The sequence below is a fragment of the Dromaius novaehollandiae genome, chromosome 20, assembly GCF_036370855.1.
Source record: "Dromaius novaehollandiae isolate bDroNov1 chromosome 20, bDroNov1.hap1, whole genome shotgun sequence".
NCBI classification, from domain to species: Eukaryota; Metazoa; Chordata; class Aves; order Casuariiformes; family Dromaiidae; genus Dromaius; species Dromaius novaehollandiae.
This window is the reverse complement of record NC_088117.1, coordinates 1037684-1109135: the sequence shown is the minus strand read 5'-3', so window position 1 is coordinate 1109135 and position 71452 is coordinate 1037684. Positions and strand designations below refer to the sequence as shown.

At 46.1% G+C, this 71452-nt stretch overlaps 1 protein-coding gene across 1 annotated transcript; it reads left to right on the top strand.

The window, feature by feature from the left end:
* Window positions 1-22227: 22227 nt before the first annotated feature.
* LOC135330410 (ankyrin repeat and MYND domain-containing protein 1-like) lies at window positions 22228-42140 on the top strand. The gene is made up of 14 exons (XM_064524048.1): window positions 22228-22601; window positions 25381-25527; window positions 26798-27234; window positions 27998-28213; window positions 29082-29247; window positions 30667-30725; window positions 32176-32347; window positions 32812-32952; window positions 35710-35880; window positions 36581-36688; window positions 38311-38442; window positions 39297-39410; window positions 41066-41231; window positions 42070-42140. Exons 1-14 carry the CDS (start codon window positions 22500-22502, stop codon window positions 42138-42140), a joined length of 2202 nt encoding a protein of 733 aa, XP_064380118.1. The 5' UTR covers window positions 22228-22499.
* The last annotated feature ends 29312 nt before the right edge of the window (window positions 42141-71452 follow it).

Here is a 71452-nt window from a genome sequence, read left to right as displayed (position 1 = left end):
GATCATTCGACCCTGAATTAAATGAGTCGTCACACTCGGAGTCCGGTCCGGGTATTATCGAGGACCTTACGGTGCTCTCACCGGCCGTTGCTGCGTAGGGCAAAAGTTCAGCCGCGTTTACTGCTTGCAAGCGGAGGAGGGCGGAAAAGACCTGTTGCCAAGTCACTAAAAGTTTCTTCGCCTTATCATCCCTCTGCCGCCGCAGCTCGTCCCCAATTTGTTCCCACACCGCAACGCTTAGCGTTCCCTCCTGCGGGAACCAGGGACAATTATCCCGAGTCCACACTAACAGAGTCATTAGCGAATGCTGGGCAACATTCTGAAACCCATGAGTCTTTAAGACTTTCTGTAATACTTCCATATAACGTCTCTGATCCCTTGTAAGAGATTGCCCCATAGTTCCCAGCTGCTCACCTGCCGTTCCGTGGTGGTGATGGGAGCGCTCAACTATCAACCGTCCTGACGTTCAGCTGGGCTATGCCACCGGATTTATTGGTTCTGTCTTTCCTGCTTCATTCTTCAGTACTTCCATTCTGAAGTTCCTTGACTCTATTTTTCAGGCTTCCGTTTTTGGAATCCCGATTCGGGCGCCATTTGTGGCATACAACGACACGGACCTCAAGAAGTATAGTGCAAAAAGCCTTTCTTGAAAACACAGTGGCTGGTTATATAGCCATCAACTCAGCCACTCCTCCAAGTATCTGCTTGGCATTGTGGCATCTTGTGATAGGTGGGTAAGGTGTCTTCTGATGCCTAGCAGGCGGGCAGGACAGGCCAGCAGGACAGGCCCACCGCAGCTGCTGACACGTAGGCAGGAAGACACATGATCAGTGGCAACTCACGTGCACACATTCGGGGCACAAATCATAGTTACCACTTCATTACTTTCTGCCTTAAAGATTCTCCGCTGTCTTATACAGCATCATTCAATCTTGGTCCCCAACACCCTGCACCCAAGCTTTTGCAACTCGGGAATCACTCAACATCACCTTGACAGGGTCAGTGCTTCTGCTAGAAAACCCGGGGGGCGGCTGGGCAGACTTAGCTCTGCTGCTCCACCACAGCCCACAAATCCCAAACCTACCAGAGGACAGGAAAAATGGAGGAAGCTCCCTGCCCTTCCTTTCTCTTTCCTGCCCTTCCCAAAGGTGATGTTGCCCTCATCACCAGGGCCACCAGCACTCACCCCTCTCTCAGAGAGACACGTCCAGGCCAATACCTTCTTGCCAAGACTACAAGCCATCACTTAACTAAACCACAGGTGTCCCAGTTCTTCAAAGGACACAGTGCTATGGAAAATTATGCTCGCCAGCCACCATAACAGGGTGCGACCCTGGGTTCCCGCTGAGAAGTTCAGAGCCAAATCAAAGCATATTTAATACAATTTAAGGATGCATGTGCAGCAATTGCAGCTCGAGCTCACTGCCTCCCAAGAGGCACCCCAAACAAAGTAATCCCTGGGCAATTACACCCTCACAAGCTAAGCTCCCCACACCCCATGCAAAGCTTCAGACCAATCACCATATCTGGCTCTGGGGGCTTCGTGTTCTTCGGTGGCTCCCACTGCTGTCTCTAGGCAGCCTGGTTTGCCTTATCTTTACTGCGGCAGCTTCTGCTGATGGCCTTAGCTTCCTCGTAAGCTTCCTTATCTTTCCACCTTGCACCGGCCCTGGGGCCCTTCCTTACTGGACTAGCTGACAGTTCCTCACGTTATCTGAGTGCAGCCTAAGGCTTCAGCACATTTAGCTACTCATGCTAAGCAAGGTTTATATAAGTTGTGCTAAGCTGTTACCTCTAGACAGTTCCAGCTCAATATTCTTTAACAGGCCTCCCTTTGTTTCTGGTAAGCATCCCTGCTAATCCTTTAGACAAGAGTTCTCAAAGGCTGTCAAGGCATACCATCACTTTCCATAATCTTATGTATAATATGATCATAAGTAATAGGCATAACATGGTTAAACTTAACACAACTACTCCTGGGTACAACACGTGAGTATGAATCCCTGTTGCAGTTGGTGATCATCTCAGAGGAGTTTCCCAACCATGATGTGCTCCGTCCTGCTTCACCCTTTCCAAGACGTCCTGTATCTCCTCTGTATCATGATGAGTGGTGATTAGAGCTTTTTGTCCATTGTTTTGGATGCGCTCTAGCAACTGACGCAGCTCATCACGTTGCAGTAGTTTCTCCACCAATGTAAGATTCATTCCGATGGGGGTAAGCAGTCAAGCTTGACTCAGTGTGTAATTAGATTGTAACAATGGATAAGACGTACCAGGAGCTGAAGAACTAAGTTACCAACACAACTATTTGAGTGATTACTTGTCTTTACAGCAATGTCCACTATGAATGTAAGACTACAAAGGGTTCTCATACATACACAGCCTTTCCCAATATATACAAGTACAGTCTAACAGCAAAATTTCCGTCTAACAGGCTGCTCTTAGCTGGAGTAGAAGTCCCTAAAGGTCTCCCACAGAGAATTTCTGCTGGTGGTAGTCCTACGGGTTGTTGTGGAGCATTTCGTACGTCCCACAGAGCGAAGTTTAGGGCTTCTGGCCATGTTAGGCCACTGTGTGTGCATACCTTTGCGATTCTTTCGTCGAAAGAATGACAGGACATTAGACCTCTCCTGAAGATTGTGGGTGGTAGGGAGTAGGGAGGTTTCTCTCTGTTCCTAGGGATTTATATAATTGATTGACTATGTCTGCCATAAATTGAGCGCCCCTGTCTGAATCAATGGCTTCTGGAACCCCATACCTGCGTATGATTTCTTTCAATAAGGCTTTACTACCCCTCCTGCGTCGTCCTTTCTTGTCGGGAAAGCTTCTACCCAGCCTGACAACTGATCTACTATCACTAACAAGCGTTTGCACCCATCGGTGGATGGCATATCCGCGTAATCTATTGGTAGCCTTTGAAAAGGGAAGCAGGCCCACGGTCGTCCCCCTACCTCCAAGCTTGGTTTGCTGCTCGAGAACTTTTGGCAGGCTGGGCAGCTATTGCTTATTCTTTGTGCGGCCGTGTAAATTCCTGCACTGGCCCTTACTGTCTGTACCCACTTAGCTACTGCCTCTGCTCCCTCATGAGCTTTCTCGTGAAACCACCTGCTATAGGAATTACTTCTTTTTTTTTTTTTTTTTTTTTTTTTTGGTAGAATTGGTTTTCCACTAATTGTCCATATTCCATCATCACTTTGTTTTGCTTCCCACTATTCCTATTATTTCTTCTCTTCCACGGAGCAGGCCTTTCAATACATGGTTCTGGGGTCTATTACATTTGGCCATTCACTTTGGTTCATCCTTGGAAGTGCCACCACACGGCCTCTCAGAGGTTCATGGGCTGCAGCCTTTGCAGCGGCGTCAGCTAAAGCATTTCCTTTACTGATTTCTGTAGTGTCTTTAGGATGGGCTGGGCAGTGTATTACAGCAATTTCTTTGGGCCTTTGGACTGCTTCCAGCCAGTTACATATTTCTTCTCCACTAGCTGTTTTCTTTCCTGATGACATTAAAAAAATCCTCGTTCTTTTCAAAAGGCAGATAGAGAGTTGGTTCTAATAGTTCTGCTCCTTGCACACTCTTTCTTGTGGGAAGCAGTTCGGCCTGTGTTACTCATTCCTGGCTGACTACAGCATACTCAGTTCGTCGTTGTCCATGCAGGTAGCAGGATGAGCTGTCTACAAATAGAACTAGATGCGGGTTTTGCAAAGGAACATCAGTTAAATCGGTTCTCGGCTTAATGGCAGTGTGCATTGCGGGGCTGGCCTGGGAGGTTGCGGGTAGCGGTGCAGGGGCCGTTGCCCTGCAGCACCCATCCAGGGAGCCAGGGCGGCTCTCCTTAAAAGGCTGAGCTGGGTGTGCTGGAGGAGCCCACGTCCTGCACAGCTCTGCCCATTTTAGCTTGAGGCTTGCTTTTGCTCCTCAGTTTATGGTGGGGCAGTAGTGCAGCGCTGAAGTCTGAAAAGCACGGGCATTGGGATGTGCGAGGCGTTGCAAGTGGCCCTTCCTCTGGCCACACTCTCTCGGTGGCCTCGTGGCAGGAGTGCCTGTGTTAAAGCCTCTGCTTTAGAAGTGGTGGCATCGGGGGCGTTTCTTGACCAGCCGCTGAGGAGGTGGGAGTTTCCCCCGCCTCTCCAGGAGCCTGTGGCAGAATTAGGCTTTGGCTTCTGTGCTTCTGGAGGCCTCCTGCAGTGGCGTAACCCTGAGCTCCTTCCTCCCCTTGCCTCTCGTTGTGCTGAGGAGCCACCGCAACCACCTCTGCCTGCCAGCTCACACCCAGCGCGGGAAGGATTCCCTTGGTTTGGGCGGGTTGTGCTTTGAGACCCAGTGCCTGAACATCTTCCTGTGAGAAGGGCTGCTCTCGGGAGTCGTCGTGTGTTCCTAGTGCTTAGCTGGCTGAGCCTTGTGAGAGGAGGCTGCCGCTTGAATGCCTGTCCCGTAGCGCAGCGTGCCGAGCAAATCCTGCAGCACTTGATGAACATGCAGGGAAGGTGGAGGAGGAGCTGGTTCTTCCGATCCCAGAGGCAAAGGGTTGCTGGGCCACCTGAGAAACATCCTCAGATCTCACCGCTTGCCTTTCCTGTCCTACGCCCTTCCCTCACCAGGTTTCTCAGGGCTCTGTGAGCTTCCCCAGGGACACTGCAGGTGCTGGGGCTGCACCTTCCTGCCACCGCCTTCCTGTTGGATCCTACGAGGGCCTTTACTCCTTTCCCTCTCCTGCAAGCTGGCAATAGGGGTGACCAATGTTTTCAGAGGCAGCAACTCTTTGCCTACGTTCCTCTGGAAAGGTAAGAGTCCACTTGGACCCCCTTGAAAGAGAGCACAGAGGATCCTGGGCGCTCCTCCAAATAGGACTGTATTCCCTTTTCTGCATTACCTCTAGTATTCATGGCTTGAGTGTTTGGGAGCAGAGCAATGCCATTTCTGTGGGTCTTTTGGTTACCTTTTGTGCCATTTCTAAGGCCAGTACTGTTCTTCCTATCACAGTGCTTTTTACTCTTTCCCTGCCAGCCCCCTCTCACTTCTCTCTACTTGGAGATGTTCAGCTTCTGCGCACAGAAGACCATTGCGCTAAGCCCCAGCAGCCTCTCGTCTCACTTTAGCACTCCTCTAACTCATTGCTCAGAGCTGCACGGCCATCCTTCGCAGCACCTCCTTCCCCTCTCGGTCACCAAATCCACCGGGATTCACTGGAGCACTCCCAGTGACTTCACTTGTGCTCCCAGGCTCATCTGCGCTCCCCCATTCCGATGAATGAGACCTTAAGGACAGCCCGAGCTGGGAAACTACAGTGATGAGGGGACCGAGGGCATCCCTTGATGCAGGGCAACTCTCTGACAGCTCCTCTCCCTCATCCAACCCTGCCGTAAGCGCTGTGCATTACACCCAGACACAAAGGACCAAAACAGCCAAGGACTCGCACCATTTTAGCCCAAGAGGGTTTTTATTCTCTTTGGAATAGGCGCAGGTTTTTTATTCTGCTTAGAATAGGAAGCCGAGTGGAGCTGCTGCTGGCATTTTCATTTTCTGTGGTAAGCTCTTCCTTTTTTCTTTCGCTCCCTGGTTTTGCTCTGCCTTCCTCCATACTGGGCTCCTGTCTGCCGGAGGCAGCGGCAGGGTTAGCTGGTACCGCTTCTCTGCAACAACGAGAATGGCTTTCAGGAAAGAGCCCTCGCTGCCAGGAAGGAAGAGTCTGCTTAAGAAAGCTAACAGCAGACGTCTCAACAGAGCACTCTCAACAGCTCACCAGCCGCTCCACCACACTATCACTACACACGCTAAGAGCAGCCATGGACTAAAGAACAACTCACCGTTTTCTCTTCCTCAGCCGGAAAGTGACGATACACATCAGCATGACAGCAAACAGTGCGGAACCCAAGACTGCAGCGCTCAGGACCAAACGCTGCTTTTGTTGGCCTTTATGAGCTGCAGCCTCGGCATTTTTGTCACCAGCAAGGCCTGGAGGAAAGGAAACAATCCCATACATCCCTGGCTTCTGCAGGACTGATAATCTCACTGCGTGTTTGGGATTCCCAGGCAATTTTACATGCCGTGGTGTTACTATGGCTGATTCTGGTCTCTTGGCACCGGCGGACAAGAAAGCTCACTGACACTTCTCAGGGGCAAGAGCCCACTGGCCAGTGAAAGCCTGAACCAGCGCTGCCCCTACCTGTGCCCCTGGGCTTCAGGGAGGGCATGTGTGCTGGGCACCTTGGATTCCCCAGGAGGGCAATAAAAGAGGAAAAAAGAGAAAATACTAATAGAAGACTCAAAAGGAAAGGAAGACAGACTACTTACCCCTGAGATCTCCCTGAGGCTCGAGCAGAGGCTCCAGCCCCTGAGAAGCTGCAGAAGCTTCAGTGACTTGAGGGACATCTGTAATTACACACGGAGGAGAAAAGGGTAGAATACCTGGGGCAATACACGTGTTTGTAAAGGAACTCCAGTGCACTGAAAGGGATGTTGCCATGCCCTGGGTAGGTCTAGATTCGCACAGCGGCCGAGGGGCCTGCCTGACCTTTGGCTAGGCACACGGCGCCTCTCACAGTAAACCAAGAGTCACGCCTCACCTCTGGGATTCCCCAGAGACTAATTGCAAGCATCTCCACACACCAGAGACAAAGGTCATCTTCAGAAAGCCGCTCCCGCCTTGCTTTAGGACACTTCCCACACTCTAGCACCTTAACATTAACAAACGCGGCGAAGAACACGCTTGTAGAAGAGACCCTCAACAAGCTCTGCGGCTTGCCAATGCCTGCAAGGTGTGACGTGGTGCGTCACTGCGGCGAGGCTCTGATCCATCCCTTTCTCCTGCGTAAGCCACAGCTTATCCATAGCTGTTTCTAAAACCTCACGTTTACAATGATCTCCCTTAACACAGAGTGAAATCTACCCACCAGCTGCTCTCTCCAAGTCCTTCAAGATGTCCTGAAGGAGTTTAGAATATTTCTCAGACGACTTTCCTCTCTGGGCCTTGTACTTCCTCTGCCGAGGACCTAAACAGAAAGTATTAAGTTAAATTGCACATGAACAACATCCGCACAAGTAAATGCTGCTTCTTTCAAATAACCCAAAAGAGTAGGCAAAGAGTCACGACTCACCTGTACGACTCCCCACAGACACTGCCTGGCCATCCAGACGAGAGGCTGCATAGCCATCTCCTGCGGCCGCATCTGCAACCAAAGGGACGAGCAGAGCTCTCGTTACCTATTTCCATATGCTGCTTCAGATTTGAATGGTAGCGAATGAGCATGGAATGTCTCATTACAGCAAGGCACTCGTCTTGCCCTTCCGCTCCTGAGTCTTTGGCAAACACTTATCGGGTGCCTGCACAGGCACCACGTGGCTACAAATCCAAGCATGCTGGGAAAGGATGCCCTGGAGTTCACCTGAGCTCTAAGCTCAACCCCAACAAGCCTGCTGGCTTTGCTGCAGGCACTGGAAAAGCACAAGGCTGGAGCAGCCAGGCAAAGCACCCACCGCAGATCTCTGAAGCCCTCCCAAAGCCCGCTCTGCTCTTTTGCAGGCATGAGCCTCGGCCAAGGACTGAAGCTACACGGCCCACGAACACAACTCTGAAACCACAGGCTCCTCCCAGGAAGGGAATACATCTCCACCACTTACTCCTGGCATGCTCCTGAGGCTCAGAAGTGGGATCCAGCTGAGAAGCTGGAAGGCCCCTGCCTGCAGGAAGGCCTGTAAGCAAACACAGACAAGACAAGTTTTCATTATGGGCTGCAACATACTTCCACAGAAGTGACTTGTCATGAATCGAAGGGGAATGCGGGACACGCCAGTAGTTCAGGAGTCTCCCAGCTGCAGGAGGGCCAGGGGTACTTGTTGCCTGGGCCCTGCCGCCTCTCCAAATCCTCCGCTGAGGAGCTACTCAGCAGCCCCCAAGCACCCCCAGCATAAACACATGGCCCCTCGATGCTTTTTTCTGGGGAGGTCTCTAATGTCTCCAAGGAAACCAGGAAGGCTCCTCCCAGGAGAGGGAATACATCTCCACCACTTACTCCTGGCATACTCCTGAGGCTCAGAAACAGGATCCAGCTGGGAAGCTGGGAGGCCCCTGCCTGCAGGAAGGCCTGTAAGCAAACACAGACAAGACAAGTTTTCATTATGTGCTGCAACATACTTCCACAGAAGTGACTTGCCGGGAATGGGGGACACGCATGTAGTTTGAGAGTCTCCCAGCCACAACAGGGCCAGGGGCACTTGTTGGCTGGGACCTGGCACCTCTCCAAAATCCTCTGTCGAGGCGCAACCCAGCAGCCCCCAAGCACCCCCAGGACAAACACACAGCCCCTGGGTGCTTTCAAAAGTGAAATGGCAGCGAATGGAAGGGGGGGGCCATGATGGGACATATATGTAGGTCAATAGTCCCAAAGCTGTGGAGGGGCAGAGAGGACCTTTTGCCTGGCAGCTCTCAAAGGAAAGAAATGCTCACAACTTACCCCTGGGACTCCCCTGCGGCTGTAAAGCCCTTGGACCCCAGAGGAAGTATGAAGCACAATTTCATGGGAGCAAAATAGCACAAGGAAAGTTCTTGTTCTTTCAGGGAAGTAAAAACTGACTACGTACCCCTGGGAAGACCTGGAGGCTCGGCAACGGGATGCAGCTGAGAAGCTGGATAATCCTCAACTTCAGCCACATCTGTAAGCAACCACCGATGGGAGCAGTTCTCATCATGTATTGCCACAGACAGCCCCCAAGCACCCCCAAGACAAACAAACACGCGGCCCCTCGGCCCCTTCTTCCGCGGAGCTCTCTAACCTCCACCAAGGAAGCCAGCGCTCTGCAAAGGGGCAACCCCCAGCACCGGAGGACACGAAGCAGCATTCGCACTGCGGGGGCACGAGAGCTCCCCGGCCAGCGCCAGGCCAAAGCGGCGCCAGGAAAGGCACGCTTCTGCTCTTGCCAGGGAAGCTCAGGTCCCCCGAGGACTCACCTCCAGCCTGTCCGCGAGGCTCGGCGCCGGCGTCCGGCCACGCAGCTGGATCGCCATCGCCGCCGGGCACCGCTGCAACCGCCCGCGGGGACAACAGCTCCCGTCAGCCAGCGCCAGGCGCCGCTCCAGGCACAGCTCTCGCCCCCGGCCCCCGCCGCCCCCCAGCGCACCCCCCTCCCCGCGGCCCCACGAGCCTCGCCCAGCCGCTCCCGGCCCCCGACGCCGCCTCCCGCCGCCCCGGCCGCTCGCCAGCCGGCCCCGCCGCCCCCAGCCTGCCGCGCCGCCTCCGCCTCCGCCTCCGCCTCCGGCGCCGCCCGCCCGCCCGCCCTACCTGGGCCCGGCGCTGCCCGCGGAGCAGCCCGGCTGTCCCGGGCACGCAGCGCCGCCAGGAGCCCGAGCAGCAGCAGCAGGCGCCGCCCGGCGCCGGACGCCCCCCGCGCTCGCACCATGCTGCCCGGCGCCAGCAGCCGCCCCCCGCCGGCGCCCTCGAGCAACGCGCGCGCGGAGCGGCGTCTGCGGGGCGCGGCGCGGCACAGCCCCGCGCAAAACCCCGCCCTGCAGCACCCCGCCCTGCACCGCCCCGCAGCACGACGCAGCGCAGAGCCCCGCACTGCACCGCAGCGCAGCGCAGCGCAGCGCAGCGCAACACCGCGCAGCACGACGCAGCGCAGCGCAGCGCGGGGCCCCTCTGTGAGCTCAGGGCGCGGCGCGGCGCAGCGCGGGGCCCCTCTGTGAGCTCAGGGGCGCCCTCCGCGCGGGAGGCGCAGGGGGCCGCGCACCCCCGCCGCGGCCCGCGCTCCCTCCGCGCGCCGGCGCCGGCGCCGCCCTGTGCGGGCAGCCCGGGCATGCTGGCGGCCGGGGGTGCTGCTGCCGCCCTCGAGGAGCCCCTCGGGGGCAGCCCGGCTCTCTGCCCACACGCTCGCGCCCCTGCGCTCGCCTCGCTGCTCGGCAGCTCCGCGCCAGCGCCTGCTCCGGCCTCGCTCGCTGCTCTCCTTCGCGCCCCGCTGCCGCCGCTCTGCCCCAGCGCCGGCGCCAGCTCTGCGCTTCTGGAGCTGGCCCGGGGGCAGCTGCTGACAGGCGGGGGGGCTCCAGGGCCAAGCCTGTGCCCCAGCTCTCCTCCCCCGCCCCGCTGGGACTCTGCCTGCTAAAGCCCTAAAGAAACACTACATCAAAATGCTGTATTTCTCCGTACGTGTTGCCAGTTTGGCAAAAGAATTGGAGGTGCATCTATCCCTAACTGAACTGTCCTCCATAAAACACAAAAAATCACTCCCACAGGTCAAAAAGCCCCACGCCCGGGTGAAGACCCCTCCCCGAGCATGTGTAGTAGTAAATTGGTGTGTAAGCAGTAGTATAATTGTCTGTACATTACTCTCCAATCAGTGTAAAAGGGAAAGTTGCAAACCTTGCAATGTGTTTGTAAAAATGCTACTTGAAAAGGCGGGGGAGTGTGCTTGATTTGTGGGAAACTGTTACAAGACAACCCTGGGAAGCTCAGAAAGAATGTTCAAACTAGGTAGTTTAGGATAACTTCTATTTTCTGAAAAGAAGCATTCTTTAATCAAGGGCATCCTAGAACTGCTAAAGCCCTAAAAGAAACATTAAATCAAAATGTTTTATTTCTAGGTACATATTGCCAATTTGGCAAAAGAACTGGAGGTGCACGTATCCCTAACTGAAGACCTTGGGACCTGGACTGTCAATTATTGAACTCAAGCTGTCTAGAGGTAGCCGCTTCGCACAACTTGTATAAAACTTGCTTAGCATGACTAGCTGAATTTGCTGGAGCCTTAGGCCGCACTCCTAGTCCAGTGAGAAAGGGCCCCGGAGCTGGTGGAGGCTGGAAAAATGAGGGAGTTACAAGCAGGTTGCATTCCTGCGCTTCACACTCCGAAAGGGAGGATGTCAAGGCTTTGAAATAAGGCCTGCTTGGGCGCCAGGAGCCTGGGAGACAAAGCCTCCTCTCACTGCGGGAGCAGTGTTCATTAGGAGGTCTGGACTATCTCCTCCTCGTCAGGACCTTGGGAGATAACACCTGCTGTCCCTGCTGGGGCAGTGTCAGTTGCTGGAATGACCATCTCCTCCTCAGGACCTTGAGAGACAGGGGCGGGACCCGGGCAATGAAGAAATCCCTGACCAACCAGTGCAAAAGGGAAAGTTGCAAACCTGCCAATGTGTTTGTCTTGATGCTACTTGAAAAGCTGGAGGCGGGTGCTTGATTTGTGGGAAACCACCGAGCACCCAGGCTTGCGCAGCTCTGAGCTAAATAAGCCAATGTCTCTGCTGAGTGTGTAATTATTGGCTTATTGCACACCGGGCAACGAATCCGCTTTTTGGACAACAGTTTTCTGGCGACCCAGATGGGACCCTCCCTGTAAAGCCTTGCCTGGATCATCTTGCCAGTTCCCGGCGGGGAGACGCTGCTCTTCGGACTCCAGCGCGCACCGACCGTTTTGTTCGGGGACTCCGCGCGCACCCTCCCCAGTCGGAGCGGGTAAGCGGCTCAAAGGTGCAACGCAGTAATTATTAAGAGACATTGCATCGAGGGTATGATATAGGGGCAATTGGTTGTGGTAACCCAGTGTAAGCTTTGTACACATTTGGACAGTGCCGACTGGAGTGTACGAAAGCATAATTGGTAAGAATGTTCTTTTAAGGGTAATAATATGGGAACAGGACAATCTGCAGGGGTATCCCCCTGTTCTCCTTTAGGATGCATCCTGAAACATTGGGATAAGTTTGATGGGGATCCTGTAACAAGGAGAAAATGAAAGGAATACTGTACTCAGTGGTGGCCAATGTATAAAGTGGAGGATGAGGGAAAATGGCCAGAAATGGGAACACTAAACTAGAATACAATTTTGCCACTTATGTTGTTTTGCAGAAGACAGAACAAATGGGATGAGGTCCCATAGGTGGGTTTGTTTTTCTCTCTGAGAAATGATCATGAAAGAAGAAAAAAATGTAAGCTATTGGTCTCTGACTCCAATGTGTTAATGATGATGGAAGACAAAGAGAAAATGCCTCGGTGTTGCTCTGCTTGTAGCATTGGGAAAAGATGTTTAAAAGTGGGTGATGAGGAAGAGGATGTACAATTATTGGTCTCTCCGGAAAGAGATCAAGATAGTGTCGATGGCAGAGGTAAAGGAAGTGAGGCATGTAGCCCAATTGCAGGCAGAACTCAGGCTACTCGGGCTCAACAAAATGCTGTGATTGAGGCCGCGCTGCGTCAAGCAGTGGGACCAGACGGACTGCCTGTAGATGCGAAGGTGCCGTTTTCAACTCCAGATTGAATGAATCGGAAGGAGTCTGCCGGGTCGTACCGAGAAAATCCAGAAAAGATGTATCAATCCTTTAAAATGATAATTGCGAATCATAACCCAGCCTGGCAGGATTTACAGGTGCTTTTAAATACTTTGCTTGCACCTGAGGAGAAGAGACTGGTATTGGACACAGCTCGAGAGGAAAATGAAAGAGAAAGTGCTAGAGATGGAGCGAACCGTTTTCCGCCGGCCCAAGAAGCAGATTGGGATCAAAATACAGGGGCAGGCAGGTTAATGACTAAACAGTAGCAACAGTTAATATTATATGGGGTAAAGCATGGAGTACCTAGGCCCAAGAATATTGCAGAACTATATCAAGTCGCACAGGGTGAGAATGAGGATCCCTCTGCATTTTACGAGCGGTTATGTGAAACCGCCCGAAAATGGACAGACTTGGATCCCGAGGACGAAGCGAACCAGACGACTTTTACTACATTATTTGTAGGACAATTGGCACCAGCTAGAAGGAGAAAGCTTCAGAAAGTAGATGGTATGTTGGGGATGTCAATGTCGCAATTAATAGAAATTGCATCTAAGGTGTACAATAACAGGGAAGAAGCAGAGAGAAAGGAAAAGCAGAAGGAGAAACTGAAAGATAAGAGGCAAAACGCTGCAATCTTGGCAGCTGCATTTGCCCAGGCACAAACTTCCTCTTGGGGAAGAGGCTTTCCAAAAGGACGAGGATGTGGCAGAGGGCATAGAGTAGGAGGGAATTTGGGAAATAGAATTTCACTGAGGAGAGACCGACGTGCGATCTGTAGGGAGAAGGGGCACTGGGGAAGTGAGTGCCCGAAGAAACAATCAGATCACTGGAAACCTCCGTCTGTATCTGTTCCAGAGGCAGATTTGCTCCTGATCAGTACAGAAGATTCAGACTGATGGGGACTGGGGGTTGAGAAACTGGATTCCCCAGCTGGACCCCTGCTTTCAGTAAAGCTGGGGAACAAAACAGTTAAATTTTTAGTAGACACTGGAGCAATGTATTCGGTATTAGACAGCTGTAAGGGACCAATGAGTAAATTCTCTATGCCAGCAATTGGGGCCACGGGAAAGCGAGAGGTCAAACCTTTCTTTCAACCAATTAAATGTAAAATAGGAAATAGAGTGTTAACACATGAATTCTCATATGTGCCAGAATGCCCATTACCCCTAATGGGGAGGGATTTACTGAATAAACTGGGGGCACAGATAATCTTTGATAAAAACAAAGTTCAGGTGCACATTCCACAAAATGGTGCCTGGAAAGCACAAGCCTCTATGTTGCAGAAAGCACTGGATTCTGAACAGGTGGAGAGTGGACCAAGCGCAATTCCCTCCGAAGTAATGGACACAGTAGTCCCTTTTGTGTGGGCAATGCAGAAACCTGGGAGAGCCAGATATGTAGAACCGGTACAGGTGGACTTAAAACAAGGAGCTAAATCGGTAAGGCGAAAACAGCATCCCATGAAGTTAGAGGCCCGTGTTGGACCGGAGCCTATCATTACTAATTTCTTAAAGTAGGGACTGTTGCGAGACTGTCAATCCGAGTACAATAATCCAATCCTGCCTGTTAAAAAACCACATTCACAAGAATATCGTCTAGTACAGGATTTGCGAGCTATTAACCAGATAGCGACTGATGTGCACCCAGTGGTACTCAGTCCACACACTTGGTTAACGACAACAAATGATTCAAATGTCTATTTTACAGTATTGGATTTAAAAGATGCTTTCTTCTGTATCCCTGTGGAGGAACAAAGTCAACAATTATTCGCCTTTGACTGGGAAAGTCCTACAACGAGACGCAAAAAGCAGTTGTGCTGGACAGTACTCCCGCAAGGATTCAAGAACAGCCCTACAATTTTTGGTAAGGTACTCGCAAGAGAATTAGAATTATGGCAAGGTAAGACAGATACCACTACCTTATTACAGTATGTGGACGATATCTTATTGGGGGCAGACACGACTGAAGAATGTAGAGAAACAAGCATCAGTTTATTAAATTTGGGGGCAACAGCGGGATATAGGGTGTCTCAGAAAAAAGTACAGATCACGAAGGAAAGCGTAATCTATCTAGGCTTTGAAATATCCCAGGGGGAAAGAAAATTAGGAATCAAAAGGAAAGAAGCGATTTGTCAGATCGCCCCCCGAAAATGAAGACGAGACCTTAGGGGATTTTTAGGAATGGCCGGGGGGTGTCGCCTGTGGATACCTAATTTTGGATTAATGGCAAAGCCTCTCTATGAAGCTGTTAAGGGGCCGGGAGACTTGCTGGAGTGGACTCCAGAGTGCCGAAAAGGATTTGATGAAATCAAGATTGCTGTCATGAGTGCTCCCACATTAGGACTTCCAAACCTAACAAAGCCATTTGACCTTTACGTACATGAGAGAGGGCACCAGGCGTTGGGAGTGCTCGTACAGACTTTAGGAAACTGGAAAAGACCTGTGGCTTACTTTCCAAAACACTTGGATAAAGTGAGTGCAGGGTGGCCAGGATGCCGGAGAGCAGTTGCAGCTGCTGTGTTGTTGATACAAGAAGCAGGAAAATTGACGTTGGGACAAAAGGTGACTGTTTATGTGCCACATGCTGTTGCAGCAGTTTTAGGACAGAAGGGGCATCACTGGTTATCCGCGAGTAGGATGGTGCAATACCAAGCAGTAATACTTGAGCCAGAAGATGGAACCATGAAAGTGTCTAATACCCTTAATCTGGCATCTTTATTACCACTTGATGAGGAGGGGAGGTTGGCTCATGACTGCCTGCAAACTCTTGCGCGAGCGTATTCCAGCCGTCCGGATTTGAGAGATATTCCATTGCAGAATCCAGATTGGGAATTATTTACTGATGGGAGCAGTTTTATAATAAAGGGAGAAAGAAGGGCTGGAGATGCTGTTGTCACTTTGGAAGAAGAAATCGAAGCAAGATCGCTGCCAGCAAATACATCTGCCCAGAAAGCAGAACTGATTGCTTTAAGCCAGGCTCTGGAAGTATCGGAAGGAAAACGGACCAATGTGTTTACAGAGTCAGAATACGCCTTTGGGGTTATACATGCCCATGGCGCAATTTGGAAGGAAAGAGGATTGCTATCTTCTCAAGGGAATCCTATAAAATAGAGTAAGGAGATTATGGAGCTACCGGAAGCAGCTAATAACCCCAAAGAAATAGCAGTAATGCATTGCAAAGCGCACCAGTCCAGACAGACTGTCATAGTTAAAGGGAACAAAAGGGCCGATGAGGCTGCAAAAAGGGCAGCACTATTCGTGTCGGTGGCAGCCTTAGTTCCAGAGAGAACGCTAAGAATGGAAATTCCGGTAGACACTGAAAAAGAAAATAAATTAGCAGAAATACTGAAATGCATCAAGACTTCCGAAGGATGGTGGGTAGCATCTCCTGGACAATGTGTGGTAACTTTGCTGATAATGAAGAAGCTGATGGAGCAAATACATGATAGTAGCCACATGGGAGCCGAGGCATCGGTTGAAACAGGTAAAAGAGTTGCTGTGGGAGTTAGTATGTTAATAATTGCAAAGGGTATTACACAAAAATGTGAAATCTGTCTTAGAAATAATCCCAAGATTCAGAAGAAGCCCCCCCCTCCCCAGGGGAAGTAAAAAGGGGCATCATGCCTGAGGATTACTGGCAAATTGATTTTTCTGAATTACCAAGCTGTAATGGATATAAATACTTGTTGGTAATTGTTGACAGCTTTTCAGGATGGCCTGAGGCTTTCCTGTGTCGCACCAATAAAGCAAGGGAGGTAGTGAAAATGTTATTAAAAGAAATCAAAGCAAGATTTGGGGTACCAGAAGGATTTTCTTTGGATAGGGCACCTCATTTTATAGCAGAAATAGTACAGGAAATCTCAAAAATAGCACAAATTAAATGGGATTTACATACCCCCTGGAGGCCACAGTGCAGTGGAAAAGTGGAAAGAATGACTCAAACAATGAAGAGAGAGAGAGGAAAATTGTGTCAGGAGACTCAGATGAAATGGACTGATGTTTTACCTCTGGCATTATTAAGAATCAGAATAACCCCCAGGGTTAGGGAGAAAGTTGGTCCATTTGAGATTCTGTATGGTAAACCTTACACTGTCAATTTAACTGGAAATGACATTCAGATGCACGTTAAGGGCGATCAAATTTTAAGGGATTCTCTCTTGTCTATGGCAGAGGTTCTTACTTCTCTCCGTAGGTACATCCAGTTAAGATCTCCCGTACTTTTAGATTCACCTGTACATTCATTCCAGCCGGGAGATCAAGTACATCTTTGGACCTGGAAGGATGAGCCGTTGACAGAAAAATGGAGAGGACCATATCTTGTACTACTAACAACAAATACTGCTGTGAAACTGCAGGGAATTGGTTCCTGGATCCACTACACCCGAGTGAAAGCAGTGCCTCGAGAGATGTGGAAAGCTGAACAAGTTCAGCCTTTAACGTTACGAGTTGTATTAGAAGCGAATCGGTTTCAAATTTAGATTGTCTTCAGGGAAGAATTGCTTTAATCTGTTTGTTAGGAATAGGGTTAATATCGTTGTTATGGTATCTGTGTAAAAATGATGTTCTCCTTAACAACCAGGGGAGAAATGTGGTGGTTAGTTTTTCTAGGTTCCCTGAGCCAAGCAATTAAAGGGAATCAGGAAGGATTTTGGAGTCACAATCTCCATTTGGAAGTAATTACGAAATCTATGAAGCTAGTTAACCGGAGGGATTGCTGGGTGCGTACCCACTTCCCTGGCCATTCCAACAAGGGCTTCCCGCTAATTGGAGTGCCTCTTAATTTTTCCTTTATGGAATTTATACAACAGATAAGAAATGACAGTGATCAAAGGAAATATGATGAAACAACCGAACAGGAATGGGAATTTCAGAGTGTGACAGGAGATTATTATCAATGTATCCGAAGATGTAATAATAGTAATAAATGGTGGGAGAAAACTGTACTTTATGGAAAACAACCGATCAACTGTACTGGAGCCATTAAGGTAGGAGGTTATAAAAATTGCTATGTTATTGGCATCTCAGGGAGGAGTATGTACAGTAATAAACACTGGTTGCTGTGTATATGTGGATCAAAGCAGGAGAATTTCTGCCGATCTAAATGAAATCTGGAAGCAGACTGAAATCTTACGTGGGGTTCAGAAAGATGATACTTCTTTCGGATTTGAAGAAACATGGAAATGGTTGACTTCCTGGTTCCCTGATGTAAGCTCACGGGTTAAAAACTGTTTAACAATTTTGGGAATGGTGTTAGTAGTTTTTGTATGCATTTATGTAGTGATTCAATGCATTTACAAAAGTAATATGGGAAAGATTTTAAAAGAGTGAGACTAATATGATCATCTAAGTCTCAAAAGGGGGAATTGTTACAAGACAACCCTGGGAAGCTCAGAAAGAATGTTTGAAGTAGGTAGATTAGGATAACTTCTATCTCTCTTTTCTAAAAAACTGAAGCTGTCTAGAGGTAGCCACTTAGATAAAATTTGCTTAGCATGAGTAGCTAAATTTGCTGAAGCCTTAGGCCGCACACTTGCTTAGCATGAGTAGCTAAATGTGCTGAAGCCTTAGGCCGTACTCCTAGTTCAGTAAGAAAGGGCCCCACAGCTGGCGCAGGCTGGAAAGATAAGGGAGTTACAAGCAGTCTGCATTCCTGTGCCCTACTCTCCGAAAGGGAGGATGTCAAGGCTTTGAAATAAGGCCTGCTTGGGCGCCAGGACCTTGGGAAGCAAAGCCTCCTCTCACTGTTGAAACAATGTTAATTAAGGGGTCTGGATTATATCCTCTTCGTCAGGACCTTGGGAGATAACACCTACTGACCCTGCTGGGGCAGTGTCAGTTGCTGAAATTACTATCTCCCCTCATCAGGACCTTGAGAGGCAGGGGTGGGAGCCAGGGAATGAAGAAATCACTAACCAATCAGTGCAAAAGGGAAAGCTGCAAACCTGCCAATGTGTTTGTCTTGATGCTACTTGAAAAGTTGGAGGGGGGTGCTTGATTTGTGGGAAACCACCGAGCACCCAGGCTTGCGCAACTCTGAACTAAATAAGCCAATGTCTCTGCTGAGTGTGTAATTATTGGCTTATTGCACACCAGGCAACGAATCCGCTTTTCGGACAACAAAAGTGGACCTATATTTGTTGATTAGCAAAGAGAGAATGACCTTACAAAGCTGGAGCTTTGGAAGCAAAGGGCACTGTGTCAACACAGGCTGCTTGCCCTGAGCAGCATTAAGAACAGCAAGAGAGCATAAAGTAATACTTAAACTCCAGTTAACTGAATGTGTAGTTTGCTTCCAGCAGCATCTTGAACTGTCTTTGTTGTCCCGTTCCTTAACCATCTGTGCTGTGCTATTTTTGTTCCAATCACATAGTATCAGTCTTCAAGGATTATGGAGGGTCCTGTATGGTTCCTGTAAGGTGAGAAATAAGCATTTAAAAAATGAAATCAGTTTCAGAGGTCATGGATAAACTGTAAACCAAATGTGATTGTTAAAGCCCCCATTCTTATAACAGTTTGTTAAAAAAAAAACCCAAACACCACCAGCTTCAGGCTACTGTTCACTGGAAAACTACTATTACAGTAAGCACTGACACTATTGATTTGAGTTAGAATGAAATAGAAAAGAAATAGGGCATGTTGCACCTTGCCTAGAATAAGGGCCCAGGAGGGCCCTCATCTTCTGAGGGACAGAAGATTTTACAAAATTAATCAAAATGAAAAATATTCATTTTGCTTAATACATTATTTGAAGTTTCCCAGGTACTTTGTGATGAAAATCTCAATGACCTTTGCACTTCTTTTGTTATTTACTCTTTTTAAAGAGGTATTACAGGAAAGAATTGTCATACTTCTGTAGTGTGTTCATCCTAGAAGTGGCAAACCTGACCTTAAAGCTAACTTTAGTGGGACGGGGTTCAAACTCACCTCTCCCACCTCTCACTCTAATGCAGTTGTCATCAGACTATGAAGTTAGTTCTACTGGTTGGACTTGCTATCATCCTGGCTGCTAGAAAAAGCATGACTCTATAGGCTGATGGTTAGGGTTATTAGCAGTGAGACAGACAGTCGACAGGCAGACGGAGTCCTATTTTTTTCTCTTGGGTTTGTTTGTGTACTCTACATATAGCAGTCATCACTCCCTCTACTGGCCTGAATTAAAAAGAAGAGACTGGCTGCGTTTTATAAAGATCCTGATCTTCTCTGAGTATATAGGGAGTATTTTGAAAATACAATAAATATGACATGGGTTTATCATGGTAGATTGTGCCCAACTAATATCTTTTTTGATAGGGTGAATGATTCCATTGAAAAGAAAGATCAACTATCTCTAATCGCACTGGAATTCAGTAAAAGAGTTGGTGCACTGCAATGGAAAAAAATCTTCTGGTTAAAGTGGAGCTTTCTAAAAAACTGTAAGCGATGGGTATGGGGAGGGCACGAGGAGCTAAAAAAATGAAAGCAACAAATATCCATGCTGAAAAAAGTGCTGTATAGTTGAATACAGGTGACTAGTGGACTCCCTTGAGGATCAAGTGTCAGACTGATTTTAGTTAACATTTTCATTTCTGGTCTTGACACAAAAAGAGTACGTGACTGTTTGTTGATGACAAAAAGCTGAGAGGCACTACTAAGTCAGGTGACACCGGCCAACATAGTGGAAGGAAATGGAATGATTGGTACAAAACACAGTGCTAACAAGTGACAATTTGGTTATGTGGGGGCAAAGAAGAACTCTTACAGCTGGAGATATCAGAGATCACCTCCAAGGAAAAGGTGTTAGCTAACCATTGGATGCTTAGGAGCCACAAGACAGCTTCAGGAATAAAACATAAGCAGGAACCATCCTACGGTGTAGCAGATGAAAAAATAGGGAAATGTAAACATAGAAGGCACTTCACCCAGAACTGTGTGTGGTATTTTGGCCAGGCAAGAGGAATTCAAAGTGGAAGAGATGTTAGCAGAAGGAAAAAGGATATACAAACCATTTATAATTCAGGCTGGGCTGTGACATTACTACTTTTTAAACAGGAATAATGGGGCAAAGGACCTAGTTTTATGATGCAGCATGAACAGCATAGTTAAAAGAAAAAATGATAGGATGCAATTCCAAAAGGTCTCTTCCAGTCCTGTATTTTTTCTGCAAATAGTATCTTATCCATAATTTACTCCTAATAAACGATAACCTCCCATCACAACTTACAATAGAAACTACTCCACATTTCTCACAGGGATATATGAGAGCTGTGTGACCTAAGATTCACACCTGACGGCCTGCTCAGCAGAATTTACCAGCTATTTAGAGAGTACATTTCCACTTAAAAACATCTGAAGTACACTTACTGTACGGGATGTTTCATACCCTGGTATTACATGTCCAGTCTATTGTTTTCAGATTACAATGCACTGGTTTCTATTCCTTATTGATTCAACATTCTGTATTTCTGTCACGGAGATTATGGCTTCAGTAATTCTGGCAGGTACAGCCTAAGAGGAATCCTGGAAATTAAACCAGAGACTGGTAAGTTTTTCACAAACAATAAATAAAAATGCAGATCAAAAGTTTTTAAAGCTCAAATGATTTTTAAATAACAGTTCTTTCATGGGCTGTAGTGCTTAGCCGAGACTTAAGGAAAAGTTCCCCATTTGTCTTACTATAAATTGACTTACTAGCTTCAGACTGACAGTGCTTTCTTCATAAAGAAAGGGAGGTTTAAACTGATTAGCTGGCTCTTTTTATAATGCTGGAAAATCTGGCATTTGTGAGGATTTTTTTAAACACTAAACCAACCCATGATAAGCTCTCCTGGTACGGAGCCCTGCAACCAAGTTATCTGGAGATGTTACTGTCAATATTTTCTAGCATGCCAGGGCATCTAATTATACCACCTATTGGTTCAAGAAAAAAGCCTCTTTAAGAGTAGGCAGAGGGTTTTCTTTCTCTGCTTGTTCTTTGTCAAGAGGAAAAGATATTCCACCTCCCATTTTTTTTATGTCTCTTGCCCACAGATCTCAGCTTAGAATCACCATGGCTTTACCTGAAATGCCACCCCTCTTTAGGGGATAAGAAAGGATGTGACCACCCTCCTGGCTTCTGGGTGTAGACAAAGCATTATGAATTTAAACTGTACGACATGGGCATTAGAATAACCCCAAAGAAGACAAGGAAGTGTAAACTACCCAAATTTGCTACGCTAGGCTGCTTTCAACTGCTTCAAAGCGTCTGGGTAGCAACGATGGAAAAAAGAGCACTGGTGCCACCAAAACCTGCCCAGCAGCGGCTGAATTCTGGCGGGTTAGAAGAGTAATGCAACAGGCTGTGCTGAGTAGGTGCAGGGTGGGAGTCGCTGCTGTGCTCGTGGCGAACAAGTCTTTTAGGAGGCCGAGAGGTCTCAGAGCCGTGGCTCTGAAGCGGTCACTGCTCTGGCCATGTGGTAACTTAGACCGATGTAGACTTGGTGCATTTCGGCGACAGCTGGTCGTGCTAAAGTAACGATGAAGCTCTGCTCTTGCTGTTATTCACCGTGCAAGCGTGGAGCTCACCAACCACTTGCGAAGCGGTGCTGGCGGTGTAACGCTGGTGTGCATGAGGTCGAGCGAGCTCGCCAGGAGTGTTTGAGGGTCGGCCTGGGAGATGGGCCTGGCTCCAGCCGCGGCGGGCAGGCGGGGGCTGGCTGTCGAGGGACGGGCTGCTCCAGGAAGAGTTTGCCATACGCCAACTGTAGGGACTCCTTCCACCTCACCCGTGACGCTCCGTGCTTCTTCTCTGCTGGGCTGCGTTGCGCCAATTCCCCTCTCATCTCTCCCCTGCAGAACGTAAGGGGTTGTGCGATGCAGTATATTTGAACGATGCCTTTCCCAGAAATTGCTCCTCAGGAGCTAGCCACGGCAGGGTGACGGCGAGCGCGCGCAGGCCTCAGCGGGGAGAGCCGCTGGCCCTGCAGGAGCCGTGCGGGAGGTGGGGGCAGCCCCAGCAAACGCCGCGCCCCGGCTCCTGCGGAGCAGCTTCGGCCCCCTGCAGACTGTAAGCGAGGAGAAGGCACCCCAGGCTGCACGAAGCGAGGACTCTCCGGGCCTTTCCTCCTCAGGCCTTCGCTGCAGACGCTCCGGGGCCTCCGGGCCGCTGCGGAGGCGCTGCCGGGGCCCGGCGGCGGCCCCGCCTCCCTCGCCCCGCTACCGTCTCCACGGCAACGCGGGCGCCGCCGAGGCGGAGCGCGGCCGCTGCGGAGCCGTCGGCGGGGGCCGCCGCCATGGAGGCCGGTGCCGAGCGAGTTTCCAGTCAGGCGGCGGCCGAGGGCGGCGCAGAGGAGGCGGCAGCGCCCGGCGACGGCAGCGGGCCTGGGGGCGGCGAGGTGCGCGGGCCGCGGGGAGCCGCCGTCGGGGAGCGCCCTGCCTGGCGCAACCGGCTGCAAGCGGGGCCCCCCGCCGCCGCCCCCCGGCCTGGGCCGGGCCGGGGAGCCGGGCCAGGCGGTGGGAGCGCGCCGTGCAGGGCTTTCTGCCTTCGTGTTCCCCACCGGTCCATTTGGCAAGGAGATGGGTCTCTGAAATGCAGGTTTTTCCTAGGCTTGCATCTCTCCTCTCGCCTCTGGTTTTGGGGCAAACTAGGCGGTTTCGCCTTATTTCTTAGTAAAGCGAGCGCTTTCCCAGCTCCCCTGCAACATCCGAGCACCTGCTCGGCCAGCGCGCTGGCCCTTGCTGCCCTTTGGGGGCATTCTGTTGCTCTGTGTTCAGGTTAATAATATATTTGCTGCTAAAATGCAAATCGGGACACAAGTTCCCAGATAACGTGCTTTTGCCCCCTGCTTCGAAGGACTTGGTCTGCCCTCACGCTCAGGGTAAGCAGATGGCTGCCGTGATGCCGTTGCCGAGTCCTGGGTCGCTGTCGATGGCTGAACGTGGCCTCAGACCCCAGTGGGGAGAGCGGGAGGCCGGCAGGGGAGGAGGGGATGCTGCCGTGAGCTTTTGGTACAAAGTTTAACCTCTGAAGTGTGAGTGCATCTTCCTGTATGGTGAAAATACCATGAGGAGTGACTAATGTTTCCGGTTCCCTTGTGAGGTTCTTCTCTTCTGCGCCACCTGTGAGTACTGAGCTGCCGTTTTGATTGTCAGGGAAAGCTGCCACGGCAACGTAACTCGAAATCATCCGTTAGGGATCGGTTGTCTGCACGGTGGGACATCTCTTTTTCCGCTTATGAGTTATACCATTGCGCAGATAGAAAATTTAAAATTAGCTCTTTTTCTCTTCCTCTGGAACTCCATTTGCCTATCAATGCTCCCAAGAATCAGTCTAGCAGAGAAACACAGCCTTAATTCTGGCAATATAAAGACCTCGGCATTGCTCCTCACTGTTGTCTTTTGGGGGCAAACTCCGCGTTCTAAGCAAAAGTCCTAACACGCATCAGGCAGAAGCAGTAGCAGCAGCTGCCTGTCTTCGGTGATGATTATTGTGGCAACTCACTTGATAGAGGGTAGTAGTTTTCAGGTTTTGTTGATTGGGCTGAATTTGCATTGGTGACCTAGAAATGAAAGTCTCCACGGCACCATCCTCTGACGAGGCCTTAGGGAAGTTACTTAGCACTTTTCACCTTTTTTCTTTCAAACTAAGAATAGTCATAGTTTATTCAAACTAAGAATAGTCATAGTTTATGCTACAGAATACCAGGGCTACTTTGTTCTCCATAGGGTTCATCCTATCCCTTCAGTTATGCTTTTATTAAAGACAAGCTATATGATTGATTAGGATATTTAGGTGATTTAATTTGAAGAGAAATAACACTGAAGACACATAAATGCCTTTAATAAAGCATTTAAGGAATTGAGGTTTTGATTTAAATGGGAATTTTTTTCAATTACAAAATTTTGATTAATTTCTATAAAACGTCCCCCAAATGTCTGTCTTTTTGCTTAAAAATAATGGATACCTTAAAGTGTTTGTGGCTACAATCAATCACGATTGATCAAATTTCAATCAAAATCCATCAGATGAGTGGGCTGATAGTTAAGGATTTCTTCACTGAAGACAAAAGGCATTATGGACAAGCTTTTGACTTAGCGTCTGTCACCTTGATACAGTTCAGCACTATGTTTACGTACGATACGATGTTTTTTCAGAACTTTCTACTGAGGGTCAGAAGTGCCAGTTTTAGAGTAGCAATCGAATTTATCTTTTTAGCAAGTAGTGCACAAAGGTGTAATCTCCAGGGACTTCACCTGCAGCTGGAAATTAAAGACCTTATGGCAGGGCTGAAGACACATGAGATCAGCAATAAACATATATCGTTTTATTTAAATATTATAATTATTTTATTTATTATACATCTTTAGTTATATTTTATTTATAGTATATTGTTAATTGTATTTTATTTATTATATTTTATTAATTATATTTTAAATAAATATAATTGTATTTAATACAAAATTATGTTGACTACTCACTGCAGACTGCATTTTATTGTACTTTAAGAGTATGGGTTGTTAGGTTGAGGGTGAGTAAAATTCATCAGAAGGTAGGGGTTGGGCATTTATTTGAGTGATAGCTCTTTCTCCAAGCAGAGTTTTGTCATTTGGAAGTAGGAATATTCTCTATGTGTGGAGGTTCTTTCCTTCTGTAATGAAAAAATTGATTTATAAGCATGTTAGCTAGGTGTTTTTTGTTTGGTTTTACTGGGTTTTATGTATTCGGCTGCTTGTTTTTTAGCAAAATACGTGTTTTCATGGCTATGCTGAATGCCCTGTTTTGTCGGATGCAAAATTTCCCAACCAAATGTGTATTGGGATACAGGTCTTTGTGAGAGGTGTTGAACACTTTGATAGGTCTTGGTTTAGCCTGCATCATTTGGCAACATATCAATGATATAAACACTGCTAAAATAGTATGATCTTCCATCATGACTGCTACATGATGGAAGAGCTGCTGTGGCAACTGGTAAAATCTTGGTGGAGTTTTGAAGACAGTGACTACAGTGAAGTTGAGATTTTGCCTAGTCTTTCTTAACTGTATAACAGTTTCATCCTCAGTTTCCTGCACCATGTTAGTGCTGCTCTGTTACATTAAGGAGGCAATTAAAAATTCATTTCTGTCCTCTGAACGGTATCATTCTTACTGTCCCTTCTCTTTGTGGTGGATTACAGAGATACACGGGACAGTTGTACATGGACCATCGCCATGGGAAAGGGATATGCTACTGGCCTGATGGTTCCAAATTCATTGGAGCATTTTATCTCAGCCACGTAGAAGGCTATGGGACTTGGGAATGGAAGGACGGCAGAAAATTTCAGGTAACTGGAAAAATGTTGTGCTGTTACCATGATTTCCCTGCCTTTCAAAGTCAGCATGAGTACAGGAAAATTTGAGTGGTTTTTTTTTCCAGGCAGCTCCATTAGTGTTTGGGTTGTTTAGAGCAAAAGTGTCATGCTTCAGTCTCCAGTAAGCTAGATTGCTCTCTTGAACTACTCAACTTCTACTGTACACAACTTTTGCTTAGGGAAATATTGAAGGAGATAATGTGATACTGCCTGTCTAGAACTGAAAATCTGGTGCCTGGAAGAGTGTCTTTTTCCAGTTTCTAATGTAGAAGTCTTCGGTATTTACTCCCCTTGCTAGATGAAGAACTCATTAGCTAGTCAGTACTCTCAACAGGCATATTAAGAAGCCAGCAATATGAAACTGAAAAATACTGCATTTGAAGAGACTGTGGAGACAAAGAGCATTCTGGAGTATCGAGATAGCTAGTTGTCTCTTTTGTATCATTTCCAGGCCTGCTGCTACTAGTAGAAGCTAGAAAACTTGTTTTCTAAGAGTTTATAATTCTTTGTTTTCAAAGAAGAAGAAGGTGTATCTGAAAAGTGCCCAGCGTAGGGCAGCCCTCCCCTCATACTGATACATGGGTATCTCTGCAACAGGAAACAGTGCTTCATCAGATAATCCAAAAGATATAACAAAACAACATACAGCCTTTGCATTAAGTTGGCCAACAAGAACATAACATTCTTGCTGAATGTTGATAATGTGGCACTAATTATGGATTTCGGAGAACTTTAATTTGAATAGATCATGTATAATCTGAAACTAAGGGAAAAATAGAACACCCTCAGGTTATAATCAAACTTGAAATTTTATTCTTGCCAGTCATAGTGCTTTTTCCTGGTTCTTTATCTCCATAGCTAAACAGTTCAATGAGTGAAGCAGTTAATTTGTGTTCCAAATAGCTGTTTTGAGGTTGTGATAGCCTTGTGTGAATATGCCTTGAATCAGAATCCTGCTCAGGCTAAAATCTACGTGAAATTTCATCTAAACATAACATCCCAATGTAGTTAAATTTAGGGCCTTCCACTGTTCTTGTACTGGAAAAGTTAATGTGTTTGTCATTAAATGAATCAAACTGACTGTGAAGGCTTTGTAGTACAGAATGGCTTCAGCAGTTATTACTCTGCCAATAAGAAATGGACCAATAAGATGCAGGCAGAACAGTTGAGATAGAAACCAGACTTTAATTGTATAACTTGTTTGATCTCTGATTGATACTAACGAGCTTACTCGTTTCTTAAGGGGCTGTACAAATCTGATGAGCGATTTGGACCGGGAATTGAGAGCTATCCAGATGGCTGTCAGGATGTTGGCTTGTGGCTGAGGAATCATCTAATTAAACTGTGTACTGAAGTACCTGGTTATTTTTCTGTCTCGGATCATCCAGAACACTTCAGATATGTTGATGCCAGTTCTCAAAGGAAGTATATTTCTGTTGAGGGGGACCCATTTCTCCGTAGCTATAAACGTCTCCCCTTTGATGACAAGAATATTTTGCCTGAAGGAGTTTTTGCCTATTCCCATAACACAGATCATCTTACTTTGACTTGCACCTTTCTGAAAGAGTGTGATGCTTCATATTTTCAGAATACCTCCAAGCTGCCTGAGGAAGAACCTTGGCCTGTTGCAAATGTAACCCCCTTACTGGTCAGAATGCAGATGCATGTTTATAAGCACAGGTAGCTGTTGATCATTTGTTTTTTATGTATGGATTTTTATAAATCATATCTATTATTTTCAAATATAAGTTGCATGATTGCAGCTGCTCTCCAAAAGTTTTTTTTATAGTCTTGAGATGACAGGTTGCCAATGAGGAATTTTTTAAATGAAACAAACAATTTATGATACCAGTGGTACCTTTCTGTGGTTGTCTTAACTCTTATTCTACTTCAAGGCTATAGAAAACATGCTGCAGCAAGTCTGCAGCTACTTGTAACTGCCCACTGAGCCTTAGGTTTATGTGTAGCTTGATACTTGTACATGGAGATGTTCTTTGGGCAGGCAGAGTATGTTTTGGTTTGCTTTGTTGCTGGGAACACGTGCCACATGTGTGTATTTTATAGCCATAGCTAAAGCTGGTTATATAAATCAAATACTAAACAGATATGAATGTGCATGCTAAATATTCTGTTTGTAGAAACACTTGGCAGTTAGATTTTGCTTTCTAATTTTATAGGTGTTGGATGGCTGGATATTTATGGACTCTTCTGTAGCCAAAATCTGTGTGCTGCTGCCAGCAGCCCCTAGACTAGTTTGCCTTTCTGCCTGTAATTTAAGCAAACTTATACTATCTGAAATAGTTCTTAAAATGATAGCTGTTCATATTTTTGCATCTTACCCAGCAGCATGTTTTGCTCTTGATGTGTTTTTTCTTTAATTGCATTAGCGGCCTAAGAGTACCTAGCTGCTTAAATGCATCAGTGTTTTTTTCTCCTTTGCTAGGTTCTGTGAAGCAGAGTTTACTTCAGACGTCAACTTCATTCTCAGTGGAGTCCGCAGTACTTATGGGCCTCCAGGCCCCAAAGAACTTGCCTCAGAGCAGTTAATTCAGAAAGCGGCAAAAGGAGACTTTGATGGGGTCTATACGATTCTGAGGGATGAGCTTGCTCATCCGGACGTAGCAGACAAACATGGATACACAGCACTTGCTGCTGCCGCTGTAAGACTCTGAGAATGACTCTTTACCATATGATGAGAAATTCCTGGTGTAGTAGCCTGGATTAGATTTTTCTCTTGTTCCATTACATAGTAAGTGTGAAGGGAATGTTCAGTAAACAACAAAAGAGCAGGTGTGGCATGAGGAATATCTGTAATGAATGGTATCATGCCAAACCCCACAGTAAATAATAATCTACAAAAAGAAGCACTTCAGTAAACATTAGAGATTATTTTAGCTGTCAAGTTTGTTTTCCGTTTGTGATTATGCAGTGGACTAGATCTGCGTTCTTGGGTATGACCCTGTCCTTATTACTGTTTTTTTCTTGTCCAGTCGTAATCACATTCAGACAGGGTTATTTTGTTTTTGCTGGCAAGGGGTGGTGGTTAGAAACTGTGCATGCATGACTTGCTGTAGGGGAGGATGACCTCCCCTTTTCTTTGTGCCCTTTTCAGCTACCTGAATAGCTGGCATTCATTGTAAAGTCCAGCAAAATTTAGATAATAATTTAGGGCGCTATATTTCCCCTACAGTCATCTCAATCACTTTTAGCCTCTTTCTGTGTGTGAATCCTCACTGAGTTCCTGTGAAATCTGGTAGAAATTGTTATAAAAAAGAGAGGAAGGTCAGGGATATACTTGAGGATGCTCCAAGGTACACATTCTGAACCCCGTAAGACATGGTTCAGTATCGCGTTTTTATTGTGTGGCAAATATAAACCTGAATTAGTTCAACAGTGTTGGCTCTCACTACTTTCAAACTGTGCTGCCTATTCTTTCCATGTAGAAATCTGCAAGTGCGTGAGTGTATGTGCAAGTACAGATGTTTACAAAATAAAATAACATCCTGAAGCATTTTCTCCTCTACAGGTGTTAATTCCCACAACGATATTGTCAATCTTCTTCTCGATAGTGGAGCTGATGTGAATAAGTGTAGTGATGAAGGATTATCTGCTCTCTCCATGTGCTTTATTCTGTATTATCCAGCAGAATCTTTTAAGGGTAATATTGCTGAGAGGAACTTGCACAGCTGCAAGGTTGGTTTATTTCTAATCTAAATCAGAATCTAATCTAATCAGAATCTAATCTAATCAGAATCATGATATATTCTCGTCTCAAGCTGTAAGTTTACTTTTCGGAATTACTTTACTGTGTTGACTCCCTAGGAAAAAGCCAGAACTTTTGTGCATCTTGCACTCTGAGGATGCAGAGTATTCTCTGCTCTCACTACTAAGTCCTACTTCAAATGACCAAGCTCCAGTGCAGAAACAAGCTTACTCTGCAGTTGAAATAGGGCACTGTATTAATAGCACAGATGTGAGGCCACGTCTGCTAGGTATTTAAGACAGTGAAGATGCAGCGGGCAACTGGTGGGAATTACGAAAGCATCCCAGCAGGACAAGAGGATTTAGGTGGTTCCGATAGCACAGAGTCCTGCTGGCATGGTTGAAGTGTCAAGCAAGAAGCAATTCAACTGTCAGAGGAGTCTCTTGACCCTTAGGGAGTGTTTACAAAGGAAGACTCATGACCCTAGGCTTCCTCCTGCCGAAAAGAGAAGTACCTGCTTTAAATTGTCCTGTGGAGGAGCATGATACATATTTTGTAAGAGTACAAACCATGCAGTGGGGAAGGAGATGATAACAAGGGTGAAGCAGAGGGTCAGGAATCTCCAAACAGTCTGAGAAGATAGAAGGAATCAAAGAGGGGCCTAGGCAGGTAGGGACTGTGTGGTAGAAATGTAAGGATGTTGCTGAGGCTTTCAGAAGAGGCTACACAGGTCTAAATGCCCTCAAGAAACTTGTTGGAAATGAACTACAGAATAGTTTTTGGTTGCTGTAAAATACCTGTTCAAGTTCCAAGAGTATGTTTAAGTGGTGGCCCGTTACCAAAGTTGCAAGACTTCTGTGGGAAGGAAAGAAAGAGAGAGAGAGAGATGTATATAAAGCAGATGCTCAGAGATTCACAGAAAATCAGTGTGAAACTATTACTTCTCATTTTGGAGTGAGAAAAGGAAATTAGGAATAAACAGGATTTGTTTCTGTCACGGTCTCTAAGATTCAGAAAGGAAAATGTGCTTTGCTTTCTCTTTTCCTCTGAGTTGAATACAAATCCAGAAGATTTGGAAACAGTGGTCTTGGAGGTCCTAGTTCTACATTCTCGTGCAAAATAATGCAGGTTGAAAATCTGTAAGAGTCTTGTAAGCATGTTTTACTCACAAAGGAAATTGAGCAAGAAAATGTTCAGTTATTTGGTTTATTTAAAAAAAAACTTAGTTACAAATTACTTCTAAATGATTTCCCTATCTGTTGTTAACTGAATTCCATTATTATTACATGCTCTTGTATTACTGTTATTACTTGTATTATTGTTCTGATGACTGAATATGCTGACTCACCCATTGAAAGTGTGGTTTTTCATTTTTGTAACTACTTTCTTTTATTTTTTTAATCTTCAAGCAGAACGAACAATCAGAACCGTCAGAAACAGCTAATGTGTCTGAAGGCGTAATCGCAGAGTAAGTCTCACTTATGCCCTATGAATGGGAGACAGAGTCTCCTAAGTCTCTTTGAACATAGAAGGCAACAATTAGTATTTCACATATTTCACAGAAGGGTGCAGCTATTGCAGGAAAAGCTAGTCAGATGTCAGTATAATTTTGTTTGCTTAACTATAGAAATCTTGTGTTCATATCAGTAGAAGCCACTCGTTTATATGCTCTGTTATAATTCAGGTTGGCAGAGTGTGAAGAGTGAAGCTGGAAAGTGTAGTTCAAGCTAAGGACCTCATGCTTGAACAAGACAAGCTTTCCTGATTGCATACTTTGCAGCTTGTCACAGTCTGCTATGCACACCTGCAGTGTAGTGTGGATATGAGGAAAGATAAGAATATATTCAGCTTACTCTTTGAAGTTTTGACTACATTTGACCGTGCTGGTTGTTTTCTACAGGTGTCTGTTTAGCCGCGTGGCCTGAAATGTAGTCTTTTTGTCTTGCTTTTATGGATCCCCCAAAGGGCCACATCTTGCCTTTTGTTTTGCCTCCAGAGCAGTCCCCAAAGATGATGAAATTTTTGTCTTGGGTTTTATGCCAGCGTAGGTCACTTTGACGTCTTAGAATTCCCACAATGAAAATTCCCTGTTGGCCTTCTTGCCCTTCATCCCTTGCATTTGGCTTTTGTGGCACATCTTGCCACCTCCCTTGCTTCTCTCATGAATATTGTGTGTGCGTTGCATGTTTTTCATTGGAATATAAAGATGCACTGAATGTAGGGCTTGTGAGTAAAAATGAGTTAATGCCATGTGAGAAAAGAGGAGCCTCTGCCCAGATCACTATGTGGTAGAGTTTCTGGGTGATATCCAAGGACTGTTTGCTTTTTTTGATGGTGTTAGGTTTCTTTTTTAGGGGTGTGCATGTGTATTTTGCCTCCATGGAAATACAGATGGAATCATCAGCCTGCTGAAATACACTGTCCTAGTCCAGCATAGCTCTTGTTCCAGCTTTGGTTAAGGGAAACACAGAAAAAGTATCTCTGTTTTCTTGGGATGGATGAATGAAGTACGATAGAGGAAAGAACCTTCCAAACAGTCTTAGATGACAGGAAGGAGGAGTCAGTCTGTTTCTGTCATTAAACAAGTCTCACACTAAACGTTTAGAAGTGACACATGAGTGAATAGTGGAGATGCAGGGAACCTTACTTTGCCTATCCATTCCCATGCAACCCGAAGGAACTGCTTTTAAGTGCTGCCTTTTTAGTTTGGAGGGGTGAGATGTCCTCTTCAGGTAATAATATTGTTGCCTGGGTGGAGCACGGCAGTTGTTGTGACACTGCTCTAAAGAATGAAGTCTTGTCTCTGCCAAATGCCATTTTTAATGTCTGCACCTGGGAGTCATCTTAGTTCACCATCATTTAGAGGTTTTTTGCAAGATGCTAATGAGTGATTCTGGTATTTTCCATGTCAACTTTAGACAGCAGAAGAGATGGGCAACAATCCAGCTGCTGCTTCACCGAGGTGCAGATCCCAATGCATGCTGGATACCAGCACCCCTTCTCTTCCTTGCCGTTAAAGCTGCAGATGCAGAAGCAGTGAAACTCCTCTTAGAAAGGGGAGCCAGGACTGATGTGCGGCTTCCATCCAAGGTTTTATTGCATTATAATTGATAATGATGTAGGATTCTAGATGAGTGCAGCAGCTTCTGTGTCCTGCTGTAAAATCTGCAAGTAAGAACCAGGTTTAGAACGGACAAAAAGCTGTTTAAAGTGATTATCCTGTTCAAAGAACTATTTTATAGAAAGAACTCAAAGCTCCTTATTCCCTGAGTTTTCCTTCCTCATTATGTTTTCTTGTTGCCAAGCCCATGCATGACTGGGGAATGCTTGTGAAGCTGCTCCTCAAGTTGGTAACAGCTGTTGTGATTTTGGTACGTTGTGTATCTGGTACCTTGAGCTTTCCACTGTCCCGTAACTCAGTTTGTAGGTTCATGGTGGCTGAAAGTGAGACACAGTATGTGGGAAGAAGAAGCTGGGATTATTCTGTTGAAAATATTTGGTACTGTTTTAAGTTGCGATAAACAGGAGTCTTAATGCTATGTTTCTTTTTTCAGTTTGGGGGTTTAACCCCTCTCCACATAGCTGTATCTATTCCTGGGGAGGAAGGAGTCCAGATAACACAGTACCTCCTGCATTCTGCACCAGATCTTGATGCAAGGGCAGAAGATGGAAATGAGGTATATGGTCCAGACCAGGTATGTTGCTTTGTGAGCTCAGCTTCTTGCAGCTCTTGAAGGCTGCACAATACATAAGCAGGGAGTTGAGCTTCCTGCCTGCTTGATTTCCGTGAAATTTTTGCATCCTATTGGAATAACTATGGTCCTTTAAAAAAAAAAAAAAGCCACTGGAGGTTTGTATTATTGGGTTACAGTAAACACATCCATGTGTTTTGATGCCCCAGAACATTTTTGCTGTCATGCCTCGTTTAAGGCAGAGGTTAAAAGTCTCTTGTGGGCAGTCTAGTATAAATGCCTGAAGGTATAATGAGAGCAGTGAACATAGGACCACTGTCAGAAACAGACACATGATGGGACCTGCTTGTTTCATCTCCATGGAGCCTGCCTACTTGTTTTTGTTTTGTTTTGTTTTCCTTGAACACAGACTCTTTCTGCTGGATTCCTGCAGCATTCACTGTGCCCCCAGAGTTACAGAAAGATAGCTCTGCAGTAAACTTTTTTGGTAGTACAGAACTTTTTGGTTAGGGTTGCCATTTTTTATGATAATTGTCTACTTGTGATGGAGTTATACCAGCGAAAAGTGCTCTTTTTGGCATTTGTTAGCTGAGGAATTACTTTACGTTATAGTACTTAAATCATTTCACAGAATTACAAAACAGTTGAGAGTTTGGAAGGGACCTCTGAAGATCGTCTGGTCCAAAACCCCAGCTCAAAGGAGGGTCAATGAGAGCAAGTTGCTCAGGACCTTGTCCAGTTGGGCTTTGAATATCTCCAGGAATGGAGACTCCATGGCCTCTCTGGGCAACCTCTTCCCGTGTTTGATCACCCTCACAGGGAAAAAAGATTTTTATTATGTTCAAGTGGAATTTCCTGTCTTTCAATTCCTGCCCATTGCTTCTTGTCCTGCCACTGGGTGCCACTGAGAAGAGTAAGGCTCCAGCTTGTTTACTCCCTCCCATCAGGTATTTATACACATTGATAAGATCCCCCGAGCCTTCTCTTCTCAAGGCTAAACAATCCCAGATCTCTCAGCCTCTCCTTGCACGAGAGATGCTCCAGTTCCTTAATCCTCTTTGTGGTCCTTTGCTGGACTTGCTCCAGAGGAGTCCAGAACTAGACACACAGATGTGGTCTGACCTGAGCTGAACAGAGGGGAAGGATCACCTCCATTGGCCTGCTGGCAATGCTCTTTCTAATGCTGCCCACGATGCTGTTGGCCTGCTTTGCTGCAAAGGCACGTTACTGGTCATGTTCAGCTTGTCCACCAGGACCCCCAGGTCCTTTTCTGCAGAGCTACTTTCCAGTAGGTCAGCCCCCAGCATATACTGGTGCCTGGGGTTATTCCTTCCCAGGGGCAGGACTCTGCACTTCCCTTTGTTGAACTTCATGAGGTTCCCCTCTGCCCATCTGTCCAGTCTCTCGAGGTCCCTCTGAATGGCAGTGCAGCCCTCTGGTGTATCAGCCACTCCTCCCAGTTTGGGATCATCAGCAAACTTGCTGAGGGTGCACTCTATCCCTTCATCCAGGTCAATTAGTAAACAGTAGTAAACAACTTAACCAGTATTGTCCTTGTATTGACCCCTGTAGGTGCACCACTGGTGACTGGCCCTCGGCTGAACTTCATGCCACTGATCATAACCCTTTGAATCCGGTAGTTCAGCTAGTTTTCAGTCCTCACTGTCCATTTATGTAAGCCATACTTTAGGAGCTTGTCTATGCAGACGTTGTGGGAAAAAGTTTTGACAGCCTTACTGACATCAAGGTAAATGACATCCACTGCTCTCCCATCTTTCACCAAACTGGTCATCTCCTTGTAGAAGGCTATCAAGTTGTTCAGGCTCGATTTCCCCTTTGTAAATCCAAGCTGACGACTCCCATTCACTTTCTTTTCCTTAGTATTTTTGGAAATGGCTTCTCAGAGGATGTGCTTCATCACCTTCCCAGGGATTGAAATGAGGCTGACGTACTTGTAATTCTGCAGATCCTCCTTCTTGCCCTTCCCGAATATAGGAGTGACATTTGCTTTCTTCCAGTCCTCAGGAACCTCACCTGGTTGCCATGACATTTCAAAGATAATTGAGTGACCTTGCAATGACATTGATGGGCTCCCTGACATCCCATCAGGTCCTAGTCACTTGAAAAATGAGTTGGCTTGTGTAACAGGAAAGATAAGATTTGTCTTGTCATGACAGTGGCTAAGGTGAATGTCTGTTTGCAGTCCAGGGAGGTTTAGATAGCTTCTTCAGTTTGTATTGCAGTACTTTCTCCTTTAGTAGCAATCAGGATGACTTGGTACCTATTTGCAAACAGTATGCAGTTATAAAATGCCCAGATGCAGTGCAGGCTATATTACTTTCTGACATACCATTTTTTATTTTTTTATATTGGTCTGGTAAGCCTATATTCATGCACCTTAAATGAATGACATGTGAATGAACTTGAGTGAAGACCCTTTTTGCCTGATAGCTTGCTTCTTTCTTCCCACCCCTCACTGTATCATTTGGCCCAGTAAAAGTTATTAAATTCTGTCTGTAAAATTTTCCTTCCCTGGATTCCTCCAGTGGAATCAAATTTCTTAATGTGCAGTGCTGAAGATGATTTAGGCAGATGGAATCTGAATGTAAAGAAGGAAGTAGAAAAAGGGTGGCCATTGTTTTGGTGAGGCTGAACAAGTCTCGTCCATGATTGACATCCAGAGCAATGGGTGACCAAGCAGTTTATTTTCTTCTGTATGTCTCTGAGCTATGTTACAAATGTTCACATAATTTCACTTAGGTTCCTCTGCCTCAAACCAGAGAAACCCAGTTGTCCCGTGGTGTCACTGTGCACCTGAAGAATGAAACAGGACCACCAAAAGGGTACTTCTCCTCCTATTTTGGTCCTGTTCCAGAAGAAGGTGGAAGGAGTGCATTGCATATTGCATGCGAAAGAGAGGATAACTGTGAGGTAAGAGCATGGCATCCGAGGTTCTGCTCATAGAGAGTACTTATAAGCTAAACTCCCCAAATGACATATCTGGGGAATGAATACTTTTCATCCCTCTGTAAGGAGCTGATTGAATTCCCAGGATAAACTCCTTACCTTGTGAATTATTAGTGTTGTACTGATTAAAAACCCATTAGCACTTGAGAAAAAAATATTTCTTAAGTCTTTAGAATTCTGTTTAACACAGGAAATTCCTCTGCTTAAGTTTCCATTAGTGACTTGGCCATTAAGTTTTACTATTCACGAGGCCAATTTGAAGCTGGACAGTCTGAGTTTTCTCATGTGCTAACCTTTGAGCATTTGGGTTTTTACCGTAGTAACATTCTTCTAGCAGATTTACGAGGTGTGCACTTGGAGGAAGGAGAGGTTTTTGAGAGAGGAGATGTACTTCTTCAGAGGCAAGCTTACGTATACCCTTTGGCAGCAGGGTTAATGAGATTTGGTAATCTGATGGAGAGGTTTATGCATAACACTACCATGCTTGGGGTTCTTAGCCATGAGAAAATGGAGGTATATTTTTGCTATAGGATCATAGCTTAGGTGAAAGGCTTGGACGTGTTTTATGCTGCTCATTTTGTTCATTATTGTTACATATATATTATATTTAAAAGTTCACATTATTATGATCTAATTCCACCTTTTTCTGCACCTGCCTACACAGCATGCCAGAGATGTTATCCGCCTCCTTTTAATGCATAAGGCAAATCCAAACACACTGTGGAGTGGCCATTCACCACTTTCCTTAGCAATCGCCAGTGGGAATGATTTGGTGAGCATCTTTGAGTTCCTCTTTACGCGTGTTGTACTCCTCCATTTGTCTCTGCCTTCTCTGATGACAGGCAGACTTGGGTAACTAGTTATGTTTGCCATAATTCATTCCCAGTGAAAGTACTAAATTTGCTTTTCTTTCAAACCTGTGGATGTTGCATGAGCTGAACTAGAGGAGCCCTGTAGTATGACAGTGATAGCTAGAAATATTTGGTAAGATTCAGAAGGGTATAGCATTCAGAGAAGAGTATCCATTTTTATGAATCACAAGAACATGCAGTTCTCTTACAGGCTACCTCCCCACTCAAATCATCCCAGCCAAATGTTAAAACACTTTGCTTCTGGATATAAGAAAAAAAATGTAGCTCTTTGAGGGTAAGGAGTATGCTTTTCTAGGAAAAGATCAGTGATCACACTTGGAAAGGATCTGGGCATTACGGGGCTCAGCACTCCACAGAGGAGGCTTACAGCTCACACAGTAGAGTGCAGTATGTGAAGTCAGCACCTACCTTCCCTGAGCAGGGAATGGCCTGCCTTCTGCTCAGACAAGGCCCTTAAGAGTGGGTCCACAGCAGCCAGCATGCTGCGAGAGAAAGTGTACCAGCAAAACAGGTAATGGTGACAAAGTGGTGTGTCTGCAGTGCTCTGCTCCTCTTGGAATACAGCTCCAGGCTCCTGGTTCATCTTCTTTGTGGAAAACAAGGGAGGAGAGTGAGGGGGTAAGAGTTGCACCCAGGCTGCCCACTAAGCTCAGCCGTTGTGCAGGCAACCAGCCAGCACAAGGCCAGGGGAAGAACAATTGGAAGGGAGCAAGCGTGACTGTGTAGCCTAGTGGTTCAGGTAATAAGCTGATAGGGGCAGGGTTTGGGTCTAATTTCTGTTTCTCGGGTTACTTTCTCCTGTGTAAAAGCACGCTAATAATTCAGTCAGGCATTGTCTTGGAAATGCAGATGTGAACAAAGCAAGGGGAAGCCACTTTCAGTGTTACTGATGAAATCAAAATTTTACCTCTTGTTCTGTCACTGCAAGTTTTATACTGTGTGTTAGGATTAATGGTAGATCATAATGGAAAAGATCTACTGTGTATTGTTACTTTCTAGCTATATTTATTTCAGTAGAAAGTTATCAGTCATCTGGATACAATATAATAGGGAGCTACAGGATGGACTGCGGAAGTAGATACAGTAGAAATGGATGCAGCCAAATACAGTAGAAAATAGATTCTGTATCAAATGTTTGAACCAGAACATTTTTCCTTATGTTATCTTTGTTTCTTTTAAAAGACAATTTAGGTATTTTTCTGGAAAAAGGAGTTTACTGCATCTTTGATTTGTTTGTACAGAAAAGATGAAATTTCAGGACTTCCCACGGAATGGAAAGTCCCATATCCAACACATTCTACTGCTTCTCCTGCCCCTCTCAGAGGCTAACATTCAATGGAGTGATGATCTAATAGACCATAAATGTTCAACCTCTCTAATCCTTATCTTTATGGTAAAACATAGGTGGTTTTAGTATATTTTATGAAACCTACCCTATAGCATCTTGGTCTGGCTGGGGTATCGCTTTTCTGCTGTGGAACTGTCAAAATGCATCTCCAGCAATTATCTGTTGCATTTGCAGGCAGTGGTCGAACTCCTCAAACATGGGGCTGATCCAAATCTGCCATTAAGCAGAGCAGTAAGAAGTGCCCTCTGTACAGCTGTCAGTACCACATATGAACAGAAGAGAACAAAAGCACAGAGGATTGCTTTGGTGAGAGAAATGTGGGGGTTTTTTTGTTGTTTTTAACTTCAGGAAAAGCAGTAATTTTTATCAGGTGTGTTGAGTTCCATTTCTCTTTAATGGGCAAGCTGATTTTTTTTTTTTTTTTTTTTTTTTTTGCAGAACAATTCATTTGTGTCTCTTCCCAATGCTATTTGTTTGTCTCCTAAGGAATAGAGGTTTTGTAAGGAAATTCGTTTTCATGTTTGAGTGAAGGTGATGGCAACCTCCTTGTGTAGAAGAGGAAACACTGCATTTAAAGCAGATGGGGGGTTGCCCATGGCCCTGTCAGATCTGACTGTTACCTTGTTTGTAAACACAGCTGGCATCCACATGAAGAAAGATGCATTGCATTTGATTGTGCTATATAAAGTAGTTGATAAAGTGCACTTTCTCACCTATGATGAGCTCAATGGAAGCATTTGGCCTTGTGAAAACTGGACATTTTTCCCTCGTCCCATAAAGCACAGAGCTGACCTCATTGAGAATGGAGGGGAGGAAAACTGCAGTTGAGGAGCACTAGGAGAGGAGGTGATTTCTCCAGCCGGGTTCTGTTCTACCCCGCGTCACTAGTTGTCCGTGCTTCATCTGTTGCTGCAAGATTAGGTTGTGAGATATCCAGAAACAAATAGCAAATGCCTCCAAGGAGGTTTTATTTACAAAACACATGTAGATTTAACAGTCCATCAACGGCTCTCCAGTGGCAGAAGAAATGCACAATTTGGTACACAGAGTAGCCACACAAATCGAGGTTAAGCTCTGATATTCAGCCCTGTCTCTAACTGTGGCATGGACACAGTATAGTTAGAAAGCTGGATGTCAAATGTTTTGCTTTCTTTTTTCAGGTTGATAAGCTGCTTGAAGCTGGCGCGGATATCCTTGCACCAGTTACTCTTAGGGAAGGACAGCAAAAAGCAGTGGGAACAGCTGTCGACTATGCCTATTTTGAATATTTTCAGGTATGACTTCAGTTCCCGTAACTGAAGATACCGTGTTCTTTGCATTCATCAGAACAAACAGCCTTTTGTGTCCTTAGGATTTGTCTAGGGCCTTCTTCAGAAGCTTTCACTGAAAATTTACTTTTCCCTTCATTTGTCTTGAGACTCATTTCATTTGCTGCCAAACTTATAACCACCCGAAGACTGAATACCTCTAGTAGTTTTGCCTGTGAAGGCAATCCTTGTTGTCACATTTTATAGTAAGATTCTGTTCATAATTGGTTTGTAAAGAGTTAGCTGTAATTCTACATCCAGCCATTAAAAACGGAAGTAACGTGCGTTTCCATGAGGCTACAATCAAAACAGGAAAAGCTGTTATGAGATATATATATGTATAGTAGATAATAAATTTAGGTATGTTATAAGCTATGATAATAAATTACTGATCAGTCAAACTTCAAAATAAAGGGTTAACCACTTATTAAAGTCATCCTTAATCATTATTTAACCCCTTATAAAAAGAATCTTCCTATGAAGTATAACTAAGAATTTTCTGCCCAGTTTTTTTTTTGGGGGGGGGGGGCGGGGGATATATTTGTTTAAAAAAAATTTTGAAATGGTCTGCGATGCTGTAACAGTTTCTAATTAGAAATGAATCTGCCTTTGGGTCATATAAGTAACTTTTTTTGGTAGCTTTATTGTGAATAAGAAAGTTTACATGACAAAGAATCTTTGTTTCTTAGCAGCGTCAGAGATTAAGTGGTTTGGTTCTTGAGAGAATCATTTGTTGAATAATGCAAAAAATAGATAGAGAATTACTTAATATATTAAACTAGGAAACTGCAGGGATGGGAAGGAAAGCCAAGTTATACTGCAGATTGCTTGCCTCTGGGACATAAACAGTAGATGTTCTGAAAAGAACAAAAGTAATGGTGAGTCTTGGGCACCTTGCAGTAGAGCAGCCACATTCAAGCTACTTGAGAAAGTGCAACATGGTACCTCCATTCCTAAGGTGGGGTACAGCTCATTGCTACTACAGTCCTGTGACTGTGGGATCCATCACTGCATCTCACTGGCAGAGCAGCCTACTTGGAGCTAATGTGGTTTTCTGCATCCCGCTGCAGTGTTCCGTGTAGATAGTAAAATTGTTATTCTTTGGCTTGCAGTCGCAACTGATCCTCAAATAGGAAATGCAATTTAAACAATTAGCAGTTGTAATCACTGGCCAGCCTTGGTCAGCATACTCCAGGTATCTTACTTCTTTCCTGTCTTGCTCTGGTCTGCCTTAGGCTTTTGCATCTTGGGTTTAATATGCTCCTTGCTGGCACTAATAGGGAGCAGTGTGGGAAACAGAGAAACTTAATAGTGGCCAAACAGTGCCCTCTAGCAGTCTTTCCATTTTCAGGAAGCTTTCCTGTGTTGCCAGAAGTGCTGGGAGAGGAGGAGAGCCCTGCAAAATGACGGCAGCTTCTCCCTTGAAGAAAAATTGTTTTAGTTAACTTGTTGAGCACTCACTGAACAGATAATCGGAACAACTAGACTGTTTAATATGGACATCTCCTGTGCCAGGATTAAGCAGGGATGATACTGTGCTTTTAGACTGGTTTGACTTGAAACACTTACTTGTTAGATTTGTTCTCCCATACATTAGCGTATTAACTCCTGGTGTGTTGCAGGATAGGAGAATTGCTCACACACCATACCATGTACTGACAGCATCTGAGCGGGAGATTTTTCAAAAACGCCAATCACTGATGGAACACATTACTGGGAAGCTCCGTGAGCGTGTCATCCTGAAAGAGAAAGAATGGAATCAGGAAGAGCTGCGAAGATCCAAGAAATGTTAGTTCAAGCTTAAGGGTGGCACTGCCTGGTGTGGAGAGGAAATTTACTGTTATTAGTTCCAGTATTGTTGTCTGAAAGGATAGCTCTTTCTCAAAACCAGTCCTACATAAGCAGTGAGGAGATGTAGGGGTTCTACAAACGTTAAAGAGAATGAACAAGTCACTGTGAAGGAAATTTTGAATATAGGCTTAGTGCCTATGCACTGCTTCCTCGTGAATTCCTATACAAGATCTGTTACCACGTGTTATGGAGTAATTGAGTGAGCTTGTTCCTCTTTCACAGATGGACCGTTGAATTGCTTTGTATTTGGTGCAGGTAGCAGTGTGCATTCAATGGTGACTGTGGACAGCTAGCATATGTCCATTCCCCGTGGTAACTTGCTCCCAGGTCCTTTCCTGGGATTCCCACTGTATTAATGCTCTTCTACTCCTAGAGTGGTGACAATAAATATGTAAATTAAGGTCATTTGAATGACTTCCTGAGTAGTGCTCAAATACGTGGTGAAGCCAGGCTTAGACTCTAGATCTCCCAATACCACTATAATCTGAAAAATGTTTCATATATTCACTGTGAAAAATATCCAAATGAGGAGTAGAAGGCAATGTTACCTAGAACTATTATGTCTCACATTTTTCATAATCTTACTTTCAAGAAGGATGTTGTTTTAGTGTGTCTGATACACATCATCATATTGATTATGTTTGCCCAGTTGATCAACAACTGTCCTGTGGCTAAGCAGAGTTTTAAGGAAAGGTGTCTTGTGACTAGTATTCTAATTCTCAGATCCTAAGTAGGAATGCTGATTTTTTTTCCCCCCTTCTTTATGTTGGTGTAGTGGATTCAAATATTCGTACATCTGCTTCAAAGAAGAAATCGGGGAGCCATCATGCGAAAGAAGTGAGGTAGGTGGAAGACACTGCATGCAAGTGTTGACTGTTCTTAGCCAAAAATATTATGTCCTGTTTTTTCCTCACCAGGCTTAATGTCACCCTACCATGTTTTTTCTTTTCTAATTGTTTCCTCTTTAGTGTGTCCAGTCTTGTCAGCTACAGACAGCTTCTTCCTCTGTTCTGATCACATCATTCCTTTTCAGCTTCAGACTCTGCCAGGAGAGTCTGCATAATATTCAGTCTTCTCGTGATAAGCAGTGTGGCCTGGTATCTTAAGCTAATTCATGACATCAGTGGCTTAGGGTAGCTTACAAATACTAAGAAATGGACACAGACAAGTTTTGTGGCTTGCATTTCTGGTCTCTAAATCAGGAAAGACTTCTAGAGTTTGAACATTAGTCTTGGAATTGTAGCATTCTCAGCGGTTTGAGTTACGGAGGAAATAGTTGGCTCAAGGATACTGTACTCTGTCATCAGTTTCTTCTGAGCAAGGCACTCTCATCATCCTGAACTTTGTCTCAGTATTTGAATCAAGTGAGAATTTGAATCATGGTCAGGAACTGAGGCACTTTTCGCGGGCATAAGTTGTGAGGTAGTATTTCTGCTGAACCAAAATGGATCAACAGTAGCATAAGATGCAGAAATAGCCGGAAGAATGTAAACCAAGAACTAAAATGAAATCTGGAAGGTTAAAGCAGCACACAAACGTTTTACAAATAGATGTTAGGGATGACTTGCAGGCAGAGATGAGATCTCAGTGAAAATTGCTAGCCATTTCCTTTGCCAGAATTGTGCAAGTTTTGTTTTCTCAATTAGTTTCAACAGCTGCCTGTCTGGTCACTATAGCCCAAGAATGGGAATTTCGCATAAACTTCCAAGTGCAAGACTTGTATCATGTTCTCAACATACAGCCCTAGGCAAATATGCAAGGTTATGATTTGTAATTGGACAGGCCTTTAAATTTACAGCCAAAGGAGACAGCAACTGGTAGACAACTTATTATTTCAGGGATCCTGCCACTCTCTCCTGAAACTCTTTCCCTGCAAAGGCCTGATTCTACCCAAGCTCCTTGTTTGCCACCCTCTGTTCTTGGCTCCATGGAAGGATGGGAACAATTTACCAGCTTATCTGTACAGTAACTGGAGTTCCTTGATATCATTGTTCCTATTTAGCTGTGGCTTATCCTCTGCTGACTACCACTGTGCCCACACTGTAGCTATCCTCTCATAGAACATTTGTTACTCTCAGGGAACTGATCCTTGGTCTTTTTCTCTTCTGGGGACTCTGCAGAAAAGTTGCTGCAGTTTCCAATTCAAGTTGGATGAATTGTTTTTGTAAAGACCTCTGTTGGACTGTGGCTGTGCTTTGACTGGATACTGACAGGAGTTGTCTGGGTCATTGCCTGCTACCTCCCTTAGCAAGGCATTTAATGGAATCCATGTCACATGACTAGAATGCTACAAAATCTGATTTGGTGTTAAGTGTAATGCATCCAGTGTTGCCTCTGATGCCTCTTAGCTCTTTAAAATTATACTAACACATGAATGAATCTATTGCATGAAATCACCTTTGGCTTTATGTTGTGGTCAAATTTCATAAGTGCAGAACAATTTGGCTCAGACCACATTAGGGAAATCGGTGCTGTAAGGGATTCTTAAATGCTCTGAAAAGGATATAGGTACATAGGCCAATTTGCACTTAGTAACATTCTACTTCCCAGTCCCACTGAAAATCTTTGCCTAAGCACTCTTTGCTGCTTCTTCCAGCTTTGCTGTGTTGCAGGGACCTGGCTGTAGCCCTGTTTGCCTCTGCAATATTCCAGTAGGTTCTGTCAGTTTTTTTAAGTCTGCCTGCTTGGCTTTATTTCTGGCCGCATATTGTCTGCCCTGCCTGCCAGTTTGAAAGTGAATACCTCCAGACTCGGTTGTTACGAGCAAACTGAAGCACACCATGCACTAGGATGCAGATGTTGATTTGGTAAAGGCTTGGGAGTGTTCCTCACTAGGACGTTTGACTTTTCTAGGGGCTGGTGTGCAGCCCGGTCCCCAAATACTCCTAGGATAAGCTGCAGGGTCTCCTGTTTCTTTATCCGTGAATATTACGACATTTATATTTCTATATTGTGAGCCATTTTGATATAATTTTACTGTGATGAACAAACGTTGTCAGACTAAGAAAAAACTTCAAACAAACAATATTGTGCTTTTTTTTTATAACTGCCTTTGTTCTAGGACGCCGTTTTTTAAATACTGCTATCAGTGCGGACGTTCTGTTGGTGTTCAGCTGACATCTTGCATTCATTGCCATGAAATCTTCACTTGCAGTGAAGCTTGCAGAAGGAAATCCTGGAAGGAGCGGCATAGGCATGAGTGTTCGGGATTGCTGGGTAGGTCTGACAGTCACTAGTATGTGTGTACAGTTGTTTGTGCATGTTTTACTGAGCTGGAATGTCTTCCTTGTAATGGCTCAGTAAAATGTGTTTTGGTTACAATTTAAACAAAAAAAATTCAGTTATTCCCTTGAATAGCTGTGTCTGTAAAACCATCAGCTTTAAGAGAGCTACTAATGTGTCATTACAGTCAGTTTCAAGAGAGAAGAATCTTTCAGGTGAGCACAGAACAAAAGGAAGATGCTCCTGAAGACTAATGTTCATTACTGAAATCATAAATATACAACTTTCCAAGCTGAAGAACCTCAATACATCTAACAAGCTAGGAGGAACGGGGCTTTCAGTACAAACTTTACCTCTATCTGCATATTAGAATAGAAATCTACGAGATTTCTGACCTTTGTGCATTGAATCATTGATACCACCCTACTGTGGTTCAGGTAAACTGCAGCATTTGTCATTGACAAAAAAAAGGACATTATACACGTTATACACATGCACACACTACACAGCAGTAGAAGACTGGCATAGTGGATTTATACAAGAAATTAAAGTGCTGTCACCATATGAGATGCTCGCATATGAGCCACAATGAGGAATCTGAAATGTGAAGATAAATAAGGAACTGCTGCCATTCTGAGGCTGATCTGTCTTTTAGTGGCTGTCCAGCCACTAAAAAGTCGGTCCAGGATGGGTCTTTTAAATCTGGGTACTTGTAAAACCTGTGAAGGGAGTGAGGCCTGTCCAACTGGAGATGATTTATATGAAGCATACATGCTTATCAGTATGGGTTCTAAACATCTTCTAGCGGTTTTCCCAAGATAAGATATCAGTGGTGTACTTCCCAGATTATATGGGAATAAATGAAACTGTTCTTAATAACGGGAGATTTCCCTTGCGCCTTAATCAAGTGCTTTTTCTTCTTCCTGTTCCTTTCATAAAGTTTTGTTACACTCCTGCATATAATTAAAGCTTTTGAGTTTCACTCTTTTCTGGAAGCTACCTTTCACCCACTTACACACTTCTGCTTTTACAGCATTTGATGTATGAGAACTGCAACACGTGTATACAGAACACTCTGTTTTTACTACTATTTTTTCATATGTTTGGGATGGAAATGGGAACAGACTTAGAAAGGGAAGTCCTGAAGACTGTGAATCGGAACCACTAGAAAACAATAAAAATGATCTGGGGGAATGGTAGAGGCTTCTGGGAAAACGGCACGGTGCATGCCACAGAAGGGTAACCAACCAGCTTGAGTTCAGTCAGACTCTGTCTTTAAGCACACAGTGTGTTGCTGACTGTCCTGCACCCTGACAGGCATGCTGACTTCTCTAAGCAACCATCATGGGCCAGTCAAAGCAGGACACTGGAATGGAGACAAAGTAGCAGCTACTCCACTCAGCTTAATTTTTGCATCATCCTCAAAGTGATAGAGAAGAATAATGAAGTGATAATAAAAAAACATGTTCGGAGCAGAATGTGCCTTGATAGATGCTGCAGAAGCAGCAAATAAAGCTGAAGGGCACAGGTCGGATCTGATAAATTATAGCCCAACCCACAAACAGCAGAGATTTTACCACTTTAATGGCAATATATTGCTTATTTATGTTAAAAGATTTGACTTGAGAAAAGATTAGGAATTTTCCTAAAATATGAAAGGATCAGATATCTGATAAAACTCCTAGACCAATGAGGCATTTGAGCTTGTTTGACTAATGAAATCAATATATACATACCTTCCAGTGAAAATGTCTTTGCTCACAAGGTGTTCCTTAGTCAAATTGTTTTCAATGGTTAATCCATTCTGGAACTACTGACAGATGAAAGAATCCTTGATGTGTGTATTTCAAGTCATGCTATTTATTTTCTTGAAACCAAAATGAAAGACTGAGCTTCTAAAGATAGAGCCTGGCAGAAGCACTTACTGCTTAAATGGCATTGTCCTTCCCTTTTGCTTTTGAACATCTGAGCAACTCAGTAGTTAGAGCTTGGGTGAGTGAGGTGTTGAGTCTTCACTGCTGAATTGTGACTGTTAACAGCTGCCATCCATATCTTCCTCTTCAAAACTCTTCCTGTTTTCTGGAGTTCTAGTTCCTCACTTTTGTTTACATGAACAAAAAAAAAAAAAAAAAAAAGAAAAAGAAAAAAGAAAAAAGAAAAAAGAAAACTGACATTGAAGAAAATGATTATTTAAAATTAATGGAAAGCTTTTGTTCTTAAAAAATGTTATGATGGGCTGTTTGAACTGTTTTGTTGGAGCAGCTTCTCTTGGACACCATCTCCAAGCATATGAACCCTGCCAGACCATCTGGTGACCAGTTATGCAAAACAGGGGCGTCCTTGGCTGCAAGGGATGCACCAAAATAACACAGTTAAAAGTTCACTGGCTAATGATAACTATACAGCCCATGTGCACATTCTTGCTACAGATGGAAGGCAATGGTGGAGAATACGTGGGAAGAGAAGGAAATAATGGGAAATAGAGAATGATAGGGAATATACTGGGAATAGATGGGAATGATGGGGGAAATTAGGGAGTAGAAATGATGGGGAACAGATGGAATAATAGGAAATTGCAGGGAATAGATGCAGAATAGAAGGGGGTATAGTAAGGAATAGCTAGGAATAGAAAGAAATTATGAGGAATAGTTCTGAATAGATGGGAATGACGGGGAGTAGAAGAGAATGATACACAATGCAGGGACTAGAAAGAAATTGAACACCTAAGGGAGCAGAAAGACAGAAAAGCATACAGAAAGGCGATAGAAGGAATGGAAGGAGATAGAAAGGACAGGCCCAGTTTAGACATGTTGTATCTGTGAAGTGCGAATGGTCATTATCATATCACAGAGTAACAGATTGATAGTTTTGGCCTTCTGTCAGCCTGGGGACACTTGAAATGGTGACCTAGATGCTACACACTGGAACCATCTCTGTCAGCAGACTTAATATGTTTTTGAAAGTATTTTGAAGGAGATGTAGAAAAACAGTCCTGAATATACTGTGAAGTATAGCAGCTACACACTACACACTGGTTTGGTAGATAGACTTTAGTGGTGGATAGACCACTTCCAGTCCATCAGTTAAAAAAGACTTTTCCAGAGAGCAGGGACTGCAAGAACTTGCTAGTGTACTCTTTACCTCTACTTTTCGCATCAAAAATAACATCCAGAAGATCCTTCCAACACTGTTTAAATGCCCTATAATGTTTTGGTTGTGGGTTTTTTCCTAAGTGTCAAAGCTCAGAAAGCTGGTCAAGTCATTCCAGCTAAACAGTGCTAACAACAGAGCCCTGAAATGCTGTCAGGCTCCTTTGTTGAAGAAAAAATGATCAAACAAACCTGAAAACCCACAGAATAGTTTATAAAGATCAGATTCTTATTTTTACTCTTTTAATATATAAGTATTAAATCTTTGTAAATTTCTGACCTGTATAAAGTATTCTCCAACTACTGGGGTTTTTTGGTAAATATGTTAAGTAATTCCCCCGCCTCTTCAGCAGCTTTCTCACACTAATGCATGTATTTCTGTAGAAGTGTATAATCCCTTTTAATTGTTCATAATATCTTGTCTACTGTGTATTCCACAGTGTCTTTCCATATTGTTTTATTGCTGCTCAAGATGATCTAGTATCTAAATCTATGGCCAAGACAGTCTGAGCTTGAGGGAAGGTCAATTAATATGTTTCATTTGGTGTGGGGATGACAGATTAGATTTCTGATCTGTTATCTGTCCAAAAGCTGTGTTAAGTTTCTGCAATGATTACAGCTGGCAGAATACGCAAGCTTATTTAGACTAGGGATTTATATCATGACTAGTAAAGGCACATGGTTATTCCTGTATTAACCAAATGTTTACTTGATTAAAAAAAAAATCTGTGTGGAGGGCCTTTAATAGAGGTCCAGTTTCTTGGGAACTTCCACTGCAGCTCCTGTAAAGCTGTTGGAGATAAATGGAGTGAGAAACAACTGTTTCTAGAGCTGCTTCTAAGCAAAAACAGAGCTCTAAAAGCTCTTTTTTTAATTAACCCCAAGGTATGTATTATATAAGTACCATCAGAAGGTTATCCAGATAATCTGTGAAACATTTTTTTAAACTGCTGAATCTGTTCTTGGCATCTTTTATGCCCTGTATCTATTCAGAAGGCATAGCAGTAAATTTAAGAGGCCTTACTGTCTCTCTTCAGTCTTCTCACTGCTCCTCCTTAGTTCCTGGTTTTTGGCAGTTCTGGGTGACACCCTTTCAAGCACAGTTGTGTCGTCCTCTTGAAGCTGTGCATATGCCTGTTGTGTTGCATTCAGTGGAGCAGTACAGAAGCTCTGTGACCGAACCGTCAGGGCACTGTTATGTAATGTACAATTTAAGTCCGTTTTTCAGCATAAAGTCAGCAGTACAGCTAGGAAACATTTTTCAGAATTCGTGGAACAAGTGTGAGTGTGTTCATGTACCAAGATTTTTTCTTGGTAATAAACTTTTCTTTTTAACCAGTGTCTTCCTTCTTTTTTAATTTTAAGGTGCCAGGGATTTTTAGGGGAGGTGTGGGGGTTGTTTTATTTCTTTTTCCTCTCCCATGGTTGTCTTTCATCGAAAATGACCTGAAATTCCCCAACTCAGATCAGTTTGAGCAGTTCAGTCTGTTACTCTGAGAACCTCTGAACTTCCCCTCACCCCACCTTTTCAGGACCTTTCCTTTTCAGTTCCTTTCTCTTTTCTCTTTACTTTTTCTCCCTCGTCCTCTTCCTTTTGACTTGATGGCAGTGTAATTAGCATTTATTTTGTGCCCTAGGAGAAAAACTCTCAATGGTTAATTGAGTCCTGAAGTAACTAATAGTCAGCTTTAACCACAGTATTAAGACACTCTTAAATGTATTTACAAGAAGAAACAAGTATCCCTTACACTCCTGTATGTGGTCATTGTTGTCTAGGAAGTTATAGGTAGGTAAGTAGGTAGCCACTGCTGTCCAAGATAGAGTTGGTCTGTCTGTTGACATCACACTTGATAAACTGAGCCACAATAGGAACATTTTAAGTCTTGTACCTATATCTAGTTTATTGTTCCTAGGAAAACAAAGGTCACCTACACAAATATGGTGGTTTATTTTGCAGAGAAGAGTAGAGGTCAAGCACCTCTGGATGCAAGCAGTGCGGCATGCAAAAAGGATGCCATTGGCAAAAAGGGGGAAAAAAGAAGAGAAAGATGAAAGGCGAAAGAGAAGAAAAAGTAAAGTTAGGAAGGGTGGAAGACAGCATCACAGGAAGGATGACTAACTTGTTTCAAGTCACACCTACTATTGTATGGGCAACATTTTTATAGGATTGTATACATTCTGCCTTGTACTCCACTTCTAGTGAGGTTAAAAATGACCTAATCTGACAAGTTTTGAGAAACTAAAGCCAAAGTCTTTCCAAGATGCTACATATGAGCTAAAGGACAGGTAATTCTACTAGATTCATTGAAACCAACCTGGGAATGGGGGGTACATACAAGTTAGGTATTAAGTAGATATATTTACTATTAAAAATGTATCAAACTCCCCATTGGTTTTACTGGTCTAATGCAATGTATATTTATTTTTAAACCAGTATGGCCCATAATTGAACTTCATTACATATATTCCCTCCCGTGGGGGACGGAGGGCCCATCTGCAAAACAGACTTGCTGTCTAGGGAGGTTCGCTGCTTGCTGGGGGCTCAGATCTGGGATGCTGTAGAGAGGTTGCTGAGGCTTGTCCAGTCCTTGGACTATTACCCCTTTCTGCTCATTCACATGCAAACTGATGATCCTATCAGGAGTCTTTGAATGTACCAAGAGTGACTACATGGCTCTGGGGGGGGGGAGGAGTGAGGTCATGGGGGGCTAGGTGGTTTTCTCCTTGATACTACTAGTGAAGGGAAGAGGCTTAAGGAAGAGTGGATGGATCCTGACATTCAGCACCTGGTTATGCAGCTGTGTTGATGACAGGGATTTGGCTTTGAAACCACAGGACCCTTTTTGAGAATTGAGGACTGATAAGACGAGATGGAATCCACCTGCAAAGATGTTTTTCATTTTTGCCAACAGACTGACCAACCTGGTGAGAAAACTAGGAAAGATGGGGGAGGGAGATGACAACCCACAGTCAAGTGGGAAAGTGCTGGACTGGGTTGGCAAGCAAAAGCTGCAGGGTGGTGTAGATGAGAATCCTCAAAATTAACAGAACAGGGCAGAATGAGGTTCACCCCAAGTGCACACACATAAGTAAGAAAGTACAAAAAGGACAGCATTGCGGGGGAAGCTCTTATCCTTTTCCTGGGAAGTAGGTTGAACTGAGTGCCTCTCAGAAGGAACTTTACACTAATGCATGCAGCATAAGGAACAAACAGGAGGAATTAGGTGTGCATGCAGTTACAGGGCTATGTTCTCATTGGGATCATCAGGACGTGGTGGGATAGCTCATACAACTAGAGCGCTACAATGGATGAATACAGGCTGTTTAGGAAGGACAGGCTGGGAAAGTGAGGGGAGGGAGTTGCCCTCTATGTGAGACGACAACTGGAATGCATGAAGCCCTGCCTACAGAAGGGAGATGAGCCAGCTGAGAGCTTATGGGTCAGGATTAATGGGCAGACCAATATAGGCAATGTTGTTGTGAGTGTCTGCTACAGACCACCTGATCAGGAAGAAGCAGAGAGAAGGCAAAGATACTGAATGTATTTCTTGCTTCAGTCTTCACTGCTAAGACCAGCCCTGAGGAATCCCAAACCCTGGAGACAAGGGAGAAAGTCTGGAGAAAGGAAGACTTGGATAAGGAGGCTCAGGTTAGAGATCATTTAACCAAACTTGACATCCACAGGTCCATGGGCCTTGATGGGATTCACCCATGAGTGCTGAGGGAGCTGGCCAATGTCATTGCAAGGCCACTCTCAACCATCTTTGAAAGGACATGGAGAGCAAGAGAGGTACCTGAGGACTGGAAGAAAGCAAATGTCACTCCAATCTTCAAAAAGGGCAAGAAGGAGGGCCCAGGGACCCAACATGATCCCTGGGAAGGTGATGGAGCAGCTCATTGTGGATACCATCTCCAAGCATATGAAGGACAAGAAGGTGATTGGGAGATGTCAGCACAAGGGGATGCCAGTTCACAAGGGGAAAGCATGCTTAGCCAATCTGATGGCCTTCTGTGATGGAATGACTGGCTGGGGAGATGAGGGCAGAGCAGGGGATGTCGTCTCCCTTGACTTCAGGAAGGCTTTGGATACTGTCTCTCGTAACATCCTCTAGGCAAGCTGATGCAGTAGGGGTGAGATGAGCACAGTGAGGTGGACTGAAAGCTGGCTGAAAGGCAGAGCTCAGAGGGTTGTGATGAGTGTCGCAAAGTCTAGCTGGAGCCCTGTAGCTAGTGGTGTTCCCCCAGGGGTCAATACTGGCTCCAATCCTGTTCAACTTAGTCATCAGAGACCTGGATGAAGGGACAGAGGGCACCCTCAGCAACTTTGCTGATGATGGAGAGGAGAGGATGATACACCAGAGGGCTGCGCTGCCATTCAGAGGGACCTCGAGAGGCTGGACAGATGGGCAGAGGGGAACCTCATGACGTCCAACAAAGGGAAATGCAGAGTCCTGCCCCTGGGGAGGAATAACCCCAGGCACCAGTAGAGGCTGGGGCCTGATGTGCTGCAAAGCAGCTCTGCAGAGAAGGACCTGGCAGTTCCTGGTGGACAGCAAGTGGAACAAGAGCCAGCAGTGTGCCTTTGCAGAAAAAGAGGCCAACAGCATCATGGTCTGCATTAGGAAGAGCATTGCCTGCAGGTGGAGGGAGGTAACCCTCCCCCTCTACTCAGCGCTGGTGAGGCTGCATCTGGAGTACCGTATCCAGTTCTGGGCTCTCCAATACAAGAGAGACATGGAGCTACTGGAGCAAGCGCAACGAAGGGCTACTAAGATGGTGAAGGGACTAGAGCGTGTCTTATAGGAAGAAAGGCTGAGAGAGCTGTGCCTGTTGAGCCTGGAGAAGAGAAGACAGAGGGGGAATCTTATGAATGTGTTTAAATATCTGAAGGGAGGGTGTCAGGAGGGTGGGACCAGACTCTTTTCAGTGGTGTCCAGTGATAGGACAAGAGTCAACAGGCACAAATGGAAACACAGGAAGTTCCGTCAGGACATAAGGAGAAACTTCTTTCCTGTGAGGGTGACTGAGCACTGGAACAGGTAGCCCAGAAAGGCTGTGAATTCCCCATCCTTGGAGATGTTCAAAAGCTGTGTGGACAGGGTCCTGGGTAACGTGCTGTAGGTGACCCTGCTTGAGCGGGCGAGGGGGGGGTGTTGGACTAGATGATCTCCAGAGGTGCCTTCCAACCTCTATCATTCTGTGATTCTGTGGAGCAGATGAAGCCTTCTTCAGAAAACTGGAAGAAGCCTCATGTTCACCGGCCCTGGTCCTCATGGGGGACTTTAACTACCCTGATATCTGCCGCAGGAACAACACAGCAGGGCACAAGCAAGCCAAGAGGTTCCTGGAGTGCATCAGTGACAACTTCCTGACTCAGGTGATTGAGGAGCCAGCGAGGAGAGGCAGTCTGCTAGACCTTGTACTTACAAACAAGGCAGGACTGGTCAGAGATGTGGAAGCTGTGGGCAGCCTTGGCAACAGCAACCACAGGATGATGGAGTTCAGGATCCTGCAAGGAAGGAGCAAGGCAAAAAGCAGGATCACAACCCTAGGCTTCAGGAGTGCAGACTCTGGCCTGTTCAGGGCCCTGCTTGGAAGAAACCCATGGGATGCAGCCCTGGAGAGAAGAGGAGTCCAGAAGTCCAGTACATGCTGGGGGCCAACCTGCTGAAGAGCAACTTTGCAGAAAATGACTTGAGGGTCCTGGTGGACAACAAGCTGAACATGACCAGCAATGTGCCTTTGCAGCAAAGCAGGCCAACAGCATCGTGGGCAGCATTAGAAAGAGCGTTGCCAGCAGGCCAATGGAGGTGATCCTTCCCCTCTATTCAGCACAGGTCAGACCACATCTGAAGTGCTGTGTCCAGTTCTGGGCTCCACAGTACAAGACAGACATGGAGCTACTGGAGCAAGCCCAGCGAAGGACCACAAAGAGGATTAAGGAACTGGAGCATCTCTCGTGCAAGGAGAGGCTGAGAGATCTGGGATTGTTTAGCTCTGAGAAGGCCCAGGGGGATCTTATCAATGTGTATAAATACCTGATGGGAGGGAGTAAACAAGCTGGAGCCTCACTCTTCTCCGTGGCACCCAGTGGCAGGACAAGAAGCAATGGGCAGGAATTGAAAGACAGGAAATTCCACTTGAACATAATAAAAATCTTTTTTTCCTGTGAGGGTGATCAAACATGGGAAGAGGTTGCCCAGAGAGGCCATGGAGTCTCCATTCCTGGAGATATTCAAAGCCCAACTGGACAAGGTCCTGAGCTCTCGCTGACCCTGCTTTGAGTCAGGGGGATGGACTACAGACTCCTAGAGGGTCCTTCCAACCTCAACAATTCTGTGATTCTGTGGTTATATGATTACCACAACCAGCTCCACAGAAACCTTGCATGCAAAAGCAAAACAGAGAGGAGCGTTAAAGCTCTTCTTGGGGGGAGGGTGGGGAACGGAGATTTGGAGTTAGAAAAAAGTTACTCAGGTCAATATTTTGCTATAGAAAAGATTCAAACAGATTCATACAGAAAGATTCAGAAATAATGTCCTTGTCATTGCCTTCTCGTGCAGAGAGTTTGCTATTAACCTACTTGAGAACTTTCCATGATAAACAGTTCCTGCCCCACAGAAATCTCTTATTGAGTGCCATGTGCCGTATCAAGGGATTCTCGCTTGCTTTGGATTTGTTGCTTTGAAGGGAAGTTATAGGGAACAGGAGTGGGTAGGGAAGGAGCAGTTGCTTCAGGATGGTGATTCTTGGTATTTTGATTTTAAAATTCTTATTTCTTTAAAGGGTTTTTTGTTGGGGCTTAATAATCTAGAGAAGAAAATGAACAAACATGTGCCATCTCTGTAGAGTGAGAACCAGAAAGACAGAGTAGTGGATTTAGAATTGTCTTTCTTTCAGCCTGCTCTTTTGTGCCATAGTTTTTTATGTTTTAAGTAAGACTGAGGGTCATTAAACACTTTGAGAGCACATCTATTTATTGTTTACAGATGTTGAACAGCCTGTTGGTGGGGGGCATGGAATAGCAAAATAAAGTCTATCTTTGCTTTAAGCAGATGCACTTCTGTCTCTATTCCCCATCTATTCACTGCCATTCCCTATTATGCCATCTGTTCCCTATCATTGCCTTCTTTTCCCCATAATTTCTACTCTCTGATTTCTCCATCATTCCTGCCTATTCCCAGTATATTCCCTATCATTCTTTTCCCATCATTTTCTTCTGTTCCTATGTATTCTCCATCATTGCCTACCATTTCATCTGTAGCAAGAACGTGCACACGGCCACACGGGTACTGTTACCAGGTGAACTTTTAAGCCTATTAAATGTTGATGCTTACATCAAAGCATGGGGAGAAACATGTGAGGACCCTGCTTACCTCTCTGTCTTCAGTTCTGCATGGCTGAGAGATGGAGTGTGACAGGACTTTTCTGGTTGTTGCTCAGGAATCAGCCGCTCAAGTCTGCCTGTAGTGCACTCCTACCCCTTGGGAGTTCTACTAAGCTCACTTGCCACCTGGAAATCCATATTGCTCCTGATGTTAGTGCTGACAAGTTAGCTGATCTTTCACTGCATGATTTGATGGTGAAAGGTATATCCGGTTTGGTAATGTCCATCTCTACCTCTAGATTGTTGTTCTGACTGTCTAGACCATCTCCCGGCACGCTGGGCAGGTGATGAATGAAAACAGCAGGTTTATTGGCCTTGCACGAATCTTAAGTTTACCTCTTTCTAGGATGAATACCAGTGATGCTCCGTCATCTTTCAAACACAGAGAAGTTGCAGATCAGTGGTGTCAGTAACACACCTGCTGATTTAGTTAAGCAGCTTCCCTATGGTAGTGGTATGTTTGTGTTCCTCAGCACTCCATGGTGTTAGTCTGAGGCACCCTCAGTTCCTCTGTTTCGCTCCCAAGGCAGAGAGGCATTGCGGCAAGCAGAGGAGGCTCCACAGCTGGCTGTCCAGAAAAGGGAACCCATAAGGCTGTGGAAAGCTATGTCCACACTTTGCCATGTGATGCTACACGAGGACTGCCATGTTAGGGACAAAGTAGATGCTGCAGTCAAACAAGACATGCTATTTGAGGCCAGAGCCTTTCCAAGCCTGGGTTATCTTCCTGAAGCTGGACTTTAGCCCCCGAGCAGGGCAATCTGTATTGCCTTGACTCCCATTAGAAGCTCATGTTTCTTCTAGCTCTCTCCTGGGGCACAGAACAGGCCATGAGGAGAGACCCTTTTCATTGGGTCTGAAAGCCCCATCCTGCACAAGCTCGAGTGACACCGCTCCGCCTTGAGCTCAGTTGCTGAGGAAGGTATGGGGAGAAGAAACCTCCACGCACACACTCTTCATGCCAACCTCACAGTCCCTCCTGCACTACTGCAGTTGCAGCTCTCGACTCCTCCCCTCTCTGGGGCAAAGGAGCAGGAAAGAGAGGGAGTTTCCCTAAACCACGAAGAATGTGGCTCCAGCAGAAGAATTATGTAACGACCCTTTAAACTGCCCCCAGAGCAGGGACTGAAACACATTCCCTGTCTCTGAGCTGTCCTTTTCCTGACCCTGCAAAGCTCGCATATTGCTCAGTGCAGAGCAATGCACACCTTGCCAAGGACAGATGCACAACAATTTGGAGATTTGGTTTTATTCAACACAAGAACGCTTTGGCAGCACAGCTGGCAGTTGCTGGTTCACATTGTGCTGGACTGGCTCTCTAGCCCTGAGAAGTGAAAAGAAGTTCAGTTTTAGGTACAGAAAGAAAGCAAGGAAATACAGCAGGCCTAATGCAGGCCAGGTATTAATGGAGCCGCTTTGAGCAGCATTTCAGTGGTCTCTGTGATACGGCACAGGCACTCCTGCCCAAGCCAGTGAGAAGTCCCCAGTGCAACTAATCAGTCGGGGGCTGAGTCAAGTGGGAACTGAGTCAGGCAGTACCTGCGATGGAGTGAATAGGTATCAACCCCCAGGGCAAAGGGTCTTGGTGTCTGTACTCTGAGAGGGTAGGACAGGCTTGCCAGTCTGAAAATGGAGAGCCGAACGTTGGGCAAATCCTTATGTCTTCAGCCACCTATGTCCAAAGCGGAAATCTTATTCTGAGTCATCAGCAACTTCCCCTTCAGTTAAGGACTGTCTGACCAAGGCCACAGACTCAGAAGTGTGCTGCTGTCCCTCCCACGGGAGGTGCCAGGAGAAGTCCCTCTAGGTGCTGCTGGAAGTGGAAGGAGAGAGGGACACCCCATTGCAGCAGATAGCTCTTTATTCACTTGAGCCTCCTCTTCATGATCCCTCTGTCTACTGATCTCTCTTGTCTGTCCCTGCGTGACCTTCTCCACCAGAGATGTCACTGCTGCGAGCAATGCCTGCGTTTTCCTAGGAGAAATGTGCCTGCAAAAGCAGGGAGAAACCCTCTCTCATGCTCTGGTTGAAACCTTCCTGCCTCTCACCTTCCCCAGGCCCTGCACACAGAGTCTCACTGGTGCCCACAGCATGAGGTTTAGGCATTTGCTTTGGGCTGCAGAAAGGCACCTGGAGTTGGGGGCTCCTGACCCCAGGTCTCCCCATGGCTTGACAGCTCAGAGGAGAGCCACGGATCAGGGATTTGGATCCTTGACCCTGCAGATGGGTCAGTGCTACTCAGCTGCCCCAGGCCTTGGCACGACTTGCTCCATACTTACCTTTTTGGGGGTATCTCCAGTGAGTTGTCACCCTCCTTCTCTGAGGATGATTCGCCATCCTCTTTCCAGTTCCCCATCATTCCCTCTATGAGATCTGGGCTGGTCACCTTCCTCCTCATGCTGGCAGAAGGGATTTGCGTGGTGCCCCAAGAAACAGTGGGTTTCTGCAAAGGAAGGGAGAATCTCAGACAAGCATGCTGCAAAGACACAGGGCTGTTTGCTAGCGTACAGATCCCAGGGGTGAATTCTGGCCGGGATACTGTGGCAGTAGAGGGGGAACCAGAAGAAGGACCTCCGCCTGCCCCAGGAGTTGGGATTTTGTTTTTTGTTGGTGGTGGGTTTGTGTTTTTTAAAGGAATTTCTAATCAAAAGCCCTCACAGTTTTGCAGAACTCTTTTTTACTTTCCATTTCATCCAGCACCTAGCCATAATATCTCAACAGATACAGTTTCTACCACCATGCAGGGGCAAAAAGTAGCATGCAGTTTAGATGGAAGTGTGGGCAGAGGCCATACCACTGATCAGCGCTGAAGGCCTGTAGTGCTGCAAAGGCATGTTTACAACACTCCTTCTCAAATCTTTTTGTCCAGTGAAGTTAAAGACTTCATCCCTTGTGCATTGAGACAAGCAGAACTTTTTTTAATGTCAGCATGCTTGGAAGGAAATCCTAGTGCTTCGGTTAAAAACTAAACTTCCAGAAAATGTGCCTTCCTATTACGAATAATGTTCCTGATCATTCCAATGCAGTGAAGACTAAATAAAAGAACTAGCTGCCTTATAGGTAGTCTAGATATGGCTCAGGTCATTGGACTGTGAACAGATGTGTCCAAATGCAAGTGCAGATACCTGAAACAGAGCTTGTCTGAGTTCGGGGGAGGGATGATCAGTGTATGTGCTCACCATGGCAGATTGCTGGCTTTGCCCTTTGGCTTTTTCTAACTACATCTCCCTTACAGTAATAAGCAGGCAAGCATGACAGATAGGAGTCACCTGCCCTGCAATTTTGCAGCAATGATGCCATGCTGACTTGGAGACCTTCAAAGCTCAGCTCTTCTGGAGGAGAGAAATGCTATTTTACTGAGTGTTTCACAAGGTTTCTGGTACCTGGGCCTTCCACACATGTTCCCTTTCCCTTCTTGCTGTTGATGAAGGCGACCTTGTCCTTGCTGTCTTCAGGTACTTCTTACGTAAGGCTTCCCAGTGTTTACTTTGATCTTTCCTCACAGGCAGAGAGTAGAATTCCTGAAGGGTCACAGAAATGCAACAGTAGCAGTGGGAGTCTCATCTGTGCTTTGTGGGATTTTTTTAGTTCTCACCCTCTCTTCTGCCCCTTGTCTTTAGCCTTTCTATCAGCCATGTCTGCTCCTCAGTTATAACAGGCACAACCAAAGCACAAACTGAACAATGATCTGAATAGAAATTATTTCCTACCCTAGAAAAGCCTGGCATTTTTATTTGCATTATGAACAGTGCCTTTTTATCTCCATGAAGAATGGTGCCAAGGAAGATGGTCTGATATGTTGCATAAGATGACGGGAGCAAAGAACACACTCCAAAAAGACAAACAACTGAAGATACGTGGTTTAAAGGAAGCTCCAGAAGAAATCACTTAATGTTCAAATGAGTACAGATTAGCTATTTCAGACTCTGTAGCCATATAACTGTGCTTTTCTACAATGAATTATGAGACAAGAATTACATCACTGTCTATCATGGACCTGTCCTGCTCTCTCAGGACTGTCACAAATAGTTTGTGCAGGTTGGGGTCCAGCCACAGGAGTGTCATTGCCTTGGCTTTTCTTTTTCCTGCACATTCTCCACTTCAAAACAGCCAGCTCACTGCAGACACACAGCAAGAGGAGTTAGTGGGAGCACAGGGAAGATTGCCATCCTTTGCTCCCAGGCTGGGCACCCCGCTCTGCAGCAGAAGGTGGCTCTACTGGGGAAGTGTGTGTTGGGAACAGCCCTTCTTTCCCCTGCTGCTGCTGGGGGTGGAAGCAAGGGCGTTGCCTGAGGGGAAACACCACCCATATCTGGATATATTTACCACTGCAGCTTATCTTCCCGATCCCTCTCTTCATGCCTGTGTCCCCTCCGACTTCGGTCAACCTGTCCCAGGATGCACGGCACTATCTCGAGCAGGGCCTGGCTTGTCCCTGGGGAAATTGGCCTAGAACAACAGGAAGAAACCCTCACTCACGCTCTGGCTGAAACCTTCCTGCCTCTCACCTTCCCCAGGCCCTGCACACAGAGTCTCACTGGTGCCCACAGCATGAGGTTTAGGCATTTGCTTTGGGCTGCAGAAAGGCACCTGGAGTTGGGGGCTCCTGACCCCAGGTCTCCCCATGGCTTGACAGCTCAGAGGAGAGCCACGGATCAGGGATTTGGATCCTTGACCCTGCAGATGGGTCAGTGCTACTCAGCTGCCCCAGGCCTTGGCACGACTTGCTCCATACTTACCTTTTTGGGGGTATCTCCAGCGAGTTGTCACCCTCCTTCTCTGAGGATGATTCGCCATCCTCTTTCCAGTTCCCCATCATTCCCTCTATGAGATCTGGGCTGGTCACCTTCCTCCTCATGCTGGCAGAAGGGATTTGCGTGGTGCCCCAAGAAACAGTGGGTTTCTGCAAAGGAAGGGAGAATCTCAGACAAGCATGCTGCAAAGACACAGGGCTGTTTGCCAGCGTACAGATCCCAGGGGTGAATTCTGGCCGGGATACTGTGGCAGTAGAGGGGGAACCAGAAGAAGGACCTCCGCCTGCCCCAGGAGTTGGATGCTGGAGTCTGACCAGGGTTTCACTGCATCGCCCAATTGACCCTTTCTCATGAGACTCCTGCCATTTTGCAGTAAGAGTTCCAGGAATACTTGAAATAGCCTGAAATCTCAAGCTCCTCTGTAGGAGAGAGATGTTTTCTTCCTGTCTAGTTTAAAATGCTGCCTGTACCGTGGCCCTCTGTAGCTTATCGTTTCCTCTCCCAGGGATCGGTGGTGCCAATTTTTCCTTTTCTTTCCTTCTGTCTTTCTCTTTCTTCTGCCATTCTTTCTTCTCCTGTCTTTCTACAGCTTGAAGTTCACAGAGACCTCTTTGGTGTCGTTTCTTAACCTGGAGGATTCTTCTCTGGAGGGCCACAGAAATGTAACAGCAGCAATGTCAGTCTCATCTGCTTTTGTTTTTATATTCATTATTATTATTGATTTCTCACTCTCTTTTCTGCCCCTTTTTGTCAGCTGTGTTTTGCTCCTGAATTATCGTGGGCTCAACCAAGGTGTGAACTAACCAATGATCTAAAAAACTCCTATTTCCTATCCCAGAAAAGCCTGGCATTTTGATTTTGAACTCCATTATGAATAGTGGCAAGGAAGGTGTTCTAATGTGTTTCATGAGACAACAGAAGTGAAGAGCAGATTCTAAACATACAGTAACCCCCATCTTTTAAAGTAGACTCCAGGAGAAGTCACTTAATGTACAAATGAGCACACACTGCGACATCTTTTCAGAGTCAATGGCTGTACAACCGTGCTTTTCTACAATAAACTACTACGCAAACATTGCATCACTCCCTATTATATACCTGCTCTTTTGTCTTAATAGCTTCAGCAATAAAGTTTACAAGTTTTGGTCCAGCATGAGGGATTTCTTTCTTTTTGGCTTCCACTTTCTTCACTGAGCTCCACTGGATTGGTGGTGGTGGACTAAAAAGGTAGAATAGAAGGCATCTGTATGAGTAGAGGACGAGTTTGTTTTCCAGTTTGGTCTCCCAAGGTGTGCCCCTGCAGCAGAAGGCAGCTAGCTCTGCAGGAAGATTGGTTGCATTCGACCAAGTACTTTCAAATACAGAGAAAGAGATAACCCCAAGCTGCAACATCAGGTGTGGCACAACACTCCCTAGGAAAGCTCAGGATGCCCAGGTTTAGGCCTTCTCTTGGTAGATCAAGAAGAAGGCCAGAGTCATGGGAATGGAGGCTCCTGTCTGTTATTTCAAGGCTCTAATACCACAGATCCCTCCTGGCAGTTGCATTAATGCTCTGATTACCCAACAAGGAAACTTTAGCATCTGTACCACATGGTAATAGCCTGCCAGACTTAGCCCAGACATTGTGTCTGAAGGAAACTTCTTATTCCTAAAAAGAATAAGAGCACAGGGTCCCCCACATCCATTTTCCCCCAAGTCTGACCTGTCAGGAAGCCCTTTTCCCCTGGTTTTGTGCATCTTGTCTTCCTCCTTATGGATAGAAGTCTTTTTGGGTGGAGCATGCCTCTCTCTGGAGAGAAGGCGATTGTCAGGAAGAGCCCCTGCAAGCAAGAAAGCAGAGAACTCTTCAAACAGCATCTTTGTGCCCATTCTAACAGGAATGATGGGCAGGTGTGCATACATGTGATGAAACTGCACCAAGCCATCCCCCTGGAGCCATGTTTCCCATGAGGTTTTAGGCCTTTCCTGACACTGGATGTTGTCCAACTCTTAATTTCTAAAGGGTAATGTTATTCCCTGGGGAATTCTGGTGCTACTGGCTTCTCTTGTCTATATTGTGAAAAGCAGGGGGAGGCCTTGCTGAGAAATGCTGGTGACTAAATGGAGCCTTGCGGGGAAGGAGGGAGAAATTCCCATGAAGGGCACAGACTTTGGGATCTCTCTACAGATCTCGTGTGTGCAAGTTCACTCTTTTGGTGTGTTCAGCCCAAAGATACTTGTATGTTTGTGAACAAGAAAGCAGGATTGGAATTCCCAACTTTCAAAATGAAATGAAGTTGCCTATGCCTTGCATTGTAGCCTTGGCTATAATGTCCCATTAGTGAGGAGAATGTCCAAACACCACCCAGGTGTCAACCCTTCCACTACCTTTTTTGTTGCCATTATCATCCTTCTCCTCCTCCTGTTCTTCGGTGAGCTCTGCAGGTCCTTTGATGGCAGGCTGCACAATCTGGAGTTCATACCTGGAAACCAGAAGACTCCAGTTTGAATAAGAGCTCCATATTTGCTTTGCACCTTGTGTTAATAATCTGGTCACAAAGATATTAGGGAGCTAATGTAAAATTTCTGGTAAGAGAGCAGAATATGCAGCATTACTCTAGACTATATCCAGAAACTGCGTGATGCATCATAGAGGTCCACTGCTGATTAGTTCTGAATAACTTCCTGAGAGGACTTCACAAGCCCTGGCAAGACAGCACAACCAGACGCAAGCTGAGAAGGTCCTGGCTTGGTCAGCCAGGGGCTGCTGAACCCAACATACTCACTGTGGGAAGACAATGACACTGCCAGAGCGGATCTGGGAAGCCACAGTCTCAGTGCCTGACAGGACGGAATCCCTCATCTCTGGCATCTGCAATAGAGACAGAGACATGTGAGATGATGCCAAGGAAATTGTCTTCTTGCTCACAGAGGCAGCAAGCCACTCTCCTGCTCCTGTCCCTCTGAAACCCTGTCACCAAGTGCTCCTTCATTAACAATAATAACAGTAATAGCAAAGAGAAGCTGTTAAATAGATAATTTGGAATGGGTAATGGGTCTCCAGACACAGCTGCAAGAGTGAGCAAAGGGGTTTTTCTTCTTACCAGGAATATCTTTGTTGTCATACGGGAGATCATAAGCCTTTGCAATAGCCCTCGAAAGACGAAACACTGGTCTCTCAACAACCACCAGGTCATTCTTTCTATTCTGTACTCGCTCTCTAACAACAGCAAATGTCCCCAGTCCAGCAATTCTGACAGGCTGAAAAGAAAGAGAAAGTCTAATACGAAGCATTCTTGTGATGGAAAAACTGACTGAGGTTGTACCTGACCTGGGCACTTTGGAGAGCTTTGGCAAAGGCCTACAGAGTCTGGAGTTTTTCCTCTTCTTCTTCTTCACCCTCTAAGAACTGTTTGGTGTAGTAAAAGCTGAGCAATTATCCATTGACTAGAGGAGACCTAAGGGCCTTTCTGCTCTCTCTGCAGGGACTAGAGAAGCTCCAGAAAGTGTCCATCACTTTCTGAAACTGCGCTTGGACTTCCACTTTTATCTCAATTGACAGGGAAGCTGGTCTGTGGCACATTAGTCAACCACAGTGTCCTTCTGGGGCATTTTCTGGCTTCCAAAGGACAGAAAGAATCATGGCACTGCATGACATGGGGATATTAAGAGGACTGAAACCACCAGGGTATGAGGGGAGGAACAGGAGGCAAGTCCCACCTGGTACAGCATGAGCTGTAGACTAAGGTAATAGGATGTACAAGTCCAGATGTTATTGAACTCTGCAAAGCAAATGATAGATATGTCAAGCTCTGAGTCAGCAAGCTCATAACCACTCAGTGCACCTCCAACCAAGAAAGGCAGCAGACGCAAGTGTAGCCAAGCACCCCCCACCAACCCCAAAGAAATGCCTCTTTGACAGGAACTTCACAGCTGAGGTCTTGACTGACTTCAGACTAAAATCTTGATTATGACCACAGGAAAGGTCTGGAGCTGAAAGGGAGACCTCAGAAGTGTTTTCACCCAGGGGATCCTGTCTTCTCACATCCGCAGTGGGAAGGCATCTCTGAGTCCAAAGCCTGCTCTGCCAATTTGGAGGTGCAAGGAGAGCCGGTGTGAAGAAACCAGAGGCAGTGGCTAGCGGACAAGAAGCCAAGCTGAGTTGATGAAAAGTCAAAGGCTTCATTTCTAAAACGTGCAGTGTGGCATTCGACGACATGGACCACAAGAAGAATGGTGCAAAAAAGCCTGTATTGAAAACACAATGGCTGGTTATATAGCCACCAGCTCAGCCACTCCTCCAAGTATCTGCTTGGCATTGTGGCATCTTGTGATAGGTGGGTAAGGTGTCTTCTGATGCCTAGCAGGCGGGCAGGACAGGCCAGCAGGACAGGCCCACCGCAGCTGCTGACACATAGGCAGGAAGGCACACCGTGACTGCTGACACAGGCAGGAAGACACATGATCACTGGCAACTTCATAGTTACCAGATCATTACTTTCTGCCTTAGAGATCCTCTGCTGTCCTACACAGCATCACTCAATCTTGGTCCCCAACATATCCCCTCTTTTTATTTATTAAACTCAAAGCTTGTCAGGTAGGGGAGACAGATAACAAGGATTAGAGATCTTACCAAGATTACCAATTCACACGTCAGTGCCTTCTTAACTTATGCCCCAAGCCTAACGTCCAATCCTATCCCTTAAAAGGCTTCCACTCTAATTCTGTCTAATCCACAACTTATCAGTGCACTTATATTCTATCCATAACTTATCAGTGCAGTTATATTCTATCTATAACTTATCCTATATTCTATCTATATCTTATCAGCCTATATTCTGTCTATATCTCATCAATGCAATAAGCCTCTGCAAATCAACAGTGATCCTGCACAAGGCAGACAAACACCGCCGCAAATACCCCAAGATGGGTTCATCTCAACTGGCTCCCAGCCCTCACCCGGCATCCCGAGGAACACACCAACAGGTCGAATCAGTCGTACAGGTATCCAGTGAAGTCCGTTACCTGTGGAAACACAAGCGTAACCTTTCCCCCACGTTATTAGATCCACCGGTTCACTCCACTGACCTGTCTCCAGGTCCCTGTAGCGATCTCGAGGTTGTTCTCGCCCTGTAGGACATGAGAGATGCTTATTAACTGCACTCTGGTCCGTATATCGGTTTAAGAAGTTAAGAACATACAGAGCCTTCCAGAGTTGCTCTTGTGGGGAAGCGCCAGGGCTATTTCCCCTTTTTTGTTTCTCAAGCTTTTCTTTCAGGGTACGATGGGTACGTTCCACTATTGCCTGGCCAGCTGGGGAATGGGGAATTCTGGTCACATGAGTGACCCCCCAAGCTTGAAGAAAGGCCCGTGTTCGTTGTGCCGTGTATGCGGGACCATTGTCAGTCTTAATTTGAGCAGGAACCCCCATTACGGCGAAACAGGCAAGCCAGTGATGACAAACATCACGGCTCTTCTCCCCAACATGGGCAGTAGCGACAGCGTAATGGGAAAAGGTATCTACAGAGACGTGAACATACTTCAATCTTCCAAACGAGGGATAATGGGTAACACTATCTGTGTAGAACCCTTGACATGCAGTTGAAGTCCTGCTTGGCCAGTGCGATAGAGATACTAGCCGGATCTTGCGCCAAAAGGCTTTGCAAACGATGGCGCCCTTTCTGAATAAGCAGCACCATCATCTCTATCCCAGTGGTCACGGTCCTCGAGAAAGCATGTGCTAGAAACACCCACTCCAGAATTCTTAAGGGATCAATGTCACCTGAAACCCATTGGCATAAGAGAGCGTAAGGTTGAAAGACATTATAAATCAGAATCAGGCGAACTGGAAACATTGGAGAGATGCGATGAATCTGTCGATTTTGAATAGCTGCGGACACCCGTTGTAGGGCGTGCAGTGCTTCAGGAGTTAATGTTCGGGATGATGCTAAGTCTGACTCTCCCTTTAGCAGAGCAAAGAGAGGGGCTAGATCCTGTGTGGTAATGCCAAGATAAGGTCGCACCCAGTTAATGGTGCCAAGTAGTTTCTGCAAGTCATTTAGGGTTTTAATATCAGATGCTAGCCGCAAAGGCTGCGGCAGAATAGCCGTGTCTGTAATTTTCCACCCTAAATACTTCCAAGGCGCTTGCACTTGGACCTTTTCCTCGGCTATACACAGACCATTAGCACTCAAAAGATTTCCGCAACTCTTTGACTACCGTTTGAACAGCATCCCTCGAGGATGCGGAGATCAAAATATCATCCACATAGTGATAAATTAAAGCACTGGGATATGCTCTGCGAATAGGGAGGATAGCTCGAGCCACAAACATTTGGCATATTGTCGGACTACTTAGCATCCCCTGAGGCAATACCGTCCAGTGAAAGCAAAGTGTAGACTCCTGATTGTTGATCGCTGGAACCGTAAATGCAAATCGTGGTGCATCTGCTGGATGTAACGGTATAGTGAAAAAACAACCCTTACGATCAATAACAACAAGAGGCCATGATTCAGGTAACATTGCTGGTGGCGGGATCCCAGGTTGGAGTGTCCCCATAGGTTAACCCTCGGCGATAGCTTGAAATCAGTTCATGGTGTAAGCTGACTGGAGGCCGTAATCCTCAACCGAGTTCCTGACTCCTTTCACCGCCTCATAAGGCAGCTGCTCCCATGCAGTGGGTTGCCCTGCCTGCTATCGCCCCGGGAGGGCGTGGAGAATGTCCGAGTCTCCGCTTCGCAGCGCCTCCTGGCGGCAAAGCTCTAGCGCACCACAGCACTGCGCTAGCGCTGGCGTCGGGCCAACAGCTCTTCCCCAGGCAGCCGGGACGGCGGAGGGGGGCTGCGGGCGGTCCGCGTTCGTGGGCAGCCCCGCCTCTTGAGGGGAGGGCGGTCCCGGGGGGCGGTGCCAGGCGGGGGGTGGTTCCGGAGGGGGGCGGTGCCAGGCGGGGGGTGGTTCCGGAGGGGCCGTGGGCTGGACACAGCAGTGCGTAGTAGGGGGTGGATGAAAGTCCGCCTCCTGGTCCAGATCATTCGACCCTGAATTAAATGAGTCGTCACACTCGGAGTCCGGTCCGGGTATTATCGAGGACCTTACGGTGCTCTCACCGGCCGTTGCTGCGTAGGGCAAAAGTTCAGCCGCGTTTACTGCTTGCAAGCGGAGGAGGGCGGAAAAGACCTGTTGCCAAGTCACTAAAAGTTTCTTCGCCTTATCATCCCTCTGCCGCCGCAGCTCGTCCCCAATTTGTTCCCACACCGCAACGCTTAGCGTTCCCTCCTGCGGGAACCAGGGACAATTATCCCGAGTCCACACTAACAGAGTCATTAGCGAATGCTGGGCAACATTCTGAAACCCATGAGTCTTTAAGACTTTCTGTAATACTTCCATATAACTTCTCTGATCCCTTGTAAGAGATTGCCCCATAGTTCCCAGCTGCTCACCTGCCGTTCCGTGGTGGTGATGGGAGCGCTCAACTATCAACCGTCCTGACGTTCAGCTGGGCTATGCCACCGGATTTATTGGTTCTGTCTTTCCTGCTTCATTCTTCAGTACTTCCATTCGGAAGTTCCTTGACTCTATTTTTCAGGCTTCTGTTTTTGGAATCCCGATTCGGGCGCCATTTGTGGCATACGACGACACGGACCTCAAGAAGTGTAGTGCAAAAAGCCTTTCTTGAAAACACAGTGGCAGGTTATATAGCCATCAACTCAGCCACTCCTCCAAGTATCTGCTTGGCATTGTGGCATCTTGTGATAGGTGGGTAAGGTGTCTTCTGATGCCTAGCAGGCGGGCAGGACAGGCCAGCAGGACAGGCCCACCGCAGCTGCTGACACGTAGGCAGGAAGACACATGATCAGTGGCAACTCACGTGCACACATTCTGGGCACAAATCATAGTTACCACTTCATTACTTTCTGCCTTAGAGATCCTCTGCTGTCCTACACAGCATCATTCAATCTTGGTCCCCAACACCCTGCACCCAAGCTTTTGCAACTCGGGAATCACTCAACATCACCTTGACAGGGTCAGTGCTTCTGCTAGAAAACCCGGGGGGCGGCTGGGCAGACTCAGCTCTGCTGCTCCACCACAGCCCACAAATCCCAAACCTACCAGAGGACAGGAAAAATGGAGGCAGCTCCCTGCCCTTCCTTTCTCTTTCCTGCCCTTCCCAAAGGTGATGTTGCCCTCATCACCAGGGCCACCAACACTCACCCCTCTCTCAGAGAGACACGTCCAGGCCAATACCTTCTTGCCAGGACTACAAGCCATCACTTAACTAAACCACAGGTGTCCCAGTTCTTCAAAGCACACAGTGCTATGGAAAATTATGCTCGCCAGCCACCATAACAGGGTCTGACCCTAGGTTCCCGCTGAGAAGTTCAGAGCCAAATCAGAGCAAATTCAATACAATTTAATGATGCATGTGCAGCAATTGCAGCTCGAGCTCACTGCCTCCCAAGAGGCACCCCAAACAAAGAAATCCCTGGGCAATTATACCCTCACAAGCTAAGCTCCCCACACCCCATGCAAAGCTTCAGACCAATCACCATATCTGGCTCTGGGGGCTTCGTGTTCTTCGGTGGCTCCCACTGCTGTCTCTAGGCAGCCTGATTTGCCTTACCTTTACTGTGGCGGCTTCTGCTGATGGACTTAGCTTCCTCGTAAGCTTCCTTATCTTTCCACCTTGCACCGGCCCTGGCGCCCTTCCTTACTGGACTAGCTGACAGTTCCTCATGTTATCTGAGTGCAGCCTAAGGCTTCAGCACATTTAGCTACTCATGCTAAGCAAGGTTTATATAAGTTGTGCTAAGCTGTTACCTCTAGACAGTTCCAGCTCAATATTCTTTAACAGTCCTCCCTTTGTTTCTGGTAAGCATCCCTGCTAATCCTTTAGACAAGAGTTCTCAAAGGCTGTCAAGGCATACCATCACTTTCCATAATCTAATGTACAATAGGATCGTAAGTAATAGGCATAACATGGTTAAACTTAACACAACTACTCCTGGGTACAACACGTGAGTATGAATCCCTGTTGCAGTTGGTGATCATCCCAGAGGAGTTTCCCAACCATGATGTGCTCCGTCCTGCTTCACCCTTTCCAAGACGTCCTGTATCTCCTCTGTATCATGATGAGTGGCGATTAGAGCTTTTTGTCCATTGTTTCGGATGCATTCGAGCAGCTGACGCAGCTCATCACGTTGCGGTAGTTTCTCCACCAATGTAAGATTCATTCCGATGGGGGTAAGCAGTCACGCTTGACTCAGTGTGTAATTAGATTGTAACAATGGATAAGACGTACCAGGAGCTGAAGAACTAAGTTACCAACGCAACTATTTGAGTGATTACTTGTCTTTACAGCAATGTCCACTATGAATATAAGACTACAAAGGGTTCTCATACATACACAGCCTTTCCCAATATATACAAGTACAGTCTAACAGCAAAATTTCCGTCTAACAGGCTGCTCTTAGCTGGAGTAGAAGTCCCTAAAGGTCTCCCACAGAGAATTTCTGCTGGTGGTAGTCCTACGGGTTGTTGTGGAGCATTTCGTACGTCCCACAGAGCGAAGTTTAGGGCTTCTGGCCATGTTAGGCCACTGTGTGTGCATACCTTTGCGATTCTTTCGTCGAAAGAATGACAGGACATTAGACCTCTCCTGAAGATTGTGGGTGGTAGGGAGTAGGGAGGTTTCTCTCTGTTCCTAGGGATTTATATAATTGATTGACTATGTCTGCCATAAATTGAGCGCCCCTGTCTGAATCAATGGCTTCTGGAACCCCATACCTGCGTATGATTTCTTTCAATAAGGCTTTACTACCCCTCCTGCATCGTCCTTTCTTGTCGGGAAAGCTTCTACCCAGCCTGACAACTGATCTACTATCACTAACAAGCGTTTGCACCCATCGGTGGATGGCATATCCGCGTAATCTATTGGTAGCCTTTGAAAAGGGAAGCAGGCCCACGGTCGTCCCCCTACCTCCAAGCTTGGTTTGCTGCTCGAGAACTTTTGGCAGGCTGGGCAGCTATTGCTTCTTCTTTGTGCGGCTGTGTAAATTCCTGCACTGGCCCTTACTGTCTATACCTGCTTAGCTACCGCCGCTGCTCCCTCATGAGCTTTCTCGTGAAACCACCTGCTATAGGAATTACTTCTTTTTTTTTTTTTTTTTTTTTTTTTTTGGTAGAATTGGTTTTCCACTAATTGTCCATATTCCATCATCACTTTGTTTTGCTTCCCACTATTCCTATTATTTCTTCTCTTCCACGGAGCAGGCCTTTCAATACATGGTTCTGGGGTCTATTACATTTGGCCATTCACTTTGGTTCATCCTTGGAAGTGCCACCACACGGCCTCTCAGAGGTTCATGGGCTGCAGCCTTTGCAGCGGCGTCAGCTAAAGCATTTCCTTTACTGATTTCTGTAGTGTCTTTAGGATGGGCTGGGCAGTGTATTACAGCAATTTCTTTGGGCCTTTGGACTGCTTCCAGCCAGTTACATATTTCTTCTCCACTAGCTGTTTTCTTTCCTGATGACATTAAAAAAATCCTCGTTCTTTTCAAAAGGCAGATAGAGAGTTGGTTCTAATAGTTCTGCTCCTTGCACACTCTTTCTTGTGGGAAGCAGTTCGGCCTGTGTTACTCATTCCTGGCTGACTACAGCATACTCAGTTCGTCGTTGTCCATGCAGGTAGCAGGATGAGCTGTCTACAAATAGAACTAGATGCGGGTTTTGCAAAGGAACATCAGTTAAATCGGTTCTCGGCTTAATGGCAGTGTGCATTGCGGGGCTGGCCTGGGAGGTTGCGGGTAGCGGTGCAGGGGCCGTTGCCCTGCAGCACCCATCCAGGGAGCCAGGGCGGCTCTCCTTAAAAGGCTGAGCTGGGTGTGCTGGAGGAGCCCACGTCCTGCACAGCTCTGCCCATTTTAGCTTGAGGCTTGCTTTTGCTCCTCGGTTTATGGTGGGGCAGTAGTGCAGCGCTGAAGTCTGAAAAGCACGGGCATTGGGATGTGCGAGGCGTTGCAAGTGGCCCTTCCTCTGGCCACACTGTCGGTGGCCTCGTGGCAGGAGTGCCTGTGTTAAAGCCTCTGCTTTAGAAGTGGTGGCATCGGGGGCGTTTCTTGACCAGCCGCTGAGGAGGTGGGAGTTTCCCCCGCCTCTCCAGGAGCCTGTGGCAGAATTAGGCTTTGGCTTCTGTGCTTCTGGAGGCCTCCTGCAGTGGCGTAACCCTGAGCTCCTTCCTCCCCTTGCCTCTCGTTGTGCTGAGGAGCCACCGCAACCACCTCTGCCTGCCAGCTCACACCCAGCGCGGGAAGGATTCCCTTGGTTTGGGCGGGTTGTGCTTTGAGACCCAGTGCCTGAACATCTTCCTGTGAGAAGGGCTGCTCTCGGGAGTCGTCGTGTGTTCCTAGTGCTTAGCTGGCTGAGCCTTGTGAGAGGAGGCTGCCGCTTGAATGCCTGTCCCGTAGCGCAGCGTGCCGAGCAAATCCTGCAGCACTTGATGAACATGCAGGGAAGGTGGAGGAGGAGCTGGTTCTTCCGATCCCAGAGGCAAAGGGTTGCTGGGCCACCTGAGAAACATCCTCAGATCTCACCGCTTGCCTTTCCTGTCCTACGCCCTTCCCTCACCAGGTTTCTCGGGGCTCTGTGAGCTTCCCCAGGGACACTGCAGGT

Coding starts and splice junctions, on each gene's coding strand:
- LOC135330410 (XM_064524048.1), top strand. CDS start 22,500: ATGGAGGCCGGTGCCGAGCGAGTTTCCAGTCAGGCGGCGGCCGAGGGC. Junction 25,528..26,797: donor AGGACGGCAGAAAATTTCAG/GTAACTGGAAAA, acceptor TCGTTTCTTAAG/GGGCTGTACAAATCTGATGA. Junction 39,411..41,065: donor CCTATTTTGAATATTTTCAG/GTATGACTTCAG, acceptor GGTGTGTTGCAG/GATAGGAGAATTGCTCACAC.